At 38.9% G+C, this 72,089-nt stretch overlaps 1 protein-coding gene and 1 long non-coding RNA gene across 17 annotated transcripts; both read right to left on the bottom strand.

Annotated features, from left to right (window-relative positions):
* Window positions 1-17,128: 17,128 nt before the first annotated feature.
* Window positions 17,129-43,233, bottom strand: LOC131419894 (uncharacterized). Of its 4 annotated transcripts, none has more exons than XR_009223373.1 (5): window positions 43,127-43,233; window positions 34,203-34,371; window positions 23,400-23,555; window positions 20,803-20,973; window positions 17,129-19,374 (listed from the first exon to the last, which is right to left on the bottom strand). It is a non-coding gene; the product is annotated as an uncharacterized LOC131419894 (long non-coding RNA). The 4 variants fall into 4 exon arrangements; XR_009223371.1 differs by lacking the exon at window positions 23,400-23,555 and adding an exon at window positions 19,582-19,702 and having other exon boundaries at window positions 34,110-34,371; XR_009223370.1 differs by lacking the exon at window positions 23,400-23,555 and having other exon boundaries at window positions 34,110-34,371; window positions 43,127-43,231.
* A 7,657-nt stretch (window positions 43,234-50,890) lies between these two features.
* LOC131419883 (zinc finger protein 658-like) lies at window positions 50,891-71,439 on the bottom strand. 13 transcript variants are annotated; one of them, XM_058565393.1, is made up of 7 exons: window positions 70,581-71,344; window positions 69,650-70,279; window positions 69,024-69,082; window positions 64,033-64,159; window positions 63,646-63,741; window positions 57,311-57,371; window positions 50,891-51,652 (listed from the first exon to the last, which is right to left on the bottom strand). In XM_058565393.1, exons 3-7 carry the CDS (start codon window positions 69,036-69,038, stop codon window positions 51,589-51,591), a joined length of 363 nt encoding a protein of 120 aa, XP_058421376.1. In that variant the 5' UTR covers window positions 69,039-69,082; window positions 69,650-70,279; window positions 70,581-71,344; the 3' UTR covers window positions 50,891-51,588. The 13 variants fall into 13 exon arrangements, with proteins under 13 accessions (XP_058421376.1, XP_058421364.1, XP_058421367.1 ...); XM_058565381.1 differs by lacking the exon at window positions 50,891-51,652 and adding an exon at window positions 71,365-71,439 and having other exon boundaries at window positions 54,020-57,371; window positions 70,581-70,685; XM_058565384.1 differs by lacking the exon at window positions 50,891-51,652 and having other exon boundaries at window positions 54,020-57,371; window positions 69,650-69,878; window positions 70,045-70,279; window positions 70,581-71,345.
* Between the last annotated feature and the right edge of the window lie 650 nt (window positions 71,440-72,089).

Consider the following 72,089-nt stretch of genomic DNA (forward strand, 5'->3'; position numbering starts at 1 on the left):
TCCGCAGCCCACTCTGCAGGCCATGCTGCCTTCTGGGGCAAGGCACACTGTGCTGAGGCAAAGGCAGTATTTGATATTGGAATGTCGTGGTTCACGTCAATCAACTGACACGTCATCTATATGCATAGTATATGTATCACCTTTTTATTGGCTCAAGTTACGCTTCCAATTATGAAAAATGTGCAGTAGCTGTAAATACACATTTAACATCTGACAGGAACATAAGCAACACGAATCTGGAACATCTTCAGCCGAGACTGTGCAGACCCTGCTTACACGGGAGCGACCAGCCATTCCTGTAGGACTCACACACTGATGGTTCTTGTTTCCGTTCTGATTCTGTATTGCTCCATTTTCATTGGTTGCGTTTTACACCATGTGTTTACAACCATTTGGAAAAACACACAAGAATAAGTACTTTAGCACCCTATTATTTTATAGGGTTTTTAATTTTATTCCACCTTATTTCAGAGGAAAAATAAGAAAATAAAAGAGTCAGGGATAAAAATAAAATAAGAAATGCATGATCCCTATTCCTATGTGAACACAAATGCGTGAACATTTTGTCTAATTGCTTGGGTTGGGCAATAATTGTAATTCTGAGATGTCTTCTGCCAAAGAAAAGTTGAAACATGATCAGTTACAACTCTCAAGGTTAATGAAATAAAAGATTTTCATGAAAAGTAGATGGTGAAGTTATAGTTGAGGAGATTAGACACCAGCCCCCAATTTTCTTTGATGATGATGTTGCCGTTAATAATCATAATTAACATTCACTGAGAAATTACAATATATCTGTACTATTCTGGGACTTTGCATGCATTCACTCACCTAATCTTCATAGAAGCCCTAGGAGGTAAATGAGTCGTCAATGCATTTTACAGATGAGCGAAGACAGAACAAGAGGTATATCAGTTTGCTAGTGATGTTGTAACAAAGCATCACAGACTGGATGACTTAAATGTGTTGCCTCACAGGTCTGGAGCTTCATAGTCCAACATCAAAGTGTCGTCAGGGTTGGATCCTTCTGAGGGCTGTGAGGGAAGAACCTGTTCCAGGCTTTTCTCCTCAGCTTATAGACCACTGTCTTCTCCCTCTGGCTCCTCACATTGTCTTCCCTGTATGCGTGCTTGTCTCCAAATTTTCCTTTTTTATAAGGACATCAGTCATGTTGGATTAGGACCTACCCTCACGAGCTCACTTTAACTTGTTACCTCTGTAAAGACTCTACCTTCAAATATGGTCTGGATTCTGAGGTACTTGGCATTAGGAGTTTAACATTTGAATTTGGGGGCCAACACAATTCAACACGTTAACACATGGCTAGTTAGAGACAGAGTGAGGTTTGGGCAGGGGGCAGGAGGCTCCAGAAGTCAGGCTCAGTGCTACTCAAAGTGGGGTCTGCGGGCCTGCGCTCTCAAGCATCACCTGGGAACTCCTTAGCAATGCCGGTTTCTGACCCCACCCTGGACCAGCTGACTCAGATCCACTGCTAGCCCACTTGACTGTGTTTCTCCAATAGTACATCTTTCCTGAGTAATCTTTCATTGTGTGTTTAAAATCTGTACCACTTCATTGACCACTAATTTGTCAACCAGAATTAATTGGCAGACCCCTTGAAATCCCCATGATCTCCTGAATGTGTGCTTGCTTGTCTGCTTTAACTTGCGTTTTGTGTTTCACTCGTGCTGTTTCTGAGCAACTTCTCCCTTAGCGTTCTTTTCAGACCCTCAGCCTTTAGTGAAGGAGTTAAATGCACAGTCTGCCACTGGACCACTCTTAATCCCCTCACTGAGGTTATTCTTTTAGTTTCAAGAACTCTGTCAGGTAAATTATTTACTTTGATTTTCACAGAAACTAGGAGAGGAAGGCAGGGTGCAGATTGTTAAAACTCTGCTTGATGCTTGTGTTCACTGACTCTGAAGAGCCTGGTGTGGGGTCAAGATGAGGACCTGAGCTCCAGCTCTGGGCCCACAGAGGAGCCTCCAGCCTCTCGGCAGGACAAGCAGAGGTGACATTCCAGAGAGCTCCAAACACCTCTGTCCTCTCACCCAGAGCACTTCCCTGCCGACTCTCTTAACTACTGAGGCGCCCAGTAAGAGTCTGTGTGCAGGAAGGCTCCTGTTGTTAAAGCTGCTCAGTGTTTTCCGGGAGCTCTGAAGTTCCTGAAGCTGGAGGCTGAGTGACGTGGCAGGTTTCGGAACAATAGCTTGTACTTCCTCGTATCCCCCATGACACTCAGCATCGCCTCTTATGTGTTGCAATTGAATTTTTCATACTAAAGCTTGATCATTAACTGTAACCAGAATATAGTTTCAATCACCCCTGTGGAAAAAATCAGAAGATAAATAAAAAGGATTTTTCAACTGTGGCTCACAATTAATCTAATAATTGAATTGACTCTATTGTAATTCTTAAACACGTAAACCAAAGGGAGGTAAAATTTTGCCAAACCCACAGCAATGGACCATAAGGCCAAATGACACACCCAATTATAATAGGTTGGGCCTGTTTTTTTGTTTGGTGGGGGTAAATAGTGGGTATAGGTTTTAAAAAACAAGAGTCTAATTATACGATTAATGTATATATGTTGTCACTTAACTATTCACGCAGTATATGTAAAGGAAAAGTCCCCTAATCAACCCTCTTCAATTCATGTTCCCTATCAAATCCCCGCCCCCACACAAAATGGAGCGATGCAATCCATTTGTAGGCTTCCCTTCAGACTCTTTCCCATGCGTTTATGAACATATGAATGTACGTAGAGAAAGGTATACATGAAAGGCATCAAAGCATGGCAGAATATCTGTGTGTCTTTCTGCCTATAAAGTTCATACTAGGCACACAATTGATTTGGTATAATTTCCTGTGAAACAACTCTCATTGGGCACCTGTACATATTTACCAAAAAAGTTGTTGACTCTTAGAATCTTCCTTTATACAAAGAAACATTCCTTTAAATTTTTTATTATTTGAAATGAGAGAAATAAATTTTCATAACCCTTCCTGAGTTTCCCTTAAATCTTTGAAAATTTTTGTTTAAATAAGTCTTGATAATAAATGACATAAACATATTTCATCCTTTCCTCCACATGATGGTTTTATTTTTGTTGGATGATTTCATCCTTCCACTATATTTGTCCCCCAAACGTAAGTCCTGTCTGAGAAGATACCAAAATGGGCTGAAGTAGGCAAGTCTGCTCCTTAGGGCTGTTAGGGAGAGGGCCTATGCACTGTGACAGCATCAGTCATGTAGCTTCTCCCGGAACCCATTAGCTGCCTGTTACGTCTTCGTGTGGTTTCTTGCCTGCTGCTCAACATGTGCACAGGAGCTGTCATGCTGCTGACCTCTCATTTAAACTGATTCTGAAGATCTGCAATGCCCATCACCTACAGATGTTAATCCCATATTGTGTGCACAGTAAAACATTTACTTGTACAAAGTAAAATATTCAATTATGATTCAGAACAAACTAAAATAGTGTGGAAATACATTTTATGTAAATATTTTCTCTTAGGTTCTGGATGTTAATTATCTGAATTTTTATTTGCAAAATAGTCAAAGAAGTTTCTTTTTGAACTGGCTTTAAGTGGTTTTCATGAAGAGGAGTTGCTCATTTGATGATCATTTCCATCTTTTGAAATAATTGCTTTTCATTTGCAAATTGTTTTTAAGTAAGCAAAGGGTATAATTACTGATAATTTAAAAAATACTTATGGAGTGGTCTCTTGGATAATAACTGATCATTTAGGGACGTTAAACAAATGCACTTCAGATATTCAGTTGACTGATTCACTTCTGTAATTATAGTGCTTAATGCTGTAGTCTAGTTACTATGACTTTAAGAAGAATCTTGTGCTTCTATAGCATGTAGGACTCATATCCACAGGTTTTCCTGTGAAACCTCTTCTGATTTTTTATGCTATGCATCAGAATTCTTCTGCCTCCTAATTAAAATAAAATGAGAACACTTAACTAGAGAAAATATGATACGAAGACTTGGCAAAGGTCGCTAGATGTTCACGTTACCTTCCCACTGTAACCACACCTTCACATTTGAACACAAATACACTGTTTCCTTCTCATAATATAAATAGATACCAATACTTATTCAACACCTAACAACATTCGGCATTTATATTCATTGTGACTAAATACTGTTCGTTCTCCTTTGGTAATAAAAATGAATTTTTATTTTAAAAAAATTCCACGATATTTTCTTCTACTTAATAATCCAGAAATGGAAACCTTTTGCTGCTTAATTAAAACATATTAAGAGATTCATTCTATTCCCCCTCTTTCTGATGGACAGTGTTCTACAGCTTTTTGCAAGTAGTCTTGCAAAGCCCACAAGTACCTCGGGAATCCTCCTAGGTTTTACCATAGCAATGCAGATGGCAGTGGCGTCCTGGGGACCAGGCTATAAATCTGCTGTTTATATACACGATCAAATGGGCCAAGGAGAAATGTACCTGGTGGCAGCTTTATTAAGCTGTGCAGTTTGATAGTTGTGTAATTGCTAAATAGACGTATTATATATTTGTTAATTTTGCTGTCAAAGCAGTTTTCTTGCTTTTTCTGTTTCTGTAGACTGAATTGTAGGTGAGATTTAACCCTGTGCCAGGACAGACTTGTAGCTCTTTCCACCCCCAACACATCCCTATCTGTTCACATATATCAAGATAAAGTATAAATCTCCAATTCTAAAGTTCATATATTCTCAAAAATTAGATATGTCTGAGGCTCTAAAAGTGATAATATCATCTATTAATAATTTTTCACATTTCAAATAAGAATTTAGTAATATATATTATATATTATAACCATATATAATATATGTATATAGTTTCTTAGAAAATATTCAAAATCACTCCTTTAATAATTATAAATGAAACTTGATAACAAAAGATTGTATTAGAATGCTTTTAGATGATTAGTTTTTACAGAAATTTGTCTCCCTGACTTAAGAATTCTCCAGGATAAAGAACCTTGGAGTAAATAAACAATTCTCCCTCAGCGTGCTGAGCAATGTTTTAAGGTTATATAAATTAAGACTGACGTGGAATACCAAGCAGGTCCCAGACACACACACGCATGTGCGCGTGCCACACACACACACACACACACACACATACACACACAAAGTATCTAGGAGGTAAAAATGCTTCAGCTAAGATCACCAAACAATATTGAAACTTTATGGGGATGTTCTGAAAATTTGGAGCCAAGAGAGCAGCAGTGTGCTAAAGATAAAGAAACACAGAAGACCTGTCAAGAGACACTAATTATTTCCAAAATCCTCAAACCAAAACAATCAAATTAAAGTGAGAATTCCTGGTTATTGCTCTTGGGAACAAAACCTAAGAACTCAGCCGAGGTCAAAACCAGAAATGTGTGGCACAGTTTGATAGTTCTGTGATAATAATTTCTCTAGGACTCAGTCTCCTCCTTTTTATGTCAAGGGGGTTGGCCTAGATAAAATACAGGCGCTAACCAATGTCCTTGTCTCTGGACAGCAGTACAATGGAAATATTTCTGTACTTAAATTATCTGTCTTGGCCACTACATTCTCAGAGTCACGAAATAGCATGTGGTTTATCTCTGTGTGTCTACTGTTACATCAATCCTTCATTACTCACCAGCATGAGCTCGAGTCATCGATCAGTTCAGAGATAAAATGTGACAGGATAGATAATCTATGTGTTATTTTCCAATTTCCATATAATTTGTATTCCCTTTTATCATCAGAATCGTGTTCCTCATTTCTTAAAGTTAGTGTTTTGACAAAAATGGGAATTATTTTTGACTTCTCTGAGAGAGATTTTTCCCTCACTTTTTTGGAGGTCCATTTCCAAATCATGAATGATGAACTCACCAACTACAGCGGTGTTGGTATTTTCTTTAGTTTTTTTCTCTAGGGAACTTGGGAATGAGCATGATTTTATCTAATGTGAGAAACCAAGGTCATCTTCCTTTTACATAGAACAAGCAGTTTTCTTATCAAATTGATGGATTACATAAGATGTCTTACAAAGTTTTACAGGAATGTTATGAAGTCTAAGAAAGAGTTGCAAAATTGCAAAACGGATGTAATTTTTATCAAATGAACTGAACGTGGGATTTTGTATAATATAATCACTAAATTTTATTGTTTGCAAACTGCTAAACCCAATCGAATAATAAAATTTAACTTGCTAAACTGCATGTTTCTGTGAGTGTTCTTTACAGGGTGGACAAGGGTCAGCCAGGAGTCACTCTCCTGTGGGCCAGTGAGAGCACAGCGGCTCCAGGGAGTCAGGACACACATGCTCTGCAGAGTCTGACTCAACCACACCAGAGAAACCAGTTCCACATGCAGTCTCTCTTCAAATGAATCTCCGCGAGTCTATTTCATGATTCAAATGATACTGAACATCAACTATACACTTTCCCATTGTGCAGGTTACTTATAATTCTTTGGTCTTGCTTCTGCTCTCCAGCTCCAATATTCTTATAATCTTGGAAGATAACAAGTTGTGAACAATTAGAGAAACATAACATAATTGGCTGTGTCTTTGCTTGGGTCTTTCAAATATTGATATTTTTATAAAAGGCAGAGACTTCAGTGAGATTTTACACACATACACTTCTCTCATATTGCCCACAGCTTATCATTCTCCTCTTAAGAAAAAGTTTCACAGACGTGTTCTCAATCCTTCTCTTCTCTTTACTGAGGATTTTTTTTTTTTTATTATTTTTTAACCATGTGTAACTGGAAGTCTATCATACTGACCACCTGCAAATATGAGCTATTCAGGAGCATCATTTTTTCCACTGTGCTACAAGCCATGAGAAAAATAGCACTTGACTGTTCAGCTCCAAAGCGCAACTCAGCACTCTATAAAGTTCCCTTTATATTTGATTCATTTGAGAGGAAAATCCCAAGAGTGAATATAGAGTAGTAGAGTAATGCATAGGAAAATGTCTATTTTAGACATTTTAGACATTTTCCATGAAAATATAAGAACATGATTAAAGGAAAACTCTTTTGGGTTGAAATTTCTGTGGGACACTCACAGCCTTCTCTACTGAGTGAGTGAGCATGGTGACCTAACAAGCCCTCTTCTCTCTCAATTTCAAATTGCATGACCTACTTAGATATTACAGGTTGCTCTCCATGGGCACCCTGAGTTTGAGTTATTACTATAGCACTGGTAGCTCTCTATCCCCTTTCTTTGCCTCTCTGTTGCTGTTGTTATGTTAGGGATATGCTAGCACCATGATGGTTAAGTTCGTCTCATGCAAACTTAGCAGTCAGGCCATTCACAACTCCCTATGATGGGAGTAGTGGTAAGAAAGGGATTCCTCAGTAAATAATTCAATATATTGTTTTGATTTCTGAAGAATGTAAATGTAATAGTTTTTTTTAAAAAATTCCATTTGACTCTTCCCTGCCCCCTCCAATTTGGCAAATACTCATGTAAATTTAGCATTTTATGAAATACATTTTTATAGAAGTTAAGTGACTTGACACCACATATGTAGTAGAAATAGGACAACTGCCAGTCACTTTTTACCCTCTGAATCTTGGACCTTTTGTACAATGCGGCACAAATGCAGCATAAATACTCCAGGAGGTCATTAGGTCTTTGTTAGAACATTAAAGGATCCAAGAGTGGCCGGCCCTGTGGCCAAGTGGTTTAAGTTCCGCACACTCGGCTTCGGCAGCCCAGGTTCGTGGGTTCAGATCCCAGGCGCAGACCTACTCCACCCATTAAAAAAAATTTTTTTTTCTCCGTACTTAAGAGAAAGTACAGCCATCAGCCATGCTGTGGAGGTGTCACACATACAAAATAGAGGAAGATTGGCACAGATGTTAGCTCAGGGCTAATTTTGCTCAAGCAAAAAAAAAAAAAAAAGAGGAAGATTGGCCGCGGATGTTAGCTCAGGGTGAATCCTCCTACGAAAAACAAAAGGATCCAAAAATCCTTCCTTCTGTTACAGGATTGAGCAGGTTTTATTTTATTTTATTTTTAATCCAAAAAAGTGTAGGTAATCAGTGTGACAGAAATATATTAGAATTTTTGTCAGTTGACACTCCCATAACCATTAGGGACCTGAAAGCATTTTGTTTGAGCTACCAATACTGGAGGACATATTTTTAGTCAAAGAGAGTTATAATGACATGTAGTCCACATGATCTGAACATGCATACCCTGGAAATTTATCTGAAAATGAGAGAAACAGATGCATAAAGAGATGAGGAAGTTACTGACTAAAGAGAATAATATATAGACAATATATATATTTTTAATTTGGGGAAGAGGATGATGGAAATGTAAAGAATTATGTTTGAAAATCTCTTTCTACAGAAACAATAGGCAACTCTTATCAATGCACTTTCAATACACGTTTCCTCGATGTATGTCTGACAGCTGCTACAGCAAAACTGCCACTAGAGAATTCTTAAAACAAAGTTAATTTGTACAGACATCTAAAATAAGTCTGCATTAGACTTACTATTTCCAGAAGCCCTTGGTTAAGGTAGAGTTGAAATGGGAGGATACTGCCACATCTTGCAACACTGTACGATGAAGTGATATCTGGCTCTATTGCATATAGCTCTGCTGAGTTGACTTTCCAAATATGGCAGTTTTGTTCAAGATTGACCTCCAAAGCTCTTTTTTTTTTTTTTAAGTAATATGCAGAATCAATCAAATAATATTGTCTTTGTGGCAAGAAGCAATGTCCTGTTGGCACAATAGACATTCTAAAATTAAGTCATGATTGTGGGTAGTTAAAAAAGGAACAGACAACATAAAGTGCACGTACAAAAATAGATCCTCTCATGCTGAGGAACCGAGCTGTCAGCAAATGAGAAAATGAGCCTGTGCCTGTGAAAGCCCCTAAGGATTGTATCTGTGGGCAAAGAGGAGGGCTGTGAGCCAGAAGCTAAAATAATTGATGAAGTCATTTTATTGTTCTTATTTCTCTTCTTCAGAGTCTAATTTTTCCACATAATTTTCTTAACTCTTTATTACAGTCCCCTAAAATCTTTTAGAACATTTAAAAATCTTGAATGGATCCTGAAACATTTAGTACCTTTATAAATTTATTTCCTATTTTATGGCGAAGATGAGTTAGACGTAAACAATTTTGCATTCAGATGATATGTTGGCTTTTCAATCTCCGAAAATATAATGACACAGTAATCAAGTTGAAAGTGGTCTTTGAAAAATATCTAATAATTGTTTTAAGTCTTTTCTACCACCTAGTTTTACATTTCAACATGATTTTTTCAACTGTTAGGTATTGATGCCTTTGTGTCTGTCTCACTGTCCCCAGAATTGCATTCTGTTGTTATTGCTGTCTTCCTTCCCCTCTGGGGCCAGCGGCCAGTGGCCATCTGTTTAACGATCTCTTTACAAGCTGAGAGTTGTCAGCAGAAGCACAGATCTCACCCAACAGGGAGCCTTCATGAGCAGTGGCAGGTGCACGTTAGGGAGAAGTTCAGGTGTGTGCAGATTCAGTCGGGACCTACGGAGAGAGTTTATGGTTTGGGAAGAAAATGTGAAAGTGGCTAAACATTGTTGAGGGACCAATGGATATAAGGCCACTTCCCTTTCCTCCGTGCTTTGATTTTCTGTGCCTCCTAGGGAGCTTCTCACCTCCCACTGCTCTCCTCCTTTGTAAAGTGGAGGCCTTGCATGACTCGTATGCCTTCCTAAAAAACATCTCTCGCCCAGATGTGTTGGGCATTCCCCATACTAGTTCTTTGGCAGCATTCTCCACTTTACGTGAAGAATAGTAGAATTACAGCAGAATTGAGGAAGGCAGCACCTGACTGCGTCACTTATTCGTGGGCAACACTAAGGAGACATAATGTGTGTCTACATCAGATAGGCACACACTGGGCTCAGAGAGACTGTGCTGTTGAGGGCGAAATCTACCCCAGGAAAGGTCCATCAATGTCATTTCCTTCGGTTCTAAATAAATAGCCAAGCCATGCCTCTGGACAACTTTGGGACGAGCACATGCTTCCACACGACGTTAAAGACACAGTGAAGGAGATCCACACCATGCTAAATGTTCAATCCACACCTGGTGATTTCAGCTGATGAATATAATGAGGTAAATCGTATCTCCACATAGCATTAGGTTTTTTAATAGGCATGTCATGATCACAAACAGATTTTAGCTTCGGTGTGTACATTACTCAGTTATTCATTTTGATGAAAACATTCTTTGCATTTTATTTTAAAGAAATTACATAATTGGTATGGTGAAGATAATTTGTGTAACATAATTACTCGACAGATTAAGAACTCTTTATTTATGTTTTAATAAAAGGAAAATAGCAAACCAGTTTAACATCACTAAGAAACCATTTTTAGTTTTAAAAAAGCTGAATAGTATTCTTAAAGAAATATCATCTTGTTGCAGAGACTCAAAACAGTTTCTTTCCCTACTTCATGACCTGGGAGGAGACGGAACTCTATTAGGGTGGCACGTAGTTGGGAGGAAAATAGCAATCGCCTTTCTCATGCTTATTTTTCAGATGGAACCTCACTGAGCTGGTTGGTTGAAAAAAAACAATGAAACACACAGTTATGGGGAAGTTCTCTGCCTGATGTTCAAAAACATATCTGTGGAGGAGAAGGAACTGCACTGACTCTTCATATTATTGCAACTGTAATGCTAACAGAAGGAGTGGTGATTTCCTTAGGATTTCTCCCTGCAAAATGTAGATTTAAAAAAACTATATTGCTTGATGTGTGAATTTCAAGTCAGATATTTGATAAGCCAGTGCAATGAAAGAGATAAAGTATATCCTAGCAAGTAAAATAACATGTAAGCTTTAATCGAATACAATGCAATTAATCCAAAATCTAAATATGAAGCTCGATGGTTTGCTGTTTCACTGTGGGTGACAGAGCACATGCACTTGATCTTTCTAGTACAGTGAAATGGCTCCCACTCACGAGAAGTCTAATGTCAGCTCTCTAAAGCTGCACTTAATTAAGCAGTGCATTAATTCCAATATTTAAAGTAGTAATTAAAAAAGTATATCTGCTTCTACAAGGCCCCATGACCATAGTGCTGCACACCACAGCACTCGTCTTGGAGACCCACGCACATTAACATAACGACAGTTCTGATAACGAAGGACTTTTCACTTGTTTCAACCTAGATTTTCCACAGTCATTTGACCACAAAACTATTTAGTGAAGATTATTTTTTTCTAAAAGTTACATGAAAAGTTTGGCTATGTCTTATCAGTTTCCCATAGAGTCATCATTCTACTTGAATCTATGAAAAGCGTCTGATTAAAAATAATACGGATAATAACCATCAACACTTATTCCTCAGCAGCTGTATAGGAGGAGATTCCATTATATATACATCATCCCAAAGTGAACTGAATCTTGATGGAAAGGGCATTATAAATAGGAGAATGGTTAAGTCAATAAAAAATTAACTCCATTATGCTGCCATCTGTTAATCTATGACTTTGCTTCAGTTGTTCTGTGCTTGTCTATTGATTTAATGACGTTAATATTGCTTGACAACTGTTCAGTGTCTGCAATAAATAATGGTGTAATTTTCCCCAACAATTACTGTTTCAATCATGCAAATATATTTGTACGTCAATCATTCTTCACTATTCATCTAGTTGGAGAATACTGGACTTTATAGGAAGTTACCCAGAAGGAATGTACAAATAACTCTTACAGTTTTAATAAACTCTATCAACGAAGCTACACTGATGACTTATTCATCATTCATATGCCCCAGAACCCTGCAGCTGCACAGAGGAGAGATGAGCTGCCAAAGTACAAATTAGCAAGAAGAGCATTCCAGGTTACCACAGGCACCTGTGTTCAAGGCATGTGATTACCTAAATATTTGCTTTTAATACACTGAACAGCAGTTATTTCACCTTTGGAAAAAATTGTTTCTACTAGTGGGTTCTCTTTTAAAAAGCTTATTTGTGACAGGAGAAAAAACTAGACCAGGTTAAACTATAAGTTTAACCTATTCATACACCCCCTCTCTTGATCCCACACTGCCCTAGAGCCAACCCTTATCACTCTATGTCTATTCCTTTATTCATCTAGTCACTCATCTAGTATTTATTCTGCATCCACTGTTGTGTCAGGAATGTTCAAATGAAGATCAGAGAATCTCTAGCATGCAGTAAACACAATATCTCTGTCTATGCCTTCTTTAAATCATAACATATGGCTTTCTTAGCCCATTCTTAAGGGATCGTGAACAAGGGTCTGAGGATGGCCCGGCATATCTGCCATTCAACCTCTTTTCATGAGTGCTAACAAAGATTTGAGACCGTTCTAGATGCTAATGGTAACACAAAGGAAGAGGGACACATGATTCCTGCCCATAAGGAACCTAGTTGAAGACATTAGGCAAGTGGTCTTCCCTCTGTAGGCTTTAGGGTCCATGTCTATACAATGGTGATAATGCAAGTACCTCCCTCATTTCATGTTGAGAAGATAAAATAATGCATATAAAGTGCTTGTATTGGTGAATGATCATACTTTATAAATGTGGCCTTTTTTTTTTCTGTGAGGGGGACCAGCCCTGAGCTAACATCCAACGCCAAACCTCCTCTTTTTTGCTGAGGAAGACTGGCCCTGGGCTAACATCCGTGCCCATCTTCCTCTACTTTATATGGGACGCCACCACAGCATGGCTTGACAAGCCGTGCATTGGTGCGCACTCCGGATCCGAACCGGCAAACCCCGGGCCGCCACAGCGGAGTGTGCGCACTTAACCGCTTGCGCCACCGGGCTGGCCCCTGTGGCCATTTTTTTGTTTGTTTGTTTGCTTATTTTCAGCTGATAGGAGTTGACAAGATATTTTCAGCTGACAACTTAAGGTGTAAATTCCAAGACAGTATAATGTGTGTGCTTAAGGTGAGGCATTAGGGGAATCTCAGGAAGGATTTTGTGAGAGGAAAACAATGTGTGGCAGGATGCTTATGTCTTTGAATTCTCCTTGAATTAAGCACACTTTTAATTTCCAAAAATAACGTAACATCATAACTACAGACTTTGGCCTATAAAGTTAAGGATCTAGGATCCAGCGAAGTAAACTGTATTAAAGATGTGGTCATATCAATGCCGGAGTTGTTTGACAATGGATAGAATTAATCCTAAAATGTTTTAGTAAAGCAGCCTGGGGTTTGCATCTCGAAGTAATGATTCCTCAGGGATGGCCTTTAGAACTATCTCCTAACTGACATGATTAGAGCAGACTTGTATCAAAATGCCTTTTCAATAGGAAGTGATAGCTGGTAAACTTGGGCCTCATTCAGTTTATATCATCTCCCCAGAGGTTTGTGCTCTATTTGTGTGACCGTTACCTGAAGGCACCTTACCCAAGGCTGTCGGTATACAAAGTGATTTATAAGAGAGCCCCATGACCTCTCTGTGGAATAAATTGTTTCTCTGACTTTTGTACTATTTTTCATATTTTATATTATAACCATAGGAAATGAACAAAGTTAAAGCCATCCTTCTTCTTTGTAAGTTGTGACAACTTAAGTTCCTTTAGGATGGCTCAGAGTTTTCCAGAAAATGGAAGAGTTGTTTAATAAAAATAAAATCTAACAATGGACTCATAGTCCAAAAAAAGCAAGACAGAAGACTATTAGAGAGAATCACATTTCCTGATTTGATCAATCCTTCCTTTCTTTGTTCTCCATTTCTCCTGACCCTACAGAAAACTGCACCACCACCAAAGCTTTCATAATGTTCCCCACCTCACAGTGTTAATCCATAATGCTGCCAACGTTTTATATCTATGTGGAAACTAACATTGCCCCAAATTTGTTTGATGTTGAAAAAATAGTTCTTTCAATATTTGATGATTTTGTACAGTAAAGCACTTTTACTGAATTTTTTTTCTTTCAAGAGAAATACAAGAGGCAGGAAAAGGTATTCCTCCTATACCCCCAGTGGTTATTTACTTGTCGACTGCCTCTAAAGGTAAAGAACTTAGTATATTTGATTCCTGATACTTATTTAAGATTCCTTTTTATGGTTACCTACCAGATTTTTTTCTAAATTTGTCTTTCCCAGGGTAAAATAATTCAGAAAAAATCTATAATGGAAGTAATTCATTAATAAACAGCAGAAAATAGTGAGGGCAAAACTTGAGAATACAAACATTTCCAAAGTCTCACTTTTATCTCAGGAAAAAAAAATACCCAAAGGCAAAGTATATAGCACTAGATCACTAAAGAGTTCACTTTAATCCTAGGTTGCTTTTGCTCTCACTTGGTTGAGCAGATACTCAACACAAAGAAGCAAGAGCTACTGAAAAATAGTCACCACTATTCTGAGATGCTCCCTGTGGTGCCATTCACTTACTTCCACATGGCGTGGTCCCTACGCAGAGGGGAATATGAGGCAGCCCTTGGCTGTGATTTTCCCCTTTTATCTTAAGCAACACCTTAACCAGGCATGTGTGACAACCAGGAGGCTTGTTTTCTAAATAACATTCCCTTTACAATATTGGAGCTCTTTGAGAAAGTAAATCTATTGAGTCTTTGTAGAAAGGCCTAGGGTGCTCTTTCAAAATTAAATGTCACTTAAAACACATAAAAGCTCTTCAGCAGATGATGGAGCCATTTGAAAACAGACTAAACATTTTTAAAACTAATCATTAAGATACACTAGCAGTCAAGATGTTTTTAGCGTTTATGTACTAAAATATAGCTCAGGAAAACCTACTGTTTCACTCTCACGTTGTAACAGAATTTATGTTGCACTTAAACAAAAATCTCTCAATGTGAGACTTATTTTGGATCCATCACGGGCTCCAGGAGGCAGGAGTGGAGAATCTCTCTGCATTTGCACAGCCAAAAGGCAAAATAACATATTTTATGTTTCCCTATCCAATTCAGTCCTGTGCTCTTTTTGCATTGCCTAGTGTTGACATTGTCCATGGCCCATCTGACCCAATCAGAAAGATTCACAGGCTGGTTGCACTGTACTGTTTTTACCTTCTGATTGTCAGTCCACATTTTTTAGTCTCACAAGAATAAAAAACTGATTTTTGGGGGGAGCATATGGGATATTTTTGGTCATTGTTAAAAAGTGAAATCAAAAGCAGAAAATGCTTTCCTCCTTTGTTTCTCTGGCTACATACACCCATATATGTATAGTTCACATTGTGAGTGCTCAGGTCCAAACACTCAGATCTCTATGTAGCACCACTTCTTTATGGACAGTTAACAAGAACACAAGTGGGGAAGGAGGAAGTTCATTGTGGTCATGCGACAAACCTATCCCAAATATGATATTAAGCCTTTACAGTCCCCTCTCTCCCAGGCTTCCATTGCATAAACGTTTTATGGAACATTCTTCATAAAGACATAGTTATATGAATACTTCTATTGTAACTATTCTTCAAATTTAGCACAGGTGTCTCCTTTGAAGAGTAAAATGGTTCCTGTAATCAACCAATAAAAATTGCATAGCCTAGTTAATCTGTTTTGCTTATGCTATTTTGTATTTCTTTTAATTATTACTTACTTGAATTCCATACATATATATATATAATTGTTATAAAATACAGATAAAACAAAATAAAGTAGAAAAAAGCCCAAATCGATGTGAAAAATTTGCCCATATTTTTAAATCTCAGTATATATCCATATTTATATCTACGTTCACTTAAACATACAGTTTAGGCATCTTTTCACATAAATACTATACAATAGCTTTTATTCTATGTCTTCTTTTACTCATTTAGCAAAATATCTTGGATTACTTTATTTATAAAATATGTAAATATAGATTATTATTTTGCCAGATGCAAGACATTTTTATTGCGTGGTTACAGCCATGTTTTCTTCTACTTATTTTTATATTTATTTTATTTCTATTCTTTTAATTATGACAAAATTTTAATGACACTATTTAAATTGAATACCCTATCCAAACAATTAAAAATAGCTGTTTCAATTCAATCAGGCTTCTCTTGTCTTCCATGTTGTTTTTGCCCAGTGTTTTAGTTTAACTCCAAAATTGGTCATTATTATATTTTTAGTACTGTCAATGCTTGTTTAGATTTACCTATATATTTACTATTGTTCTCATTGTTTAACTATTGCATATCACTCCTTCCCCTGGTTATTTTGGTAAAAGTTTATTAGAGGTAAAATTCCTCAGTAGTTTGTCTCAAAAAAAAAAAAAAAAAAATTGCATAGCCTGCCAGAAAGATTCGTACATTTAATAATCAGTCACAAACCATATAAGTCTGGGACTTTTCAATATTTATTTTCATCTCCATTTGCATTAGTTTGGTTTTTATTTTAATGGTTTTACAATATGAGTATAAATGTGAAAATATCTAAATGGAGAGAAGTTTGCTCTCATTATAAAGCTTTAGTTGTCAAGGAGAGCAATGGTTAAATATGACCGAGGCCAATTAGATTTAACTCGGCACTTTCTGGAATAACAGCATAGATGAGTGTATGCTGGGATTGTACTTTCTTCTTTGAAATAACTAAGAAGGCAAGTAAAGGAACATTTACCTCCTCACAGAAGGAAAAGAGGAAAAGCCATAGAATCAGAGAAGGAAAAACTCAACTCAAGCTTTCCATGGAATGATCTGTAATTTGACATGACTACGATTTCAGGTCTTCTTCCCTTTCTGACTTTTTCTCCATTTAAGGTTGAGATTTGAATTGACTTCATAAACATTTTCTAAAGTTTCAGATGAAGGCCAATGTGCCTTTGAAAACCATTTCTGGGTGAGGGAGGTGGGCCATGAGTGTGTGGGTTCCTGAGTAGCAGTCACAACACGCCACGCTTGTGGAGCACTAAATGGTCAAGACTAAATGCTCTTGCCTAAGATCAGGAGGAAGACAAGGCTGTTCACTCTTAACACTTTTATTTAACATTGTACTGGAGGTTCTAGCTCAAGCAATTAAAAAAGAAGAAATAAAAAGAATCCAGATTGGAGAGGAAGAAGTAAAATTTCCTCTATTTGCAGATGATATCTTGTACAGTCATGCATCACATAATGTTTCAATCAAAGACGGGCCGTGTCGAGCCGGCCCTGTGGCTTAACGGTTAAGTGCTCGCGCTCGGCCGCCGGCGGCCCGGGGTTCGGATCCCGGGCGCGCACCGACGCACTGCTTCTCCGGCCATGCTGAGGCCACGTCCCACATACAGCAACTAGAAGGATGTGCAGCTATGACACACAACTATCTGCTGGGGCTTTGGGAGAAAAATAAATAAATAAAATTATAAAAAAAAAAACAAAACAAACAAAGACGGGCCACGTATAGGACAGTGGTCCCATAAGATTAGTGCTGTATAGCCTGGGTATTCAGTAGGCTAGGTCTGTGTGAGTACGCTATGATGTTCTTGCAATGACGAAATCGCCTAACAACGCATTTCTCAGAATGTATCCCTGTTCTTAAGCAAGACCTGACTGTATAAGAAAATCCTAACAACCTCATTAAAACATTATTAGAGCTAATAAACAAGTTCATTCAGACTGCAGGGTACGTGGTCAATATACAAAAATTATATTTCTATACTCTAGCAATGAGGACTTCAAATATGAAATTAAGACAAGTCCATTTATAATAGCATCAAAAAAATAAAATACTTAGAAATGAATTATTCACAAAGGGTAAAATCTATACTCTGAAAGCTACAAAGCATACTTGAAAAAAATTAAAGAAGGACTAAATAAATGGAAAGATATCCATGTTCATGCATTGGAAGACAATATTGTTAAGATAGCAATACTTCCCAAATTGATCTACAGATCCACCACAATCCCTATCAAAATCACAGCTGCTTTTTTGGTAGAAATTGCTAAGCTGATCATAAGATGCATACAGAAATGCAAGAGACACATGACAGCCACAGCAATGTTGTGAATGAAATACAAATGTGGAGGACTCACACTCCTCTATGTCAAAACTTACTTCAAAGCTTCAGTAATCATTACAGAGTGGTTCTGGCATGAAGATAGACACATAGATCAACGGGATGCAATTAAGAGTCCAGAAATCAACCTTTACATTTATAGTCAATTGATTTTGAACAAGGAAGCTCAGATTGTTCAATAGGGAAAGAATAGTCTTTTCAACAAATAGCGTTGATAAAACTAGATATCCGCACGCAAAAGAATGAAATTGGACCCCTTTCTCATATCACATAAAAAAAAATAACTCAAAATTGATCAGAGACTAAAATTTAATAGATAAAACTATAAAACTCTTAGAGGAAACATAGGAAAAAATCTTCATGAACTTGGGTTAGGCAAATATCCTTAGATAGAACACCAAAAGCACAAGAAACAAAAGAAAAAATAGGTAAATTGGACATCATCAAATTAAAAACTTTTGTAGTTCCAAGGATACCATCATGAAAGTGAAAAGACAATCCAAAGATTGGGAGAAAACATTTGCAAATCATATATCTGATAAGTTATTGTATCCAGAATATATAGAGAACTTTAAAAACTCAATAATAAAATGACAAATAATCCTATTTAAAAATGGGCAAAGGATCTGACCAGACATGTTTCCAAAGAATGGCCAAAAAGCCACTTGTACATGATTTTGACAATAGCTTCTTACAAGAAATGAATGGAAGACATCAATGCAATGGTTGACATTTTTATAGAAATTCATAACTTTTTAATTGGGTTTGAAATAAAGGAAGAATTCTGAAGGTAGAAGTTTTATTTGCCAATTTTTAAAATCTCCATTTTTACATATGAGGAAGATCCACAAGAAGATGTTATTTGTTTGGGATAATGTAAAACAGTTTTGGAGAGAAAAGAAAAGTAGACTGTCATTGACATCTAATATGTATAGATGTAGTGACTAGACTACTAAACAGAGGGGACGCTGCAAAAATATTTGATAAAATTAAACATTGAATAAATATTAAACATCGAATCATGCTCACAAACTGGCATATTGAGCAAGTCCCAGATGCCAGGCAGAACAACTTCAGGGAGCCATCTTAAGCATATGTTGTATCTGAAATTAATAATCAACAGACTGTATTGAAGACAGCAACTTAACTCTCAGTGCTTGTCACAGTAAAGGAAGATGTGCAAAGAACAAGTTGAGCCAGAGGAATGCTTCAATTTTTGATGCCAAAAGCAGTCACTTTTAGTCATAGTACTAAGTACTAGGCATAGATAATGGTTGATCCAGTGCACGCTGTTTGCATTATCCCATAATTTCCTGCAGTAGACATGTCATTATTTAACATATTCCTTGATCATTAACACATTGCAGTACTCCGATATGCTTGTCAAGATTAAGCTAAATGTCAGTAGAAGATTCAGTGAAGGTCTGAAAATCTTGCAACTTGCTCTCAGAGACCCTGCCAACAGAAATGAAAAATTTCATTGGCCTGTGCTACTATTCTCAATGAATAAATGAAGGGATACTGGAAAGAAAGTTGTTCTTTCAGATACGGCCCACTCTGAGCTCAGTGCTTTTTCATCACTGTGAAAGATGCCTCCTTACACACTGCAGCCGTTTCGTGAGGGGGCTCTGAGCTGTGGTTTTTAAAGCAAAATTAACTCACCTGCCATTTTTCTTCCATAACCGCTTGTGAATGTCCTGTATGCTATTCCAGCCTCTCCACCCTGCAGTGTTTCTGTGACTGTGTGCCCTTTGCTCTCAGTTGTTGCTAGTAAAGTAGGATTCTGTGAAGTAGTGGGAGTGGAGAGGTGAATCAATATACTTAGTCAATAGCTGGAAAGAAATCCCACTACTGATAGAAGTTGTAACCTTAATACACAGAAGAAAAGGTGGGCGAGGGTGAGGGAGTCCAAGCCTTACTGTGCACATGAAATCACAGTACATATGCAGGGGCCCTGCTTCTAGCACAACATTTTGGTTATTTTAAAATACTGAAATATAACAAATTATGTTAAATTTGAGAGTAGTATCTTGTTCACTGTGACAGCCAGCACATATGTTGATATTGTTTTTCCAGGTGGGTTATAAGCAACATGTGGACAGGGTGTATTCCCAGTACCTTGTATAATGTCTGTTATGTATATGTTTAATAAATGCTCATTATTATAAATATTCACAAATAAATGAATAAATGTTCTCTAATCTACCTTATGTCTAAACTATACCAATATAATAAGAAAGGTTTTAACACTTTCAAGTAATGCCATGGGAACAATCTGTTAAAGTAAAATAGAAAAGATAATCAAATTTAAATGAAATAAAGAAACTTCCAAATCGTTAAATCCAAGGCCTTTATTTTATGGGTCAAATACAAATATCCTTACAGCTTTGGAAAAAACAATTGCAAAAGCTAGCTGTTTATAAAATATGAAGTAAAAAGCAATTTAACTTCAAAATACTAGTTCTACTGTGCCACAAATTCAAATTACCAAAGAAGTAGTACCAAAGAAAGTAATCCCTTAAAAACTAAAAAAAATCACAAATTGTGACAGCTACATAAACTGCAAATTGAGGATTCTAAACATAAGGAGTAACAATTCGTTTTTCTCTTTAAAATTTAATATGATAAAATGTTACCGATATATGCAATAGTGTCGTGGCAAACAATTCTATATGTAATTTTTTCTGTTTGAAATATTTTTTTCTGTATGAAAATACATAAGAAGAAAGGTCACAAAAATGCCTATAGGCTTACTGCCTCAATTACTTTAAATTATCAATCTATATGTTTTAACATTCTCCCATTCCTATTACTTTCTTTAATAAACACTATGTCCTGCACATAGCGATGCTGAATGTAGACCAGTTTCCATCTCCTACATACCGTGACTGCTCAAGGATCCTATCAGGACTGAACAGTAAATCTGAAGCCCAAAGAGTCGCGTCAGCCAGGTCTGCATGCCCTTGGATTGGGTGAATTTCCTCTATAACCTGCATCTTCCCTGTCAGCATCTGCCACTCTCCTCTGCCACTCAGGTTCCTAATTATCACGAGGCTTCATGGAAATAAAAAGAGGTTTATTTTCAAGAGGATATTGATTAGTTCATTTATTTATCAACTATGGGTTTATAACACATAATAATTCCATAGGATTTGTCTGTGAATGCTGAAGGACAAACTGAATGCATGTCCTTGTTTCACAAATAGTGAAGATACATGTTAATCTATTATTAAAAGAATTTTTAAAATCATAAGAAACACATTTAAATAATGTTTTTCACAGGTATTACTCTTTTAAATTATTCAATATGCCAAGATTTATTTACTTCTACTGAAGCGTCACTTGGGCTTTTACAGCTATAGTATATATTGCAGTATCGTGTATATTTCACACGGCATTGTGCCAGGAAAAATGCAGGCTATCTATGTGATAAGGTGAGCTTTGTCTGCCCCTATCAAAATAATATTTAAGGTCTTACATATTTATATGCTTGTTGTGCAAAAGTTTGCAAATCAGAAAGAATTATTTTAAAGATGGTAACTAGTTTGGTGTGCAGCCTGGAGAGCCTCGAGACACTAATTAGAAAACAATGGATCATTCCTACGAAAAATAGTAATTTTATATGTTGAATATTGATCTGATTATCCAAGAAAACTAATGAACTGGAGTAATAAAAATAATCGGTGTTAATAGGCTCTCATTTTTCTTATCAACAGAGGAATAGCATTTTTCTTAGTGTATTAATAGTTAATAAACCTAAATTTAACATAATTACTGTAAATATCAAAGATACTTTCATCTCTGAAAAATGGTTCCAGTAACACTACAGAAATTTGAAATATTAAAATAAGAAAATTAAGAAAAAATTACATCTAGAGATTTAAAAAAAAGCAAAACTGAAGATTATTTTTGTTTGATAAACTTATTATTTTTCCATAAATAAACTAATGGTAATCTGTGGATAGTGTTATTTTAAACAATAGGTATTTAAAATTTTAAAAATCCCATCAGTGTAAAAGCTTAACCCAACAAGTTTGAGAGAAAGATTTCATCAACTGAATTGACCACTATTATATGTAAATACAATTTATCAGATTGAACTGGTGATTCTGAGTATCTAATCCTCGCGTGGCTGAGGAGTGTCTGAGCCAGCACAGACAGATCTTGGGTCTCACACCCAATCTAGCTCTTCAGCAAAAGAAATACAAGTCTGTAAGTCTGCAATTTAATTTAACTCTTTGTCTTACATACAACAAAATGTACTCTCTGGTTGTACAGTCCTCTAAGTTTGAGGGAAGCATCCAGTCATGTTCCACCACACGACTCAGGACTCAGAACACAACACCAAGTTGACTCAGGATTATGAGTGAAATGGCTTAAGCAACTCCACAGTAAAACAGCATTCAAAGAGCACTGAGGCACAAGAGCGCAAACGCCTGCCCTCGAGGACTCGGAACATTAACTGTGCCATTACTTAGAGCTGGTGTCCAGTTCAGTACTAACGTGCCAGAAAGATGGAGCAAAAAGGGGGAAATGGAAGTTCAGAGGTTTGAACTGGAAAGAAGTTAGAGCTGCCACCATAGTCTGTTTTTAAACTATGCAAGAAGACAGTCAGTGACAGCTTAACTGCCACTCTCTGAAAGAGAGCTCATCCTAATGGAGTCAATTTACAGTGTCAAAGGAACCTCTTGCTGGGCGAGTTGTCTGAGGTGGAGGCTGACATATAATACAGATGGGAATCCTGCCAATGCTAAAACCAAGAAGAGTCTCTCCATCTCCCTCCGGCACTAAGATCCACCGACTTCCTGAAATAACCTTTAGCAACACCTCATAATGGGTTGGGGGAACAAAATGTTGCCTGGTTTAGTTCTTCTAGGTGCAGGCAATTGGATAAATTTCTGCATTTAATGGCTGCGGAGCCAGAGCAGTTACGACTTCATTTGTCCTATTAACTTTGGACTCCTTAAAAAGGAGGCTCTTGAGAGACACGTCTCTGAATTAACCCAACTTCCAAGATGAAAAAGTCCAAAATCATTCTAGGCAGCCCAGGCTGCCCCTGCCAAAAGTGCGCCATAATGCCATCCACAAGTCAGGGACTGCCATTAGCTCTCAAATAAGAGGGCAGGGTAAATTCTGTACCTGAACTTCAACTTGAACACAAGAAAGCAAGAAAACAAGAATTTGTTTACTCACTTTAATTCCTTTTCACTTTCACATATTTGGATTATAACTAGAAGAAGGATACATTTTAGACTTCAGTTCTCTCTAAAATTTGAGAACAGGAGAGGAATGTACTCAACCAAGTTGAGCTGACCTAGCAAGACCCTATTTTACATTTTGGCCATTTCAAACTCTTTAAAATCACCACTGTCACCTTTCTATCCCTTTAAAACTGCACTTCAACTTTACAAAATAGTCAAATAATGATTGACATGGCTTTTATCTGAAAGATGTGACCAATTTTAATTTCTCATGATTACCTTCACGGGCTGTGTGGTTGGGCAGTGAGCAGCCTGGACCTGCCCCACCTTGGTGAGGGTAAGTGGGCCGGCCGTAGTGGAGGGGGAAGAAGGCAGGCAAAGGGAAATCTGAATTGAACTTCCCTGTCTTAGACATCTCTGCCAGGGCGAGAACTTCTGGAACAAAATCACATGGAAGACTGTTCAACGGGAGACTGCACTGGGCAGAGGCTAAGTGTGATCCCTACAGGATGAAGCAGGAACTGAGAAAGAATCCAGGAGGCTCCGCATGCCGTACCAATTGTATTCCTCTAATTCTGTCACAGGCCCAACCATGTTAATAGGTCCTCTGTGACCACAGCAGACTAGAAAAGTATTCATCAAAAATTATCTCTTGAAATAAGCGTTTACATTTAACTGCTTTATTCCATATCGTATAAGATGCTCCAAATCCATTTTCATCAAGTCAAATATAGATTTCTTTAAAAGCAGCCTAATTAACAATTATATGAATGGGGAAAATATTTTGTACTTATTTAAAAGAAAGCTTAAGTTAATACTGTCTCAGTTTTTCCTGGATCATAATTTTTTCCCATTTCTAAGAGTTGAAAATTGATATTAAGTGCATTTTAATACTTTTACTTGCTATTGGAAATAACTGGTAAAATTTTAATCCACTAGACAAAACCACATTTTAGAGGTTTAACATTAAGTAATTTAAGAGTTAGTTTGCAATTCCATTTGGAATACACGTGATTTTGCTTCTTGATTTGTAATTTTTAGCATTGCTTTCTCACATTTTGTAATAATTTTGTAACATAATAAAAAACTGATTTCTTTAATTAATATGGATAAAATTAACATTGGCCTGTAAGTTGAGCAATACAGTCCAAGGGATTCTATAATATCTTTACATTTTCATTGCTTATTTCATGAACTTTGCAAGCAAATATATTGTTGCATAATGCAAAGTACTCATATTAATGGCAATATCAAGAGACTAACTTTATCTTCCATTTGATGTTCTATAGCTCCCACTGTTCAGTGGTCTACTGAAATGAGTTACATGTTCACTCATATTATATTCTTAAATAGGCATATAGAATGTATTCTAGCTTGCCAGAAAAATCTCCTTAAAGCGGTACAATAAATATCTTGTAATTGCATCTGAGGGTCCTCTGACAGATTCTGCTACTATTGATCCACTACTGATACTTATTCACCAACACACAAAAAGATATCTGTACATTTGCCAAATTTGGTACTGTAGAGCCTATGATATTGCTGTGACTACACCACAGATAATGCTGAAACATCACACTGGGTTTAGCAAAGCCTTTCTGATCACTACTTTGTCAACTCTCCAAGGCCGGGATGAAATCCAAAGCACAGCCGCTATGATGCCAGTATGCAGCAATGCATACTTTTATTGCTGGGGATAAGCTGCCACAAAATAACAGGAATGAATGCAATTTTTAGTACCAAAACGTATCATAGAAAGAAGACATACAGACAGCACATATAACATAAAAATTTCAGCCAAATTAATAATCCAAAAAATATAAAGTAAAATGAAACAGGGATACTATTTTCCATAAAATGAATTAATATGTAGAAAAATAAACAAAAGTTAACATCTAGTGTTAGAGATGGCTTGAGATAGTGTCCACTTTACCCTTTTAGAGGCAATTTCCAGGAAGCCAATTTGACAATATTATCAAAATCTTTAAAATGTGCGCATACTTCATTAAGAATTTCCACTTGGTGATTTATCACTGAGGAAAGAATCTTGAAGTCACAAAAAGCATGAATCTTTTACACATTCATGCTTATAACCGTGAAAAAGTGTAAACAGCCTACAAGTCCATACACCACTACACTGAAATGCCACGGCGCCATTAAAAATATCTCGAAGTATATTTAATGATATATGAAACAACCACCATTTATTGAGTGTACAAAATACACAGATGCATAGAAAGTTCTTTCTATCTTGAATTTCTAAATTACCTATAATATGCATGGATTATGCTATAATCAGAAAAAGTAGATTAGTATTATTTAAATGAAGAGCATCATTCATGTACCTCAAATAGTCTGAAAAATAAAGTATATCTAAAATTAGATCAAAATTCCTTAAAGTAAATTTCAGGAAACTTTTATTAATGCACGTTATGGGGATTCTCACTGCATTTGCCCACTGGAATTATACTTGTCATTTTTGCATCTACACAGAAGGGCTTCGTTTGGGTGATTCACAGAGTTTATGTATATAGACAACTTATAGTTAAGAACTTAGTGTTTCAACCCAAGGAACAAAGCCATTTTCTGTTACCAAATATTTTTTTGTTTTTCTTTGTTTCCTCTTTAATATATGCTAATGTTGACATCATATTAGAAGTAATATATTTAATAAAGAACCAAAGGATATGAAAAAGGAATTCATACTGGAAGAGAGTTATGTCCACTGACAACTGCAGTGCCTTCCAGTGGATAGTCTATGGCTCTATGAAGACAATATATTGCTATGAAGAGCCAGCTTGGAAACCCTGGATGAGCAAATGCATCTCTACAGAGCTCCGGTATCTCCATTTGTAAAATGAGGATAATGAAACTTACCCACCTTGGTGGCCGTTCAAGAATATCTCTTCGGGGAGGTGTTTGCAGTCATTTAAAAAAACACAATAATAACAAAAGAAACAGTCCCTGGCCATGCAGAATTAGAAACTACATTGCAACAGAAAAGATACAGGAGGACCTGCAAAGCAGTTTCCATGCACACAGCTGCAGAATGTGATAACGAACAGCAATAATGCCCTGACATGTGCTCAAATTACTGTCAAACAATGGCATGGCTGATCTACCACAAGAGCCCATTGAAATCACCCCCCAAAATCTCAACTGAAGCTGACCATCTTGAATACTGAGTGGAAGTGGAACCTCAAGCGCTGTACCGCCCTTTACGCAGCATCACAACTATCCTCCAAACATTCCTGTTCAGTTCATGACTGTTCAGCCCTGTAGAGAGAGCAATCACTATTAGTGAGATCTGCCAACTGCAGACAAGAGGGGATGCCATGGCAACATCTTCATACCTGCAATACAACTGAAGCGTACTAAACATTTTTAACATCATTAGGAAAGAAATGACATTAGGATAACTGTAAAACAAATACTAGAGAAAAGGAGCAGTTAGCAACTACTTATGCCTAATTACATAAACTAGACCCACTGATTACCATAGGGCATTGGAGCCGTGTTAACATCCCTTCTGCGTCTTTGTCACTAGGCAGAAATAAAGCTGAAATAGGATTCCAACGAGGTTTGCCAGGTCTAACTTTGTGGTTTGCACATATGGAGAAGCTCCCAGTCCCAATGTGGAGCTGGTTCCATAAACATGCCACACACAACTGTTACCATCTGGACATGGGTGAGAACCAATCCCCCAAAGAGACCATAGGATAGTGAGATTCACCTAAGAACAATCCTTCCCAGGTAATCAGCTTTATCCTCCACCCTTCCCATTCTTGCTGCTCCTACTCTAGGCTACCCAAGCTGTTTCTTATCTCTAAGCTTTGACTTCTGCCCTCTCATCTCCTTGTATGTCCTCATCTTTCTTCCATCAGTCTCCTCCTGCCTGCACCACTTTCCCCCAAGTCCATTCTTCAAAGTCATTTATTCATTCATTTATTAAAAACTTAACGCAGTTCCCAGCACTGTGCTAGGTGTTGGGAATAATTCAAAGCACAAGACACAATAATTCAGTGCTCCACGGAGCTTCCATTCTAGTTATAAAGATTTTAAAAGCACAGACAGCAATTTTCAGATGATGTATATTCTCAGAGAATGTGATCTAGGGTGAGATTTGGAACATAAGGAGTCAACTTGTCTCTAGAGGAAGAACATGCCAGATCAATGAGGCAGCAAATGTAAAAGTCCCTGGGAAAGAGTTACTTATGGGGAACTGGAGTGTTCTTAGAGAGGCTGGGAGGGCAGGGCCATGGAAGACATTTCTTCTGTACAGACCTGCCTGGTCTCTCAAGCAGAGATAATCACTCATGTATAGATCTCAGCTTTCAGGAAGCTTCGTGGGAGAAGTCTGCAAGTTATATGTACTCTCTGCAGCTGTTCCTGATTGGGCCCATCCCCAGCAACAGCTCTCTCCCCTGATCACCCACTGTAGTCACCTATCAGTTGTTCTGCACATCACACCCTTTCATGTGTAGACCTCTTGTCTCCTCAGTTGGATAGTTAGTATCCTGCAGTCATGACCTGTTTTCTGTCTGTATCCCTCAGAGCAAATCTTTCTTGACTCATTCATTCCTCCACTCACTCACTCAAACAATAGTTTTTGAGCACCTATTATGTGCTGGAGATACAGCAGTGAACAAGACAGACAAGGACCCTGCTCTAATGGAGCTTACACTCTAGTGTGGGAGACAGGAAATAAGTTAAATGCACAAACAAGATCATTTCAGATAAGGGTAATTGCTATGAAAAGTAAAACAGGGAGATAAAATAGTTAGTAACTCAGTGGGTGAGGTAGGGAATGGGCATGTAGATTACAGTAGTTGTGCAATTATGAAGGACAGGGAGGGGAGAGAGAATCTAAGTGGATTACCCAAAGTTTAAAGGGGTCAGAAGGGTAGTTGGAGCCAATCAGGAAACTACAATGAGAAGCTGGAAAAGTAAAAGCGCCAAAATCATTACACTTTCTTGTACTATGTTTTTAAGCAGTGTTAAGAACAATAAAGAGTCATATTATAGACTCAACATAATATAATTTTCATAATATAAGGCTTTGTATCACCTTATTATGAGGAATCTTGATTGGTTAGTCCTTTTGACATTCTAGTAACTGATCTCCCTTTAGTGGACTCCAATTTTGCTAGTAGTAAATTCTGCTCTACAGAATTGTCAGTAGTCAATTCATTGTTCATGCTCAATAACTAATGTTATAACAGGGATCCAGTGTAGTTTCACTATAAAAGAACACAATCACCAGCATCCAGCCAGGATACTGGGGGGAAGGGAATCAAACACTGTTAACAGAAATTGAATTAATACACTCATCACTAAAATGAGAAATACACTAGGCCAAGAGCTCTGTCTTCATCTTTGAATTCTCAACAACTGGCCCAATTTCTGGCATATGACAGCTCTTTAGTAAATATTTACTGACAATAAAATAAATGAATGATAATCTAATGACTCTAACAATTAGCTAATGAATCTAATGCATTTATATTTTATTAATATCATGAAGAAAATATTAGGTGAGGAATCTCAAGCTGTTGGGGTTCTTAAAAAGAACCAGCCAAAGGCTTCTGTGATAAGATTGGTATGAAATTAGAAATCAATTACAAGAATAAAACTGGAAAATTCACAAATATGTGGAGTTAAACAATATGCTCCTGAACAAACAATGGGTCAAAGAAGAAATCAAAAGAGAAGTCAAAGTTTATCTTGAGGCAAATGAAAATGGAAACACAACATACTAAAACTTATGGGATGCAGCAAAAGAAGTTCTAAGAGGGATGTTTGTAGCAATAAACACCTACATTAAGAAAGAAAGATCTCAACAGAATGACCTAACTTTACACATTAAGAAACTAGAAAAAGAAGAACCATTAAGGCCAAAAATTAGTAGAAGAAAGGAAAACAAAGATCAGATTAGAAATAAATGGAATAGAGACTAAAAAGACAATAGAAAAGATCAATGTAAGAGTTTTCCGAGAAGACAAACAACAGAGACAAACCTTTAGCTAGACTAACCAAGAAAAAGAGAAAGAGGACACAGATAAATAAAACTATAAATGACAGAGGAGGAGACATTACAACTGACATCACAGAAATACAAAGAACTACAAGAGACTATTATGAACAATTATACACCAACAAATTGCACAACATAGAAGAAATGGACAAATTCCAAAAACAAACAACAAGACTGAGTCGTGAAGAAACAGAAAATCTGAACACACCAATTACTAGTAAGGAGATTGAATCATTAATCAAAAACCTCCCAACAACAAAAAGTCCAGGATCAGATGGCTTCACTGGTGAAATCTACCAAACACTTAAGAAGAATTAATGCCAATCCTCAAACTCTTCCAAAAAAAAAGAAGAGGAGGGAACGCTTTCAAACTCATTTTATGAGGCCAGCATCAGTGTGACACCAAAGTCAGATAAGGACACTACAAGAAAAGAAAATTGTAGGCCAACGTCTCTGATAAACATAGATCCAAAAAAACCTCAAAAAATATCAGGAAACTGAATTCAACAGTACATTAAAAGGATTATACACCATGATCAAGTGGGATTTACTCTAGAGATGCAAGGATGGTTCAATGTCTACAAATCAATGTGATAAATCACATTAAGAAAATTAAGGATAAAAATCATATGATCATCTCAATAGATGCAGAGAAAGTATTTGCCAAAATTCAACATCCTTTCATGATAAAACTCTCAAAAAACTGGGTATAGAGGAACGTACTTCAACACAATAAAGCCATATATGACAAGCCCACAACTAACATCGTACTTAATGGTGAAAAGCTTAAACCCTTTCCTCTAAGATCAAGAACAAGGCAAGGATGTCCACTCACACCACTTTTACTCAACGTGGTACTGGAAGTCCTAGCCAATACAAATAGGCGAAAGGAAGGGAGGGAGGGTGGGAGGAAGGAAGGAAGGAAGAAAGGCCATCCAAATCAGAAAGGAAGGAGTAAAACTGTCCCTATTTGCAGACGGCATGATATTACATATAGAAAACCCTAAAGACTCCACCAAAACACTATTAAAACTAATTAACAAATTCAGGAAAGTGGCAGGATACAAAACCAACATACAAAAATTAGTTGCATTTTAATAAATCAACAACAAACTATCAGAAAGAGAAATTGAGTATACAATCTCACTTACAATAAGATCAAAAGAATAAAATACGTAGGAATAAATTTAGCCAAGGAGGTGAAATATTTGTATACTGAAAACTATAGGATGTCAATGAAAGAAATTGAAGACGACACAAATAAATGGAAAGATAACTCCTGTTCATGGATTGGAAGAAATAATATTGTTAACACGTCCATATTACCCAAAGTGATCTACAGATTCAATGCAATCCCTATCAAAATTCCAAGGCCATTTTTCACAGAAATAGAACAAAGAATCCTAAAATTTGTACGGAACTGCAAAAGACCCCAACCAGCCAGAGCCATCTTGAGAAAGAAGAACGAGGCTGGAGTCATCACACTTTCTGATTCAAACTATGTTATAAAGCTATAGTAATGAAAAGAGTATTGTATTGGCATAAAAACAGACACATGGATGAATCTAACAGAATAGATAGCCCAGAAATATACCCATGAATATATGGTCAAGTAACTTTTGACAAATGAGTCAAAAATATGCAATGGGAAAAGGATAGTCTCTTCAATACACAGTGTTGGGAAAACTGAACAGCCACATGCAAAAGAATGAGACTGGACCCCTATCTCACGCTACACACAAAAATCAACCTTAGATGGATTGAAGATCTGAACATGAGACTTGAAACTGTAAAACTCCTAGAAGTAAACATAAGGGGTAAGCTCCTTGACACTGGTCTTGGCAATGATTTTTTTGGATTCGAAACCAAAAGCAAAGACAACAAAAGGAAAGATAAACAAGTGTGACTACATCAACCTAAAGTGCTTCTGCACAGCAAAGAAAACCATCAACAAAATGAAAAGGCAATCTATGGAATGGGAGACAATATGCTGTAAACCACATATCCACTAAGGGGTCAATACCCCAAATGTACATGGAATGCATACAACTCAATAGCAACAAAACAAACAGCCCAATTAAAACATGGGCAAAAGACCTGAATAGATATTTTCCAAAGAAGACACTCAAATGGCCAACAGGTACATGAAAAGGTGCTCAACATCACTTAATCATCAGGGAAATGGATATCAAAACCACAAAGAGGTATCACCTGACACCTGTTAGGATGTCTATTATTAAAAAGACAAGAGATGACAAGTGCTGGTGAGGATGTGGAGAAGAGGAACCCTTGTGCACTGTTGGTGGGAATGTAAACCGGCACAACGACCATGCAAAACAGTATGGGACTTCCGCAAAAATTAAAAACAGAGCCACCATATGATCCAGCAATCTCACTGCTGGGTACACATGCAAAGGAAGTAAAACAATTATCCCAAAGACATATCTGTACTCCCATGTTCACTGCAGCATTTCTCACAACAGTCAGGGTATGGAAAAAAACCTAAGTGTCCATAGATGATGAAAAGATAAAGAAAATGTGGTATATATACACACAATGGAATATTTTCAGCCTTAAAAAATAAGGAAATCCTGTCATTTGTGACAACATGGATAAACCTGGAGGACATTACGCTACGTGAAATAAGCCAGACAAAGACAAATACCACATGGTATCACTTATAAGGAATCTCAAAAGAAAAAAAACAGTTGAACTCATAGAAACAGAGAGTACAATTGTGGTTGCCAGGGGCTGGGGGGTAGGGGAAATAGGGAGAGGTTGGTAAAAGGGTACAAACTTTCAGTTATAAGATGATAAGGTCTGAGGCTCTAATGTATACCATGATAACTATAGTTGATAACACTGTATTGTATAATTGAAATTTGTTAAGAGAGTAGAAATGAAATGTTTTCAACCCCCCCCAAAAAATACGTGAGGTGATGGATGTGTTAATTAACTGGATAGCGGGGGAGGAATCCTTTCACAATGTATATGTACGTCAAATCATCATGTTGTACACTTTAAATATCTTACAATTTTATTTGTCTATTATACGGCAGTAAAGCTGGAAAAAAAAAAAAAAGCGTCCTGTGAGGACAGACGAGTATCCGTCAATTCCAATTCCCAAGTTCTGGAGAAGAAATGTGGCTGGCCCAGCTTGGTCACTTGTCTCCCTCTAAACTAATCAGCTCAGGTGTTGGGCATGAATACATGATACAAACATGGCAGGCAGGGCCCACCACTGTGGGGTGACTTCTTAGATAAGGACATTACAGGCAACACACACATTCCGAAAAGAACTCACCACAATTCTCTAATTCAGTCTTGCCTTCCTGAAGGGTTTACAGAAAGAACAAACTAAGTAACGTTTAGAGCACTTTTTCTCTTAGAGCCAGACGTAGTTGACTGTAGTCTCTTGGAAAGCTCGTTGTTCTTATGAACTTGGGAATCGAAAAAATAAATTAGCCTTTTGCCTGTTTCCCAAAACTTGCAAACTGCCTTATGGGGATGGTCTTGAAGCATCCTATACTACATACAGCACTTAGTACAGGTCTCTGGCCTATGCTAATCTCTCATTACATTCACTATCAGTCTTCACATTCACGGTCTTAACTCACTGGCTTCCTCAAAGTTAAAAACAACATTAGTATTTCCTTTCTCAATCCTTATGTTCTTTTTAACTCAGAAATCCCTGTCTCTTTCCTGTCTTGAAAGCTTCAGACTTATAAGACTTAATCAAGGATAATAAAATTCTTTATTACATAAAATATATTTTTAAAAGATAAAAACTGAATCTTTTGAAATTCAGTGCTAAATTCTCAACCTAAGTTCACCAAAAGATGAATATATGGACTGCAATTAACTTGATAATAGTTATTCTTCTTGAACTGGTTAAGTGCAATCATTTCAAAAGAAATAAGAAACGGTGCACTGACCTGCAAAATAAGGTGATGAAATACAACTAAAATAAGTGCTATTTTAATGGTAGTTCTTCACGGAGTATTCTGCAATAGCTATTCAATACCTTGTCAAGTTTTTAATTTCAGAACTAATAATGAAATAATAATAACTCAGGAACATAGTGTTAGAAATAGACACAAAACACTTCAGAGATTTAGGGTTTTGTATTCACAAAGATGAGCGCGGAATAAAACAATTGTTCTTGTAATCCTTTTAGCACTAAGACTATCTGACCTATGGTCTCTACGAGATTATTCTGAGATGTAGGGAAAGAAGTGGGAGAAAAGTCAACTTTTGTGTGCAAGATGTTGGATAGTAGGTTTATAGGTAAAATGTAGCAAAGTACACAGTAAGACAATAATTGCCTGTTCATGGATAAAACACAATGGATAAAAGATAGGGAATTATAAAATAAACATATGAAATAAACATATATAATAATATGACATATATAACAATAATGTATAATAATAATAATAATATAACATAGTAACACCTGGCAGCAGACTGTCCATTTAATAAGTTATCAGTGTTATTGATGGCCTGCATGTTTTCATAATTTTCTCCAAATAAATTGGCCCAAAAAAACAATTATATTTTTCCATTCTGGAGACTATATTTGCTAGTCTAATAGTTGACTAGACGGTAATATAGACCAGACTAGATATAAACTCAATGTACTTATTCTGTTTAGTTTCTTCATTTCTTTAAATTCTGGATAACTTTTAGGAGAAAGAAAGCTATTAGTGTTTGTTTCCTTTTCTTGTAACTGACATGTATATTATTGAAAAATTAAACAACAGGTCACCATATAAATGTCCCTGAATTTTCAGAGAATAGGTACATTCAGTAAACATGGCCAGGACTCTTCTGGATGTAAACGGCAAAGACATACTTCAACCTTGGCTTTAGCTCACATAACAGAATGCTCAAGAACAGGCTTCAGTTACAGCTGTATCCACGGCACAAACAGTATCTCTAGGATTGGGTCTTACCTTTTCGATCTTAGTTTGTTTCCTCCAACGACTCATATCTTGTAATAAAAACAAGGAAGCCTGGTGGACACAGACTTCTACAGGAATACTCACAGGGCTCTGTCACTAGGAATCTCCTCTGGGTATGGGCTTGCCCCTTTAGGACTTAAGAACCATATCTTTCTCCTCAAAGCTTTCTTTGCTTCTGAACATCATCAAGGACGGTCCATTTTTGTCTGATCCAAGTTGTAGCTCAGTAAAGAGATATAGCTACTTCAGGCACCTGGCAGTATGGTCAAAAAGAGTAATTTTCTAGGGTGTCCATATTTTCTAAGAAATTGCAGAGGCATCAGTCAGGGCCGCAGCCTTCCTCCATTCACCCACCAGCAGAGGGGGTATAGCCTGGTTAATTTCTGAAAGACTGTGCTGGCTCACTCCTTTCCCACATAATAATCAGAGCTTTTCAGCGCTGTGCAAAAGAAGACTATCATAGCAATGTTATCTGGGCCCACACACACTCAATGAAAATAGTGACTTTTAAAAGATGTTACATATAAAATAACTGCATTGAATTCCAACAGACAAATTAGAGCCAATTAAACTTTCTTTAAAAGTTAACACCATGAAAAAAATTTTATTTTTTGTTTTTTCAAAGTAATAATGCAGACAAATAGGTTCCATTAATACCTATAAAGACCAGAGACCTTTTGATTTCAGATAGCAGAAGAATATTAACATGACAGAATAATAACAAGCAATTTTTTGTACGTGTGTGAGGAAGATCAGCCCTGAGCTAACATCCATTGCCAATCCCCCTCTTTCTGCTGAGGAAGACTGGCCCTGGGCTAACCTCCGTGCCCATCTTCCTCTACTTTATATGGGACGCCGTCACAGCATGGCTTGACAATCGGTGCGTCAGCGCGCACCCGGGATCCGAACCTGCGAACCCCAGGCCACCGCAGCAGAGTGTGCACACTTAACAGCTGCGCCACTAGGCCGGCCCTCACAAGCAATTTTGACATGTATCTTTCCCGATATTCAAAGATCTCAATTGTATAATAAGCTATTAGTTAGACAAAAGAAAAGAAATAAACCTCTACTAAGTACATTTTAGAAGAGAGCTTAATATTGTTTTGAGTAGCTGAGTAAAAGATAAAATATATGAAAAAAATCAAATGCTCTTTAATGACAAAGAGGTAATTGATTTTTCTATAATTACAACAGTACGAGCTGAGCATGTGTACTGTGATTTTAAATAACACTGCATTCTCCTGTTAATACATTTTTTACATACTATTTCTCTCTCTCTGTATATGTATATATATATTTATATGTGTGAAAATTAAATTTTATTGAAATGAAAACATTAAACATTATTAAAAAGGAATAATAGATGGTATAATTAGAATTACTGCTTTGATGTTTTTTCCAAGTGTTTTGGTCATATCAATCACTTGTTCCAACATTTCAACACGGACAGACTGAAAGTGCACAGCTCCACATATCTCAGTTGGAGAGTTCCAATCTGGTTAAGACGGAGTAAACACACTCCACCTTATCTCTCTTAATGATTACAACAAAAAATTCTGGATAAAATACATAAGATAAGTATCAGAGGACTGTGAAAGTTGCATAAGAGCAGGTAGACTCCAAAAGGATTATCTAGTGTTGAGTTGGTTCCCTCCTTCCTGTCTCCTTTCACCCTCCCTTCCTTCCTTCCTTTCTTCTCCTCCTCCTCTTCTCTACCTCCTCCTCCACCTCCTCCTTCTTCTTCCTTTTATATATCCGGGCTTGACCTCTAGAACAGCCTGAACCAGAACTGAAAACAGACAAGGGAAGCTCCAATAAAACCCCACTATCTCTGTTCAGAGTACCAGGAGTGGGGGTTCTGTACAGTATGGAATTGTTTTGACTTTCAAAGGCTAGCAAACCTTTTGATACCCTAGCACGAGGCAAGATACGGAAGCTCCCCCCACCACTCCAAACAGTATAGTAGACACAGCCCTCATGGGGCAGAGTCCTTTGGCCTCTCAAATGCCAGGAATGAGACAGAGCCTCCAAATCTCTCTACTGTTGAAGCAGAGATAGCCCCTGTGGGGTGAAACCTTTTAGACTCTTGAGTGGCAACAAGGAGGTCTCTGTGAAGAAAAGTTCTCCTTGATTTTCCTCAGCCTACACCAAAAAGAGACAGTGGGAGCTGTGAGGCCATCTGTGGTAGCCCCACAGGCTTTTATCTCAGTGCATGTCTCCAAGGTAAGCCTAGTTGCAAGAGGCGTGTGACACAGAGCTTTCTACCCAGACAACCAGGAAAGGGTACCCCTGTGAACAAGAGCGTGTGTGGAGGAACACACAGATTGTGTTTGTGAAGAGCCTGTGTTTATCAAGTCCTAAGCTCATCTCTAAGCTGTGCATGCATGAAAACAATGAGAATAAGTAGAGCAAAGGATTTCAGAACTGAACTGTGGTGTAGATGCTGCCTAGGTCCCAGACTAGCATCTGGGAGGCACACAGCTGGGGCAAACTAGAATATCATTGTGAAGCCTTGGGAAACTAAGCCAATAGTGGAACAAAAGCCTGCAGAAGCCTCGTAAGGACTTGTGGTCTAAATCTTGCCAGAATGACTGACTTTTAAAACAAAAATTTCCAGAATATTTAAATAGGACCTGGAGTTTCATAACATAGTATTCAAAATGTCCAGGATACAATCCAAAAATCATTAGGCATAAAAGGAACCAGGAAAACCTAAATATTTATCATGGGATGAGGCAATCAACAGAAGGCAACCATAAGATGACCCAAATATTGGAACAATCAGACAAAACTTTTAAGGCAGCTGTTATAAACCTGCTCCAAGATGTGTGAGAGCAAACACTCTTGAAATAAATGGAATGAAAGTTGTTCTTAGAAATTAAATACAAGCTATTTATCCATTTCTAGACGAAAATTCTAGAACTAAAAAACACTATAACACAAATTAAAAAAATCACTGGAGGGGCTTAATAGGAGAATGAAATGATAGAGGAAAGAGTTGGTGAGCTCGACAGATTATTACAAATTATTCATCCTGAAAACAAAGAAAGAATATTGAAAAAAATGAACAGAGCCTGAAGAATCCATGGGACAACATCAAAAGATCTAAAAACTATGTCATCCATCTCAGAATGAGAGGAGACAAAGATTGGTGCAGAAAATATATCTGAAGAAGTAACGGTTGAAAACTTCCCAAATTTGGAGACAAATATAAAGTTACAGATCCAAGTATCTCAGCAACTCATGAACAGGATGCACTCAAAGAAAACCACATCCAAACACATAATAGTCAATTTGCTGAACAGTCAAGATAAAGAAAATACCTTGAGAGCAGCCAGAGAAAAACGACATATTGCATATAGGGGAACGAAGATTGAAGTTAAGGCAGATTTCTCATCAGAAAGTATGGAGGCCAAAAGACGATGGAAAAGCATTTTTTTTTTTTTGAGGAAGATTGGCCCTGAGCTAACATCTGTTGCCAATGTTCCTCTTTTTCTTTTTTCTCCCCAAAGTCCCAGCACGTAGTTGTATATCCTAGATGTAGGTCCTTCTAGTTCTTCTGTGTGGGATGCCCCCTCAGCATGGCTTGATGAGCGGTGAGTAGGTCTGCGCCCAGGATCCAAACCGGCGAACCCCAGGCCTCCGAAGCAGAATGTGCAAACTCAACTGCTATGCCACCAGGCCAGCCCCTGGAAAAGCATTTTTAAAGTGCTGAAAGGAAGGAACTCTCAAATCAGAATCCTATATTGAGAGAAAATATCCTGGAAAGAAAGTGAAGAAAACTAAGAGAATATGTTGCCAGGGCTGTGCTTTAAAAGAAATGCCATTGTTGCTAACGTTGTTGCTAATGGCATTGTGACCAAGCGTGTTATGGCTAATAGAGTTGTTGTTAAGGGCCTTTTAAAAGGGATGTTGTTCTTAAAGGCGTTAATGTTAAGGGAGCTGTTGCAAAGAAAGTTTTGCTAAGGGTACTGTTGTTAATGGCACTGTTGCTATGACCACTGTTGTGAGGTAACTGTTGCTAAGCACACTGTGGCTGAGTGTTGTTGCTAGGGACAATTTTATTAAGAGAATTTGGGGACTGGAATTTGTTAAGAATATTGTTGGTATAAAAGATTTTACTAAGGCCCTTATTTGTCAAGGGTGTCGACGCTGAGGAGTTTTAACTAAGCGTGATATGCTGAGGGCATGACATTGTTGCTGAGGGTATTGTTGCTAAGGGACAGTGTTGCTAAGAGCGTTGTTGTTAAGAATACTGTTGCTATGAGTGCTGTCTCTAGGACCAGTTTTGTTAACGACCTGGTTGCTAAGAGCACTGTGGCTAAGTGGATTGTTGCTAAGGACAAGTTTTTTTACAAGGGTGTTCAGGTCAAGCTATTTGTTGCTAAGGTGATTGTTGTTAAGGCTGTTGTTGCTAAGGGCCACGGTTACTAAGGGAGTTGTAACAAACGGCATTTCTACTAAGGGTAATGTTGCTAGGGGTTAAGGATGCTGTTGGTAAAGGCATGATTTTTAAGTACATTGTTGCTAAGGGCCATGTTCTAGGCATTGTTACTAAGGGTATTGTTGCTAAATGAGTTGATGCTAACGTGTCCCACATACTGAAGTGCTTCTCACTGCCCTCTGTCTCCTCCACTCCACACAACCTATTCCCATTGTACCGGGCACCTTGTGATACGCCCAGTATAGGGTCTTTGAACAGATGAGGCTGATAGAGCAAAGTGGGCACCTATCCAGGAGCAAAGGTGGCCAGACCAAAGTACCAACCCATTCCAACTTTGCAAAGGTTGGCAGGCATCATGAGGGCCTCAGGTTTGAGCAGAACTTTTAAGTTCTGGGACTTTAAAATCAGCTGTGATCCAAAGCTAAATGTTGTATCCCATGCATTCTTTATCAATGAGACATTTTTTTTTCAAACATTTGGAACTTCATCTACTTTCTTCCCTTAATGTGTTTCAATTTTTAGGAGACTCCACTGGGAAGAGAGGAAGTCTTTTATTGTTCTCCTCAAACCCTAAAGATGTCCTTCCAACTTGTCAATGTACAAAACTAAATGGGCATCAGGCCCATGTTAATGGGTAAGGTGATTCCATATATGAAGCATCTCATATCTCAATTTGGTCTATATATTCAATGCCTTTCCACTTAAAATATCCACCAGGTTGACTGAGGACACTGACGACTAGATTTTCATATTTATTTGAAAGAAAAAAAGTGAGCACGAGAAAACTAACAAAATCTCTGGAGAGGAAAATAATTCATTGGGAGGATGTGCCTAGCTACCAATAAAGGCTTGGAAAGCCAGAATCATCAAGACAACATGGTGTAGGTGCAGTCAGAGACAAAACAGCCCACAAGAAAAGAATCAAGGCCCTAGAAACATACTTAGTATTTACAGCCACATGTTTTCAGTTTGTTGGTTTTTACAGAGGGAACATACATAGCAATGAGGTGAGAAAAGATAATTTAACTCATAGGATTAGGGTACTCGGTAATTAAGTAATTGGTAAAATAAAGTACTATTTAATTTAAAATATATAAAATGTTCAATAGCAACTTGAAATACTGTGAACTTGGGGTCAAACTGACTGAAGAATATAAATAAGTATAGCCCCCACTTCTATTATAACTTACCCTGCGAAACAGATACCATGGTCTCACCATTTCAAAGGTGAACTTATTCACAAGAGAGAAAAGGAAAAGCAAATAAATGGAGATTTATATGACAAGTATCAATAGAAAGAGCCAAAATCATAAAAAATGTCAATTCTACACAAATTATCAGTGTGATTCCAGCCAAAACCTCAATGGGATTTCCTGAGGACCCTCATAAGCTGACATAAAACTTATATCAAAGAACAAAGGCCTGCCAAAAGACAAGAGACACTCTTGTGCAGTAATTACATGAAGAAACTTAAGTACTGGATACTAAGATTTATAATAAAAATAAATTAAGGAAGTTTTGTTTGGCAAGGTAGAGACAAACAACCGAATGAAGCTGAAGAGAGAAAAATGGACACAGGTATCCACGACAGAGGCGGCACTGCAGGACAGCTTAGAAATACGGATATTTAAAAAGTAGCTAGACCAATCAGATATCCATATGGAAACACTACGGATTTGTACCTTACACCTTACAATAAATTCATCCCAGAGCGATTAAAGACTTAAACATGAAACACAAATATTTCAGTCATTTAGTAAAAAGAATAAGAGAATTTCCTCATGAATATTGTCTGAAACCAAACCCCAACAGGAGGGGATAATTTAACTCTTCCACATTGAAAGGAAAAATATCTTCCTTACAGAAAACAAAAAGTCACAAGTTTCAGACTGGCAGAAAGTATCTGCAATATTCCAGATGCCATAAAGAATTTACTCAGAAAATATAAAGAATTTCTAATATCAGTGAGAAAGACACACAAATAAATAGAACACTAAGTGGAAGACAGAAGTTGGTCATTTACCAAAAAGGCAAATAAATATATAAAATAAGCTTCACTGCATTGCTATTTTAAAAAATTAAAATAAGATGGTATTGCCCACCCAACAGTTTGGCAAATTCTGACAATACTAAATTTTGAGAAGCTGTTGAACAAGGCAAAGCTTTATACATTGCTGGAAATTGATACAACCCCTGTGGCAGATAGACTCTTAGGTGGTTCCCATGATCCCCGCCTCCTATTGTTCACAACCTTTGTGGTTCCCTCCCTGTGAGTGGAGGCGGAACCTGCCCCTTGCCTTTAACCAAGAGAATACAGCAAGTGTGATGACGTATCACTTCCATGACCATCACATAGGCTGTGACCTCCATCTTGTGAGGAGACTTTGATGAATCCAGCAACTATGTCGAGGGGTCCACACTGGCAAGTAGCTGTGGGCAGCCTATGACCAACAGCCACAAAGAAATCAAATCCCTCAGTCCAACAGCCACAAGGAAGTGAGCTTGGACACAACAACCCGGTGAGCTCGGAACTGAATCTTTCCCCATTTGGGGTCTTCAGACAAGAAATCTGCTCTGGCCAGCACCTTGACTGCAGTCTTGGAGACGACCCGGCTAACCTCTGTGGAAACTGTGTTGTTTTAAGCCACTAAGTAAATGGTAATAGTATTATACAGCAATAGATAAGGAATACCCTCTTTTACTCAGTTCATCCTCAAATAAACACGCCAGAGAAACTTCCTGGGATGTGTCCGTGAATACATGTACAGGGCAGGCATGACGTCTGTCTGCTATCATAGTTAGCATTCACCCACAGGCTCCCTCCATTGTCTTAACACACTTTCCCCAGCCCTCCACACTCTCAGATTCTATGCTTAACGGGAACAAAATAAAAGAATTGACAATGGACACATTTGTTGTGGAAGAGATTTTTGGGGTCATTTTGTACACGAAAGCTTATAGCACCCCTCTTTATATGATCAAAATAAACACGTAAATAACCTGACAGCTGATAATCTATGTATATGCCTACCTTAGAATACCATACAGGAGAGAAAATAAAGAACACAGAATAGGATTCTCACATATGGAATCTGGAGAGAAAAAAGAGCGAGTTGCAGAGGAATGCATATTCAAGCACCTTTCTCAAAGAGTTTTAATACTTGCCAGACTACTGAATTACTTAAGGATATGTACCTTTCCAGCACAAGAGAGAAGAAAATTTGGGAGAAGGAAGCAACAATGTCAGAAGTATTTTCCCCATTGCAAGATGCCCAGGGAGGTATATGGAAAAGAAGGCTCTTCTGGGCAATTTACATGATAAAAAATGCAGCCATGGGGAGCATGTCTCTTCATGCCCAGGTGGTGCCTGTTCCCTTGAGCAATCTGGTTTACAGTCAGCAGGAATGTCCAGGAACAGTGTAGACCTCATGTCAGCCTAGTGGGGGTAAAGGGAACTCAGGGGCCTTTCACCCTGCTATTCCCCCTTGGCCTCCACCAAACACACAGCCCCACTAAATTAGATGCTGCGTTTCTCAGGCCACCCTTCCCACACTCTGAGGGCCATTGGGAAAAAATGCAGGCTATGGGAACAGAGCTCTGAGTTTGGATAGCTGCACCTCCAGAAACTGATTGTTGTTCTGCAAGTTATTTAGTGTTTCATCATTTCTACAATGTGAATAATAATATTCCTCACATCATAAGTGTGTCCTGGGTACGAAGGATACAACTGATACAATTAATTAATGATTGGTTTATACAATAGGTATAAAGTGCACTGATGGTGGTTGATACACAGTTAAATCCCCTATAAATGTTCCCTGTTGTTATTCACCAAGGGACCAGAAGAAAATTCACCCTCACGGCACACCATCCCCTTTACTTGGTAGCCCCACCAGTCTCAGAATGCCTCTGACGTCTCCCGAGAGCCCACGTCCCTGAATACCTAGAACTCTCTCCTCTGGAGCCTTATGTGGGCCTCAGAGGTCCATGGAGACCTTAGAACACTTTAGGGGTAATTAATGGAATGTCTGCTGTAACATGACACTCATCTAAAGCCTGTCTGCCACATGCCATTTAATTAGAAGCTCAAGTTTTGACCTTCACCTTTTCTCCCTTGATCTGTCTTAAATTCCTCAAGTACTTCAGTGAGAAAGACAGATAATAATTTATTGATTCCCTTGACCCATCAACATGAGCAAGAAACACAGCAATTTGTAGAGCTAAATGGAAATTTATTCTATGTTCATGAATGCTACCATTCACTATAGTAAGCATTTCAATTCTCAAATTAATCTATACACTCAATGCATTTCTCCTCGCAATTTCCACCAGGTTTTCTGAGTACACTGACAACTAATTATTACCTTTATACAAAAGGCAAAGGTCCAAGAATAGTAAAAAAAAACAAAAAAAAAAACCAAAACTGTAGAATTAAAAAAAAAGATGGGAGAAATTGCCATACTATCAATCAAGGTTCATAAAACTGGTCATCAAGACAGCATGATATAGATGTCATGATGGACAGAATATCCTACTGGAAAAGAATAAAAGCTCAGTAACTCACCCATCGTTGGGTCCACTGACACTTGATTTATTACAGAGGGAGCACCGCACATCAGTGGAAAGAGATGAATACGTAGAAGTGGGGCACTTGCTCTTCCAAATTCTTCACGGAGTCCTTCTTTAGAGAGCCCTGCAGGAAGTGGAGGCAGAGGTGGCAGGTGAGGCATTTACTGTCAAGTACACCTCTCTTTCCATAGCTTCAGCTAGCCCTTAATAAATTATTGTTTTAGATAAGCTAAGAATATCAAAATGCTATGATTCATCTTGTTTTGTCTATGTCCCAAATATCAATGTTACCTGTTTCAGTAAACTATGTAACAGATACGTTAGTTGTTATACTTGGCATGAGGTGGATTTTGCATCAAGTTAAGCAACCAACAAGGTGGCAACCACAAGAAGCCTAATCAGCATGTTTCTGATGAAGTTACCGTTTCATGTTTATCAGCAGATTTCTTTTGACAGAGTTCTTCTTTACACTTTTTATTTTGAAATAATTGTAGATTCATATGAAGTCGCAAAAACGTACATGGAAGTCCCTTGTACCCTTCACTAAGTACAGGATTATTTTCGAGAGTATCACAAATCCATACATTCAGACGCCCTGTGGTTCTACATAGATAAACGTCCTCAGGTCTCTGGGGCTCTCTCTTATAGAGAGGCTAAGCATGCTTTAACACACAGCATGACAGACACCACTGTAGTCCTAGTGATTCAATTATTAAAGTTCATATAACTTCAAAAATATAATACATGACACTAACAATGTATGATATAAATGACCTATGACACACACATGTATGCATGTGCGTGTGTGTGTGAATTAGTTCCACATATTAACCTAAACTATTTGTAACAAACAATTCTGTTTACTCTACGTTATGTTTAGATAGACAGTGTCCTTAACAGCCGAGAAGGTTTTAGGGCTGTTCTTTTCTTTGAAGCTGACTGGTTATCTGCTCAGCCAATGAGTTCCTTCCTCCCATGTACATCATTATATACTTTTACTGTTAGGAGATTAAAATGAGCAGGAATGAAGAGAAATAGTAAGGGATAATAAATAAATTATGAAGACAGAAAAAGTCTCTTACAGGTACAAAATCAACACAAAGTTCAAAAGTCAAACCACTGAAAACATAGTGCCCATGAGCAAGAAAACTGGTGGTGCAAAAAACCTGGTAGGAATCAGCACAGCTAGAGTAAGTAGCTTCTAGCTTAATCATCACAGCTTACAGGAGAATGTGGTTGATTACTTCCTTGAGAAAATACAGAACTAGGAGAACAGAAAGGTAGGAAATCAGGATGCAAACGCAGAACACAATAAAAATGGTCTATATTTTGTTGTTCTAAATTAGATGCAGAAGATTCAAGAGAAACAATCCCCATCAAGACAGCAGATGCCCAGACTGTTGGCATGTTTCAAGGACATGTGAGGGGGTCTGGGGAGTGGAGTTGCTTTCTCATTTGGAAAAAAACTAAGCCGATTCATGCAGAGAATTATTCTATGTTAGTTCATAGATCTCAGTAATGCAATTACCTATCCTTACAATTTTCTCCCTCCTTCTTAACAAAGGACCAATAATCACTTGTCATAGGCATCAAACCTCCCCAGGATCTCTCTATGTAAGAGCCATTCTCAACCAATTCTTTGCTTATATTGAAGAGAACTTTGGGTACATTCTAGCGGGGCCAATGTTTTCCAGCCAGGTCCTGAGGCCAAGGTCTTCTACACTTGGCATCTTAAATGCAATTTGCAGAAGGCTAGTGTCTTCAGCAATGCAACCAAGTTGCTCAGTTAGAATTTGGGGAAGTGCTATGGTCTGAATGTTTGTGTCCCCCTTCTTTCAAATTCATATGTTGAAATCCTATCCTCCAATACGATGGTATTTGGAGGTGGGGCCTTTGGGAGACAATTAGGTCATACAGGTGGAGCCCTCATGAATGGGATTAGTGTCCTCATAAGAAGAGATATAAGAGAGCTTGCTTTCTCTCTCTCTCCCCTGTCTGTGCCAGCATACAATGACAAGATGGCCAGGAAGCAGGTTCTCGCCAGACACCTTGATCTTGGACTTGCTAGCCTTCAGAACTGTGAGAAATAAATTTTTGTTGTTTAAGCCACCCAGTCTATGGTATTCTGTTGTAGCAGTCCAAACTGAGACAAAAATTGGCACTGAGAAGTGGGATGCTCCTATAACAAATACCTAAAAATATGGAAGTGGCTTTGGAACTGGCTAATGGGCAGAGGTTGGAAGAGTTTTGAAGTTCATCCTAGAAAATGCTGATATTGTCATGAAAGTATTTTTACAGGCAATTCTGGTGAGAGCTGAGAAAGAAAAGAGGAGAGCCGCTGTAGTGAAAACTTCCATCTTTTTAGAGAACACACAAATAACTGTATACAGAATGTTGGTAGAAATATGGACGGTAAAAGTCATTCTGATGAGGTCTCAGATGGAAATGAGGAAGATGTTACTGGACAATGAAGAAAGGCTATCCTTGTTATAAAGTGGCAAGACACATGGCCGAATTGTGCTAATGTTCTATTGTTTGCAGAAGGTAGAACCTGCGCGTGATAACACTGGATATTTAGCTGAGGAACTCTCTAAGCAGTAGTGAAGGAGTGGCTTGGCTCCTCCTGACTACTCAGAGTGAATTGTGAGACGAGAGAGATGAATTGAACACAGAATTTTTAAGCAAAAGGAATCAGAACTGAAAAATGTGGAAAATTCTCAGCCTGTCCAGCTTACCAAAAATGAAAAAGTGTGCCCTGAAGAGAACAGTTAAGGGTGTGGTGGACTGAGCATTTGATAAGGAGAATAGTTGGGTGCGAACCATGGACGTAATCAGCCATCTCAACAGAATTCAGGAATGGAAACGGGATTACACCAGCAGAAACACTTCCAGCTAGGACTAAAGGAAACAGAGAAAATGGGATGGAATGAAGGCAGGCTGTGATTGTGTGCTATCCTTCAAGAAAAGGCAGGAAGGACCCTGAGGGCGATTCAGAGATCATCAGGACCACTGCCTAGGTTTCAACAGGGCAGATGGCCTCCAATCAAAGGCACAGGAGTGGGGCCCTCTGGGACCTACCCCCACTTGGCAGAGCTCAGGCACGGGGAAGGCCCCAGCAGAGAGCAATGGCCTTGGTGGGACCATGGCAGGGAGCTATGGAATGGGTGGCACTCGGTCCACTGTGAGGGTATCCTTGCCACCCAGTGGGTCCGGGAGGCAGAGAATCGAGACAGAGAGGATGATTCTAGAGGCTTAAGACCTCTGGAGTTTGCCTTGCTAGATTGTAGACGAGCTTGGGACTCGTCACCCCTTCCTTCCTTCCTTCCTTCCTTCCTATTTCCACCTTTTGGAATGGGAATGTCCATCCTATGCCCGTCTCACCATTGTTTTTGGAAGCACATAACTTGCTTGGTTTCACAGATTCACAGTTGGAAAGGAACTTTGCCTCAGGAAGAATCATACCTCACCCATATCAGTCTCATCCATATTCGAATAAAATAAGGAGATTTCTGAGGATTTTCACCACTGGCTCCTTAGTTACTTGCACAGTTTATGGCCATTAGTCATCGGGAAATAAAAAGTGGCTCTTAAGTCTAGTCTCTACATTAGAAATGTTAAGAAGTCTAGTTCTGGAAGACACATTCACCAGACACAGTTGAACAAATAATTCAATAGCCGTCTATGAGACGGTCTGCACATTTTAGGAAATTCTTCGGTACTTAAGAAACAATTTCACTTATTCTTCAGTCCCTTAACAGCTTTGAGAGGAATCGTCAATTTCCCTGTGCCGGCAACGACTCTGTGTGGTAGCACAGGTAATGCCTAGGAGGAAGAAGCTGGGCGAGTTTTAAGGCCGGGGAGATAAGTTCCATAGTTTGTTCAGACCCTACAGGACACTGTCCTGCCACTCTAACCAAGGTTAATGTTCAGAGTCTGCCTGTAAGATATTTCTGAGATCAAACGGCAAAAGAGAGGGAAAGGGCAAATTAATAATTGTTTACAAAAGAAGTTAAAAAGAGAAATTACTTACAAGCAAAGTGACTTTTCACACCTTCTCTTCAATGAGTTCAAACAGATCTTTGGGCCAACTTAGCCATCAGAGTTGTGGTTGACAGCCAACCACCTCCACCCCCTACTCTTGCACCCCCGTCTCTGTCTGAGGCACTTGAAAATAACAGAGTGAGTTCAGTGAGTATTGTCAATCTGTCCCTTATCCCAAAAGAGAACTGAGGTATGACTGACGTACACTAAACTGCACATATTGAAAGTGCACGATGTGATGACATTTGACATATGTATAATAAACACATGAAACTACCACCAACAATCAAGATTGTAAAAACATCCATCACCCCCCAAATCTTCCTGGTGCCCTTTGGCAATCCTCCTCTTCTACTGCTCCCTGCCAAACCAGGCAATCACTGATCTGTTTTCTATCACTATAGACTAGTTCGCATTTTCTGGCATGCTACATAAATGAAATCCTTATGTACTCTTGCTTATCTGGCTTCTTCCACTCACCGTAATTATTTTGAGATTCATCTTATGGATGTACCACAATTACACATTCACCAGTTGATGGACAGCCGGGTTGCTTCCAGTTTTTTCCTATTACAAATGAAATGGCTATGAACATTCATGTACAAGTCTCTGTATAGATATAGGCTTTCTTTTCTCTTGGGTAAATACTCACGAGTGAAATGTCTGGAATGAATCGTGGGCATATGTTTGTCTTCTTAGGAAACTGCCAAAATAATTTTCAAAGTGTCTGTACTGTACCATTTTAAAATTTACCAATTTAAAACTATACCAATTGAAAAATTACCATCAGCAATGTACCAGAATTCCAGCTCCTGTGCAACTTTGTCAATACTTGGCATGGTCACTCTTTTTAATCCTTGCCGTTCAAATAGGTGTGTGGTGATGTGTCATTGAGCTTTCCAGTTTGTATTTCCCTAATGATTAACGATGTTCACAAGCAGCTTTTCACATGCTTATTTTCCATCTGTATATCTTCTTTTGTCCGTATTTTTAAAAATTGGGCTGTTTTCTTATTATTAAAAAAGAGTACAAGTCCTTTATCAGATATAAATTTTCCAGGCTGTGGCTTTTCATTCACGTAATTGTGTCTCTTGAAGAGCAGTTTTATAGTTTTGATGAAGTCCAATTTATCAATTATTTTTTTCTTTTATGTATCATTCTTTAGGTGTTGTATCTAAGAAATGTTTGCCTTACCCAAGGTAAAACATTTCTCCAATGTTTTCTGCTACAAATTCTTTAGTTTTAGTTTTTACGATTAGATCTACGTTCCATTTAATTTTTTAATACAGCGCAAGGTAGGGATCAAAGTTTAAAAAGACAGTTGTCCACGTGTGTGCAGGTTTATTTCTGGACTCTATTCTGTTCCATTGTTATACTGGTGTAACTTTACACCAGTACCACACTGTCTCGATTGCGGTAGCTTTACATGCAGTCTCAATATCAGGTCATGTTAATTCTCTAACTTTACATTTCATTTCATTTCATTCACATTTCAAAGCAGTTTTACCATTCTAGGTCCTTCGCGTTTCTGTACAAATTTTAGTATCAACTTGTCAATCTGCATAAAAGGATCACTTGGGCTTTTGAAAGGATGGGGTTAAAAGTATATAATACATTCATTGGATGGGACTGAATGTATACAATACATATAATAACGTATAATTTGGGAGATTTGATATCTTAACAAGATGGAGTCTTCTGACCAATGAACATGGTTTATCTCAACTTATTTAGGTCTTCTTTAATTACTCACAGCATTGTTCTACAGTTCTCAGTAGAAAGATCTTACATATTCCCTAGATATTTGATAGTTTTTGGTGCTATTGTAAACTGTAATTTTTAAATTCAATTTCCAGTTGTTTGTTGCTAGTATATAGGAAGACATTCAGTATATTCATCCTGTATCCTTCAACCTTGATTAGTTTACTTATTAGTACTAGTAGCTTTATTTGCTTATTAAGAATAAATAGTAGCTGCTTAGTTTTTAATAGCTTTTTCATAGATTCTATCAGATTTTCTCTCTCATGTCATCTGTAGACAATTTTACTTCTTTTCCAATTTACATGCATTCCAATTTACAAACAACTCATCCCTACTTCACAACAATTTCTTTTTTAATGCCAGATCTGGAAGTCTCTACAATGGGGCTAAAATTAAGGTCCAAGACTCTGGAAACATTCCAAAACCAGAGACTATGTCTCCTACTTTGACTCACGGCAAGAATTCCAAAGGGATTAATGGGATGGATAATCTTCTCCCTGTATTTCACCAAATTGGGCCCGACAATGCAAATGTTTGGTTGCCTAGTGGATGGGATAGCCATATATCTCTGGAGAGCCATTGTTATTACAACTCTTTGAAGTCTGTATGTGCATTTTGATTCTCTATTTGATTGCAAGCTGCTGAAAGGCAAATGACTGCCGTCAAACTAAGAGTGATGATTTTTTTTTGTCAAAGGCTTTCACCAAAAATCAGGGGGGCTGGACTTTGCTGTGAGAATTAAGTCCAGCAGATCTGGAACAGACCTGAGCTGAAGTATCCTGCACATCATTGGTCAAGGAATGAAATATATTGATTAATAGTGTTGCCTTGTAGCCACGGGTCCAAAAGGTTTTGGGGGCAGCTTTTAACAGCTTATCAGCAGCGTTTATTGCTAACAGTGCAATTGATGACTGGCACCTGTTCTCACTGAGACCCTCAGAGTCCTTTGTTGTTGGGGCTGGTAACACAGCAAGAACATGCCTACATGCCCAGCAGGGTACAAAAAACCCCAGCAGTGAATCCATTTTACGCTTCTGAGGTGTTCTGTGCACACGTAAGTTCTTCTCTGACAGTGAAATTGTGTCCATACCATGGAGGAAAATGGGAGCTCATGCCTGCCTCTTATCCAGACCCCTGGCTGTGAGGCAAATCCTTACTTTATACTGTTGCTATATTGCACCCTTTCCCCTTAATAAATTGTAGATTTATAAGCATTGTCATTTTGGGTCCTGTGAGTCTTCTTTAGCCATTCAACCCTGTTTAACCGTCACTGTTTAGTGCACCACATTTTTTGGTAACGTGGCAGTTCTGTCGTTTTCGGCCTTGCGGCTACTTCTCAATGCGTACACTTTTTCTCTTCCTTGCAAGTTATCTATCCATGAGGCATGTATAATCTAGTTCTTTTTCTCAAGTTCAGTTTATTCAGTGGTCTCTTTTGGCCCTTCCCTTATTTTCTGTGCTAATGACTTTCTCAGTGCTTGTTGGTTTCTGACCTACTTCTCTTGGAGCCACCTGCACTCTGGCCACCAAGAATCTCCTCTGGTTTCCTGAGCAGTCTAACAATAGAGTCTTGCTTCTGCTTTCTCAGTAGGGATACGATTACATTCTACCTGTGCTGCTGGGTTATCATCTTCTACCAGAGGTATACGCCTGTCTTGAGAGCATGTTGCCCGTTAACACGTGTTCTCCACATGTACTCCAATCGATATATTTCTCTCCCAGAGGTGTTACTTCTGTAGGAGTTCCTGTTAGATTTTCATCTACACTGTCTGATGACAATATGCATTGTACATGTGCAATAACATATGCCCACATGTTCTTGCTTCAACAGTAACTCTTGCTTCTCTATAACCCTTCCAGTTTGGCTACTAAGCTACCACCTGGGAGTGACCATGTGCTCCTACATCTTTTATATATATTTCTCATTATGTCACCTGCCTATAACCTACATGTCTAAACTTAACTTTCTGTCTGATAACACACCCATTCCTTTCTAACTATTCTTACTAGCACCACACAATTTATCAATGCTTTTAAAATACCCCATACAGGCATTTGGCTTTTGATAACCCACCTTGCTCTCAATTCTGACTTATTTCTGCTATCGTCATACATTTCTTAGTTAAACCCGCTGGTCATTCTTCCTATCTCCTGTTGGTATCTGAGTTAATATAATAATCTATGGGTTGACGGGCTCATGAAATGCAGACAAACTTTCTTTCAGTCCTTTCATTACTCAAAGTCCAAATGCCAGGGATTAAGAGGTATAGAAGAGTTGGTCACCACTCTCAGAATGAGATATGAAGATACATAAAATCCTGAAGTTAATTCCTGGGGAGCAAAGAAGAGAGCAATGATTCATTCTTATTCCAACAAACACTAAAAACCAAAAATGTGGACTGTCAACAGGATCAGCTTGAGGCTCTTTTTAAATTCTGGGTGCTATGACTTTTAACCTATCTGCATTTCTATTATTTCCAACATTGAAATCAAAACATATAAAAAGGATTCTGATCTTATTTTATGCACAATTTGATAGATTGATAATTTATAAAAGAAATATTTACCAAGTAGCCAGCACGGTGCTTGCTACACGTGCTTTTCAGTTGAGGGACACCACCTCGACCAGGTGATCAAGCTTGGCATTATCAGTGATCACTCATGTTGACAGGACATACTACTGATGTGATGAAAATGGCATCTCATCTCTGTGGTTTTCCTATAAAAAAACCCGTAACACCAGCGCAATCATAAAAAAAGGTATCAGAAACCCAAACTGAGGGATATTCTACAAAATACTCAACAAGCACTCCTCAAAACTGTCAAGGTAATCAAACACATGGAAGGTCTGAGAAATGGTCACAGACCAGTGGAAGCTAAGGGGACATAACAATTAAATGCCATGTGGTATCCTAGATGACATCTTGGAATACAAAAACAGTAGGGAAACACTAGCGAAATCTAAAAAATGATGTGTTTAGTTAGTAATGTATCAATGTTACTTAGTTATGACAAATGAACCAGAGCAATATAAGATGTTAATACGGGGAACTGAGTGAGGAGTATACACGAACTATGGTGGTAACTTTTCTTGAAATCTAAAACGATTCTAAACTGAAGTTAGTTTTAAATTTTTTTTGGAAAGCACTCCAAGTTAGATAGTTTCCTTTTCATCTATAGTTTTCTGAAAAATCAAGCATGTAGAAAGAGATCTCTTGACTTTCATTTCCCTTTTGGCACTGTGCAATAAGCTCTAGTTGCATCAGGGTGTCAGAAACTGAGGAGGGGCAAACATATTCTCTCCGCTGCTGGAACTTTTCTGCCACAAGGAGTGTTGATCCACCTCCGGTGGTGCGATGATAAACCCTCATCCAATGGTGGGCTCTTACTCCTGGCTCCTTTCTCTGGCAGTGATGCCACTAAGTTAAGTGATAACCCAGTGTTGAAGAAATACCTATTCTCCAATTAATGCTCAAGATATACCATCATTTTCCCTCACATGGTTATCAACAGAGGATAGGGAATAGAAAACTTAACCTGAGAACCACCTGACTTGTCCTCATGCTCAATCTACCAGCTTACACTTGCAGAAAGCAACATGCCCAGGATTCAGAGAAATTTTTAGTGGTCCAGGTTTTAAAAATGAGGGTTTCATTTACTTTCTTCTCTGTGCTGACCAAACCATGTAGCCTGAAATGATGGCAGATTGATCAAATATGTTCCTGGCTAAGACTATACTATGTATACTACATAGTCTCCCAAAAAGTGAGTCTGCTTTTCAGTACCAATGCGGTGCTTCTGACATGAAAGTAGCCCTGATTTCTCACCCCAATTCCAAAGCCTGTTGCCCAAGCAGGGCAGAAACAACACTGGTTTGCAACAGTGCAGCGTGAGCAAGCATCACGGGTGTAAAAAAGATCCCAGACAGGATCCTCAGGCTACATGCATACAAGATGGCTGAGGGGAGGATTTGCTTTATAATTACTCGTGCAAAATGAACCACTAGAGTGGCATAAAATGAAGGCCAAAAAAGCTTCCAAAAATCAACATCCACCAAACACACAGACACAACACACGCAGACACATACACACAAGAATGCTTGAGAAATCTCACAGATTTCCAAGGACCTAGAACAACTGGACCAGACTAATATTCAGACATAGCAGGCAGGCCAAAATCACAGCATCAAGCTGAGGGAAGCCAACAGAAGGACACAGACTGTCACACAGAAAAGGAAAGTGGAGAGGTCCAGAGCAGGTTTGGCTACTGCCTTCTACTGGAACTCACCAGTAATAACAAATTCTCTGCTACAGAGACTCAGACAGATGTACCACATAGCTCAGACACTAGTCACAAACATTTATTGGTACTGTCCAAAGAATTCAAGTTACTCCTCCATCTTTAAAACTTCACATTCCACAGTCAGTTTGTGTAGAGGTAAATATTTTCTTTTTTATATTCTATAAAACTTGGTATTACATGGAAAACACAAGTTTTGGTACATCAGTTCTAGGCGAAGATTTGATCTTCAATTCAGAAACTGATTTATTTCCTCAGAAAAAAGTTCTCTGAAGCAAACTCAGTACAGTCACAAGACACATAACGTTTCAGTCAATGCCAGACCACACATGCGACGGTGGTCCCCTAAGACTAGTACCATACAGCCCAGATGTGTAGTAGGCTACACCACCCACGTCTGTGTAAGTACTCTATGATGTTCACACGACAAAATCGCCTAACAACCATTTCTTAGAACGTATACCATTGTTAGGCAACACACAAATGTATCTGTAAAAAGTTTCACTTATCAAAATATAAGATTTTAGTCTAGTTTTAATTATTTCATGTTTAATGAAGTTCACTTTGCAGTAAAAGGCTTTTGTGTTTTTCCCTGAGATTTCTCTGATTTTTGATGAAGGCTGATCATTCATGATATTGACAGAAGTTTTCTTCCTCCTCATGTGGAGTCTCTGATGTACAATAACAGGTTGAATTCTTGGTGGTCTTCTGACATTCATTATATTCAGTCTTTCATCCTACTCTAACAGAGAATTGGCTAAGCTATTGCATTTAATCAATGACCAAAATCTGTAAGAGCTCAACAGAGCCAAACTTAATCCTTGCCTAAAAAAACAAAAAGCCAACTGGTGAAGATGTTAGTGGAGAATTCTGTTTCACCCAGTTATTCAGATTCTAGTCTCTTTCACCTTGTGCTCTACCATCTTCAACACACAGCAGCCAAGTCTGCATGGAAGTCTCTCCATTCCAGTATAACACAGGACAGGAAGAATCTAAGGTGACTTTTTAAGTCCAGACTTAGCTTAAATGTAGTAGTGTCATATTCCATGATCAGCCGCACCTGGATGAAGGACAGACTGGGAAACTTAGGCAAGGTATGTGCCTAGTGGAAAAGGAATTAGTTAAGGGAAATAATCTGCAGGTCTATGTGACACGAGCTTCTCCCCTGTGTGTTACCTAATAACATATGAGTTCCTTTAGGGCTTTCCAAATTCATTACATGCCAGCGTTTTCTCTCTGGTGTGCATTCTGGTGTGATGTACTCTAAGAGCTGCCTTACGGACAAAAGTTTTCCCACAGTCATTACATTCATAGGGCTTTTCCCCTGTGTGAATTCTTTGGTGGACTCTCAGAGTTGAATTTTGGGCAAAAGATTTCCCACACTCATTACACTCATAGGGTTTCTCCCCTGTGTGAATTCTCTGATGTGCACTAAGGTGTGACTTCTGGGAGAAAGTTTTCCCACATTCATTACATTCATAGGATTTTACACCTGTATGAATCCTCTGATGTACTCTGAGGGTGGAATTATGGGCAAAAGATTTCCCACATACATTACACTCATAGGGTTTCTCCCCTGTGTGAATTCTCTGATGTGCACTAACATATGACTTCTGGGAGAAAGTTTTCCCACATTCATTACATTCATAGGGTTTCTCCCCTGCACGAGTCCTCTGATGTGCTCTGAGGTGTGATGTCTTGGTGAAAGTTTTCCCACATTCATTACATTCATAGGGTTTCTCCCCTGTGTGAATTCTCTGATGTGCCCTGAGGGCTGAATTATCAGCGAAAGTTTTCGCACATTCATTACATTCATACGGTTTCTCCCCTGTGTGAGTTCGCTGATGTGCACTGAGGTGTGTCCTTTGGGAGAAAGTTTTCCCACATTCGTTACATTCATACGGTTTCTCCCCTGTGTGAATTCTCTGATGGACTATGAGGGCTGCCTTATAAACGAAGGTTTTCCCACATTCGTTACATTCATAAGGTTTTTCCCCTTTGTGAATTCTCTCATGACCACTGAGGTATGATTTCTGGGAGAAGGTTTTCCCACATTCAGTACACTCATAGGGCTTCTCCCCTGTGTGAATCCTCTCATGGGTACTGAGGTGCGTCTTCTGGGAAAAAGTTTTCCCACATTCATTACATTGATAGAGTTTCTCCCCGGTGTGAATTTTCTGATGTGCTCTGAGGGCTGAATTATGGGCAAAGGTTTTCTCACACAGATTACATTCATATGGTTTCTCCCCTGTGTGAACTCTCTGATGTACTCTGAGAGCTGAATTATGGGCAAAAGTTTTCTCACAGTCATTACATTCATAGGGTTTCTCACCTGTGTGAACTCTCTGATGTGCTCTGAGAGCTGAATGATGGGCAAAAGATCTCCCACAGTCATAACATTCGTAAGGTTTCTCCCCTGTGTGAATTCTCTGATGTCCTCTGAGAACAGATATATGGGCAAAAGACTTCCCACAATCATTACACTCGTAGGGTTTCTCCCCTGTGTGAGTTCTCTGATGTGCTCTGAGGGTTGAATTATCAGCAAAAGTTTTCCCACATTCATTACATTCACAAGGTTTCTCCCCTGTATGAATTCTCTGATGTGCAAGGAGGTGAGTCTTGTGAGAGAAAGTTTTCCTACACTCAATACATTCATAGGCTGTTTTGCCTGTGTGAATTCTCTGATGTGCTCTCAGATGCGATGTCTTGGAGAAAGTTTTCCCACATTCGATACATTCATACAGCTTCTCCCCTGTGTGAATTCTCTGATATTCTGTGAGATGTGCCATCTTGGAGAATGTTTTCCCATATTCATTACCTTGAAAGGGTTTCCTATCTCTGTGTGTTCTCTGGTGTACGGTGAGGGAAGACTTCTTGTAAGATTTCCCACGTCCGTTGTTATCACTAGGTTTCTCTTTTGTATCAGCTGACAGATATTCACTGAGGTTTGATTTCTGACAGAAAGTTTTCCCACATTCACTACATTCACAGACATTGACCCCCATATGAGTTCCAGGATAATGAATAGAATGTGAATTGGGAGAAAAGGATTCCCCACATTCCTCACATTCATAACGTTTCTCCCCTGACTGGATCTTTTGATGCTGAATGAGGTGTGCTTTCTGGTAAAAGAATTTCCTACGTTCACTATATTCAAATGACTTCTCTCCTGTGTCACTTTGCTGAAGTACATGGAGGGCTGAGTTTTGATGGAAGGATTTCCCATATTTACCACACTGGTAGAATTTCTCTTCTGTGTGAGTTCTCTGATGTACTGTAAGGTCTAATTTCTGACAGAAGGCATTTGTACATTCATTATAAACACAGAATTTATCTCCAGTTTGTGTCTTCTGATGTACTACATGGGCTGAGCTCTGGCTCAAGTTTTCTTCAGATTTACCGCTTTCAAAAGCAACCTGTCCTATAACAGTTCTCTGAGGTTGAGTGAGGGGTGAATTCCTGTTGAAGTTATTCCCACTTTCATGACATTCATAGCGTGTCATAGCCATGCGAACTTTATTGTATTCCACAATGGTGGTTTTGTCACAGGGTTTCCCATCTTCATTAAGACTAAAGCACTTTTCCCTTGTGCCATTTCTCATGTGGTTAAATAGAGTTGCTTTATCAAAGTTTTTCCTAAATTCAAAATTCTTACAGGATTCCTCTCCTGTTAGAGAACTCTTAGCTGTAACACCGACAGTCTTATCATGCAAAACTTTCCCAAATTCATTACATTCAAAAGATTGCTCCAGAGTTTGAAATTTCTGATGATCTTTCTCATAACTGAGAGCTTTCACATTTTTATTACATTCATAAGACTTCTCTCCACTATGAGTTTTCTCCTGCTTAACATCAACCTGCAACTTTTCACATACATTCAGGTAATCAGCTTTCTTTCTTGAATAGTTTCTATCATTAATAATTAATTCAGAAACAACCGGCAAATTCATTCTACCAGAGTCACATTTATAGGGCATTGTTCCCGAAAAATCTGCAGTTGAATCCAGATTAAATGGTTTTTCTAAAACTTTCTGTACTTCTGTACTCAATGTTTTGTTATCCATGAATAGTACTTGCCACAGAGGTTTCTCTTGTTTTTCCTGGTTCCCCTCAACGTGGACATCGACTTGGTAAAATCCTAAAATGAGAAAAATTGAAAACATCCTATGACTCACATTACTTATGAAGAGGTGCTTAGAGCCGTATCTTTTGCCTGTTTCCAAAGATTAATACTTCATGCACACAGACAGAAAGACAGATACTCTCTCTCCTCATCTATGTTGTTTAAAAAAAACAGGTATTATTTCCAGTGCTGGCCAAGATGGAGCAGCCCCATCTTCCTAGGTCCCTCCCTCTTACCATTAAAAATCTCTGGACCAAAGAAAAGAAAAATTAACAAATGAAGATGCTACAAAATGGAAAAGTGGACTTTGGGACTTAAGAAATGACATGGCAGAGAATTCCAAGGCTTTTCTTTCTGCTTCTCATATATCCCATATGGGGCGCTGGAGAAGCCTGCAATCCAAAGACAATAAAAGGCAGAGACAGAAGAGCTCCAAGAAAAGCCTGTTTCTTTTACCCAAAGGTCTGAGAGAACGGTTGTCTAACAGAACAGAAAAACTTGCTGACGGCATCAACCCTACTCAAGCCAAAAAAAACCTGGAACACTCTTCTCTGTGAAATAAAGGATTTTTCTTCCCACAGAAATAAAGGATTTGTCCCGTCTTGCAAAATTTTCCTCCATGAGCCAAACCAAGAGCTCACAACAAAAATCCTGAGAAAGTTCCATTCACAGGACATTCTGGGTGATGGTATCAGCAGCCACAGCCAAAATTCCACCCAGAACCACATTCCTATCTACTCTAACAAATCCGTTGCTTTAAGGCACTGGTGGCAATTCATGGCAGGTAGGGGAAGCAAAGAAGGAAGAAAAGGCAGCACAGGAACAAGAAAAGAGGCAGGAACACACGGTAGCCCACAGTCACAGCTAGAAGAGAGGAAATACCACTTGTGAAAACCACACCCTCACAACCCAAGGGCACAATACACTACAAAACAGCTGAATTCACATTATTCTCAAATGCACATGAAGTGTTCACCAAGACAGACCACATTCTGGGCTATAAGCCACATCTTTACAAACATAAAAGAACAGAAATCATATCAAGTGTGATCTCAAGCCATAGAGAAATTATACTAGAAATCAGTAGCGCAAACTTACCTGGAGAATGCAGAGTATTTATAAATTAATACACTTCTAATTGACCCATGGGTCAAGGAGGAAGTCTCACAGAAAATTAACATATTTTGAAGTGAACGAAAACAAAAACTGTTTAAAACATACAGAAAGTTGTGGGATGCGACTAAAGTAGTGCTCAGAGATAAATTTACAGCTTAAAATTTTTATATGAGAAAAGAAAGACCCCCAATCAGCTACTTAAGCTTCCACTTTAAGAAACTAGACAAAGAGAAGTTAAATCTAAAGAAAGAAAAAGGAAGAAAATAACCAAGATTAGACAATGAAATTGAAAACAACAGAGAAAAATCAATCAAACCTGAGCTTAGTGCTTAGAAAGATTTTTCTTTAATGATAAAAACAGACGAAAAAACAGAAGACACACCTTATCAATATCAGAAAGATATATGCGAAAGAGGATGTAACTCACTGACACAACAGACATTAAAGAGATAATAACAGAAAAACCCTATGTCTGTAAATTTGACAATATAAATAAAATGGACGGATTTCTTGGGGAAAAAAAAAAAAACTACCAAACTCATTCAAGAAGAAAGAGATAACCCAAAGAGATCAGTATCTGTTTAAGAAATTGACTTATGTGGTCAAAAAATATGCAGTTTCAAAAAACAGTTCCAGGACCAAATGGTTTTAACTACAGTGAATTCTACCACACATTTCAAGAAGAAATAATACCAATTTTATATAATCTCGTCTAGAAAACACAAGATGAGTGACTATTTCCTAAATCATTTTATGAGGCCTGTATTATCCTCATAGCAAAACCAAAGACAGCTCAAGAAAAGAAACCTACAGATCAATATCCTTCATGATAAAAATGCAAAAATCCTGAAAAAAGAAAAAGTAGCCCAAGACTACAGCAATATATAAAAAGAAATATTAAATTAGAATCAAGTGGGATTCATCCCAAGAATGCAAACTGTTGCAATATTCAAAAACCAATCACATTCATCATCTAAAGAAGTAAAATTACACAATCACATCAATTAAGGCAAAAACATTTCACAAAATTCAAAATCCATTCATTAACCTAATAAAGGGAATCTATAAAAAGCCTACAGCTAACATCATACCTAAGAGTGATGAATGCCTTAGTCAGAATGCTTTAACCAGAATGCTTTACACCTAAGATTGGGAAAAGGACAAGGGTGTTTACTCTCAGCACTTCTACTCAAGACTGTAATGGAAGTTCCAACCAATGCAATAAGGCAAGAACAAAAATGAAAGATACGGAGTAGGTCTACATGGAAGATCTTCCCCAAACTCCTCAAACTATAAGTGTTTTCCGCAAGGCCAAAATACAAAGCCAATGTACAAAGCCAATCATATACAAACAACAATCAACTGGAATTTTAAATCAGATAAACAATATAATTTCCCATAGCACTAAAAAAACAACACCAGAAAACCTTGGTATCTGTATGCTGAAAACTACTGATGAAAGAAATCCTAAATAAATGGAGAGGTATATGTTGTTTATGGACTGAAAGACTCTATATTGTTAAGACGTCGATTCTCTTTAATTTGATCTGTACATTCAACGCAATCCCACTTCAAATGCCTGCATGCCTTTTTGTAAATATCAAGAAGCTCATTTTAAAATTCATATAAAAGAAAATCGGTGGACTCACACTACCTGATTTCAAGACCTAACTAATAAGCTAGAGTAAAAAAGTCTTAGATACATGGAATATATGTACATAGGCGCGCGCGCGCACACACACACACACACAACTATATATCCGTTTCCCAAGAACAGTGCAAATGCTCTTCAGTGGGCAAATCATAATCTTTTCAACAAATGGTGCTAGAGTAACCGCACTCGTCTTTTCAAAAATTTAAACCTGACACATACCTCACACTTTCTAGGCAAATTAACACCAAATGGATCACAAAGTGTAAAATGTGAAATTTAAAAATGTCTAGAAGAAAACATAGGAAGAAATCTGTTTTTACTTTGAGTTTCAATGTTTCCAGACAGGACAACAAAAACATGGTCCTTAAAAGAAAATTAATGAATTGGACTTTATCAAAATTAATGTTAAGTTTTAGCCGGTCTCCTCTCAAACCACGCCAACAGAAGAAGTGGAGGGCAGCTTCACTACTGCCAAGTGGGGAGACAAGTCTAGGTTCCCACTAGCCCTCTGCTGACATCCTTGGGATTTGGAGGAGAAGGCCGCCACATGAACACTGGGCAGACCTGAGAGATCAGGCTCCCCACCAGCCTTCCGGTGACACTAACCACCCTGTACTTCATCAGGTGCCGAGGTCCCTAGCTCATCTTCATTCCTCGTTCCATCTTTCAGAATCTTACGTTTGTCTTATATAAATGTACTATACATAAGTACATATTTAACTATACTTAGTGGGAGGAGTAGGAAGCCCCATTTACTCCAGCTTTTCCCTAGTTAATGCTTTTTAGATCTTACCCATTCCTTCCCTAAGCAGAGTCATGAACATGTTCTCCTTAATCATCACATACAATATTTCTAATTTTGCTTTGATAATCAGGTCTTTAAGCTACCTGAATCTGAGTTTCTGTTTTGATCATAAGGTTACCTCAGGATTCTTTCCCCACTGATTTATTAAACCATCCCAGCCCCAGCTCCATAGGACTGAACTACTCAGAGCTTTACATAAAGCCTTGATATCTGGTAGAGTGAGTCGTCCCACATCGCTCTTATGAACGGAGTTACTCTGATATCGCATTTTAAATCTTTACAAGTATATTCCCACTTGAATTTATTATGTAAGCGCTTCTTTTCTTTTGTCTTTGTTAAGGTTCAAGTTTCATCTATTTTATTGTTTTTTATTCTAAGAAACATTCTACAATTTCTCAATTTTTTTAGTTTACTAATTTTTACTTTTACTTTAAATTCTTCTGCTTTCATTAGTATATTTTTTACTCTTCTTAATTCTTAATCTATTAATATAAATACGAGACTACAAATTTACCTCTGTTCACTCATTTAGCTATATCCCAAGGTTTCTAATATGCACATTCTTTTTTTATTTCATAAATGTGGTGCAATTTTAGATTTCATTTCCGTCTTTATATGTCATTTAAGGGAGACAATTTTTAAAATTACCATGTCGAAAGAGTGTTTTTGTTTACTCATTTTATCATTATTTTCTAGATGGATCAAACTATGTTGAGAGAACGTTATTTGTGGTGATTCTAATATGTTGGATTTATTGGTGTTCTCTTTTTAGATTAACACTACATTTTCACAAATTTAAGACTCTCCCATGGGACTTTGGAAGGCTTGTTGTTTGATTTCAGCACACACATACACAAATACATGACTCACTTGAGTACAAATATCATGTATATCCTCCTCTACAGGCATACTTCTTTAATGTCCACAGTACCTATTATTTAATAAGATGAGATATATTATGAGCTCCTGATCCTAGTGAACTGTAAGTTCCCAGAACTTCCTTATTTAGTGTGTTACGATCACTGATATCATTTTGTTTGGTGCAGTCATTCAAATGCTTCAAGTTTTACTTCAACTGCGCTCTTGAGCTAGAGGACCTTTACTGTATTAATCTATCTATTGCCAAAATTCAAACCTGAATAACAGAACACGAAACCCTGAATTATTTTATTTTTACTAACTTGATAACTTTACTATTATTTTATTACAAACTTTCTAAGATCCTCATTTAGGGATATCTTTTTTAGCCAATCAATATGATCCAATCATTTGCATTTAGTGACTGGGAGATACGCTTGATCTAAATTATGTCAATCTTTATGTTATGCTATCTGTTTACATGGCTTCACAACAAAACTTTCAGTAAACACAGTTACTTCAGATGATTGTACTTTTTTGCTCTAGGAATTATATTGAAACTATAACTTCTGAAATTCCTGGAATCGTTTACCAGTTTAGACAAAGGCTAAAAGAAGCACATGAAAAGATACTTGACATCATTAGTGATCAGGGAAATTGTTATAGACCGAATTGTGTCTCCCCTCAAATTCATATGTTGAAGCCCTAAACCCCAATGTAACTGTATTTGGAGATAACATCTTTAGGGAGGTAATTAAGACTAAATGAAGTCATAAGGGTGGGGCCCTAACTCTATAGGACTGGTGTCCTTACGAAAAGAGGAAGAGAGATCAGAGCTCTCTCTCTCCATGCATGCACCAAGGAAAGGCCATGTGAGGACACAGTGAGAAGGCAGCCATCTCCAAGCCAGGAAGAGAGGCCTCACCAGAAACCAACCCTGCTGGCACCTTCATCTTGGACTTCCAGCCTCCAGAACTGTGAGAAATAAATTTCTGTTGTTTAAGCCACCCAGGCTATGGTATTGTGCTATGCCACTCCAGCTGACTACAACAGAAATGCAAATCAAAATCTCAGTGATATACCACTTCACATCCTCTAGGACGGCAAGAATCAAAAAGTCAGATAACAACAAGTGTTGGTGAAGATGTGGAGAAATCAAAACTCTTGTATGCTGTCATTAGGAATGTAAAATGGTGCAGCCGCTTTGGAAAACAGTCTGGCAGTTCCCCAAACAGAGTTACCATATAACGCATCAATTCCATGCCTAGATATAAACTCAAGAGAAATAAAAGCATACGTCCACGCAAAAATTTGTAAATGTATGTTTATATCAGCATTACTCAATAATAGCCAAAAGGTGGAATCCCAAACGTCCACTGACTGATGAATGGACACACAAATGTGGTACACCCACACAAGGAAATTGTTTTGCCATACAAAGCATGAAGTACTGATACATGCTACAATATGAACCTTGTAATCCTAAGTGAAAGAAACCCAACACAAAAGACCACATAATGTGTGATTCCATTTATATGAAATGTCCAGAATAGGCAAATCTATAGAGACAGAAAGTGACTAGTGGTTGCCAGGGCTGGAGGCGACAGGGAGACAGGGAAGTGATAGCTAAAGGGTATGGAGTTTCTTTTTGAGGTGATGAAAATTGACTGTGGTGATGTTTACACCTATCTGTGAATATATTAAAACCCATCGAATTGTGTACTTTAAATGGATGAATTGTATGACATGTGAATTATATCTCAATAAAGCTGTTTAAAAGGAAAAAAAAAAAAACTTTCAAAAGTGTTCCCTTCTAAGGTCTAACTACCCAGGTGTTTCTGCCAGGGCTCACTCACCTGGGTACCTCTGGTTTAGGCATTCTTCCTCTAAGGACCAGGGCTCTTCTCCTTGCTCCAACTTGAAAATCACCTTGGGTTTAGTAATGCAGTACCCTGTAAACATAACAATTGGGGGTCTAAACAGACCAGATCCATAGGCCTTTTGGTTGCCAAAGGTGGAGAAAGAGACAGCAGCAAGAGCAGCAAAATGAAGGCGCTCATTTGAAATTTTCAACGCGGAAGTAATGACACAAACATCGTTTCGGTTTCTCTAAAGGTTTTAGTTACCTTAGACCTCTTAATAAAAAGCCGGAACACCACCAATCTCTAAAAACGGTTTATGTGTGGTCATTTTAACAAAAGGAAACGTACTCTAGAGGGAGTCACATGGTAAGGTCTGCTCACCCACGGAGACGAGGTGGCTGTAGTTCTCCAGCATCACATCCCTGTACAGGGCCCTCTGCGCAGAGTCCATCTGCCGCCACTCCTCCTGGGTGAGCTCCACAGCCACGTCTTCAAATGACACTGATCCCTGAAACAGCACATTTTGTGCAAAGGTTCAGAATTACGTGACAAAGAAAATATCTTTGAGAACTACTAATTTTCCTGTTTACTCTTAAGGCTCTAAAACAAATGGCTATAAAAGATGCCAATTTTTGATCTAATTTTGTCTTTAACTTTACAGCTACTCCATTAGTTTAAAAGGCTTCTAACTTAACATAATTCATTTGTATATATTTATGAATTATAGGTTTGCTTAAGAACAAAAAAAAACTCAATGTAAAGAGACTTCCTGCAACACTTCTTCTACATCCCAAGCGATTACCCTGGGTATTCTAGAGAATTCTAGGATAGTCAGTCTCTCCTTGGACATCATCACTGTAAATAACGGGGGCCAAGGAAGAGATACACTAAGTTGCGGAGACATTATACATGATCAAACTTACGGATAAGTACATGTCTGAAGATATATAATATAAATCTCTTAGAGCTCATTAAGAGCGATCAAACAGACCAGTATAAGAGAACACTATCTACACTGATGGAACAGCAATGGATACAAGGATAGGGACTTAATCATAGAGCAGAAGCAGCAACCAATTTGACAACGACTTTCCCGTGCAGCTACCCAGTCTAACTGCATGCGCAGCTTCTTGAGTGCTGGTGCCAAACACTGATATTTGGGAAACGAAAGGAAAAAATGTGCTAGAAGTCGTAGTGAGACAGATCTGCTCAGGTTGCTACTGAAGGGTCTACGGAACATAAAGCTAGAAATGTCCCTTAAACTAGTATACACACGGTTTTAGAACATAGAAGGGAGGCCTAGGACGAAGACAAGCATTTAGGAATTACTAGCAATTTAGGCGGTAACTGAAGTTATCAGAGGCAATCAGAGAGCAACCCGAGCACAAGGGGATTGAGGAAAGAAAAGTACCAAAAGTAGAATTTGAGGAACCATGATAATTGAAGAGGCTGACAGAAAAAAGGCCCACAAAGCCAGAGAAGGCGTTTTCTGAAAAGTAATAATAGGATCAGGAGAGGGTGGAGTCCTGGAAACTGAGAAAAGGGAAAGTTTCCACAACAAAAGACTTCAAAGGGGCTGGGAGGAGGGGGAAATGAGGAGTTGCAGGTACAAAGTTTCGGTCTCAGCTATGCAAGGTCATTAAGTTCTAGACATCTGCTGTACATCACGCCTATAGTTAACGATACTATATTGTACACATAAAACTCTGCCCAATCTCTAAGAGGGTAGATCTCATGTTCAGTGTTCTTTTCACAATAAAAAATAAAAAGAAAGGAAGCAAACCAAGAGACAAGAGGACAGAAACAAGCTTTTTTCCAGTGTTATGTATCCAGTTCTTTGTTCATTCATGTCTTCAGTATGACTGAGTGAGTACCTACTCTGCATGAAGATCAGTGCTAGGAGCTGGTAACCAAAACAAATGAGTAAAAGAATAGGAACACCTCTCAAGGAAATTTATTTTAATCTGAAAAAAGTAAAGAAAATTTAACTATATTTTCAAAAACCAAAAATATCAGTGAGAAAAGCGGCATTGTGTTCATTTTCGCCAATCTCTCTAACGTCCGGCTTAATAAAAATCAGCCGGATTAACAAAACCTAAGCTAACCAATGACCTAAGTGAAAATGGGGAAATAAGGATCCAAGAAAATTCTCTCCTCCATAAAAGCAACGAATAAACCGGCAAAAGTTGTAGAAGGTAACAAAGGCAATTGACAGAACATTTACACAAGGAAAACAGCAGAATCAGAGTGAGAGCGGTGATAGCGTGTGCTTTTCAGGGACCCTGTTCCCATTCCTCTCTCTGCAACGTGGTGGCGGCGGCGTGAGAACCGACAGTCTGCACTCAAGGCTGAAACCAGCAGCGTGGCAACCACTGGCGGGCAGAACCGGGCTGAGGTTCCCTCAGAGCCCCACTCCCAGGAAACTCTTTATTTGGCCTGTTGGGTGGTTCCCTGAAAGACCTCACTTGCAAGGACGTCTTTATTTGAGCTACCTCAGAGCTCACAGAGAATGAAAAGCCTTATCCTCAGAGGCGTTTGTCAAAAACATTTGAAGGCACTTGCTTAACTTAGTGGCTACCTGAGGAGGTGGATAATAGTTGGGGCAAACAACGTCCTAATCAAAAAGTTTAAAAGGAAAAGCTGGAGAATGAGATGTCCATAAAGATTTTTAAAAGCTCCAATATATTCCTGAGAATCTAGAAGGCCGCACACATGCGGAGAGCCATGCATATGTCCAGGAAAGATGTGAGAAGGCCCTAAGCTGTCACCTCTGGGTGATCTTGAGGTTTGGGGTAAGAAGGAAGTGACGGCTAAGGCCGAGCTGTAAACTGCCTGTCTGACTGCTGTAGGAATACCCTCACACGCACAGAGCCCCTTAGCAAAGACTGGGAGACTTACTGGTTCCAGGCATTTCAGGACAGAGACTTCAACTGCCACAGATCACAAGAAATACAGGCTCCACAGCATTAGCTCACAGAAGTCACTGAACAAATAAATTTCAACAGTGACCCCTATGGAGGGGAGAAATCCTGATTTCTAAAGTTGCCACACTGTTTTACTTAAAATGTCCAATTATCAATAAAAAAATTGCCAAACAAAGAAAAAAACAAGAAAGTAAGACCCCTACACAGGAAAACGTGTAATCAATAGAAACTGATTCCTGCATCTGAGGAAGCAGATGTTGGACTTACTAGGCAATGACTTTAAATCAGCTATTTTAAATATCGTCAAAGACCCAGAGGAAACAATGCCTAAGGACTAAAAGAAAGTATGAGAACAATGTTCCACTGAACAAAGAATATCAATCAAGAGATAGAAATTATAAAAAGGAACCAAATAGAAACTCAAGAGTTGAAAAGTACAATAACTGAAACCAAACTTGCACTAGAGGGATTCAAGAGCAGATTTGAGCGGGTGGAAGAAAGCGTGAACAAATGGACATAGGTCCACTGAAGTTACGCAGAGTGAGAAACAGAAAGAAAAAATAATGACAGAAAATGAACCGGGGGATAGCACCAAGTTTACAGACATACGTATAACGAGAGTCCCAGACAGAGAGGAGACAAAGAAAGGGTCTGAAAGAATATTTGAAGAAATAATCGACAAGAAGTCTCCAAACCACCAATCTCAAAAGCAGTAAGAAAGAAGTGACTCACCACATACAACAGTATTACAAGCATGGAGGACAGAAGGCAGGGGGAATGACATATTCAAAGTGCTAAAAGAAAAAGGTTGTCAATCAAGAATTCTATATCCAGCAAAAGTGGAAAAATTAAAACCTTCCCAGATAAACAAAAAACAGAATTTGTCAGAGGTAAAACTGCCCTACGAGAAATAATACAGGGACTGGTTCAGCAAATCTACAGAGACAGAAAAGTTGAGGGGCCTGGGGGTGAACAGAATGATGGGAGAAGAGAAAGTGTACAGAACTGCTTTTTTCTTTTTTTTTTTGGTGAGGAAGACTGTCCCTGAGCTAACATCTCTCACCAATCTTCCTCTTTTTGTTTGAGGAAGATTGTCCCTGAGCTAACACCTGTGCCCATCTTCCTCTATTTTCGTACATGGGAGGCAGTCACAGCACAGCTTGATGAGTGGCGTGTAGGTCCGCGCCCGGGATCTGAACCTGCAAATCCTAGGCCGCCAAAGCGGAGCACGCGAATTTAACCACTACGCCACCAGGCCGGCCCCCAGCATTGCTTTTCAAGTTGATGAAAATGTTCTAAAATCCACTGTGGTGCTGTTTGCACATACCTGTGAGTACACTAAAAAAATCACTGAATTTTACATTTTAAATGGGTGAATGGCATGGTATGTGAATTGAATCTCAATAAAGCTGTTTAAAAAAGAAAAAATGAGAGAAAAGGAAATCATTCCAAGATAATAGAGAAGATTAAAGGGCCAAAGATGGAAACTGTGGATGAGCCACGCGAAAGGACAAGGGAAAGAAGATGACTCCGTGAAGACATCAGCAGGAGAAGGACAGAGCCAGTGGAGGGTGTCACAGACAGTAACAGAGAAACTTTCCAGGACAGTGTGAGAAGTAGAGGCAAGTGCTACAGAAAAGTCAAGTAAGGAAAGGATTAGACAAGACCCAATGGATTTGATTATAACCAAGTCTCTGGTCACTGGAGATCACAGGCAAGTGGGGAGAGAAACCAAGGCCTCATGCACAAGTTTAGAGTGGGACGGGAAGCGTTGAAACACTTGAAAGAGAACAGGATTTTAAACTGCTGAGCTGACAATTTTAACAGGATTTTAAACTGCTGAGCTGACGATTTTAAACCGTCCTGAAAATCACGGGTACTCGAAATATTTATGGAGAGTAATTTTAAGGATAGTCATTTGATCCATCAGAAAAATGTCTCATTCAATCCCTGCGTTTGAGTTTCCGAAAAATAGTATTGACTGAGTTCACATTCAGCATTACGTCTTCTACCTTTACTGAAGAACAAGTAGAGGCAACACTCTATATTATTTTAGGGTTATTACTGGAAGTTGTTAACTAAATCACCTACTCGAAAACAACAAAGATATTTTTTTATCTTCAATTGTCTTTATAGCCTATGAGGAATCAGTTTGCTTTATCTTCTCACCAATGTTAACCTTTAAAGAATTATCATGTCGGATACCCTGACACAGCTATCAAAAACCTCAGAAATAAATTTGGAACTCCAAACATAGTACATTTGTAACGTCAGAGGACCTGCATATATCCACCCGCCACCTTTGCTGTGCTCTCCAACTGTATTTCTATATCTTCTCTGAACGCATCTGATCCATTTCTATTTCTACTTTTCCACGTTAACGTATAGACACTTAAGCCCTTATAAAATCCATTGTAACACAAACAGGTTATCAAAAATCGAACTCACCTGAGCTATGTTCATTTTCTGCTACTCCTGGAAGCATGTAAAGAACTGTGAAGGTTCAGCTGGGGAGGAGGAAAGAGAAACGGGGTCATGAGAAACCTGGTCGGTCTTACAACTCCTACATTCATCTGCCTAAAACTCTCATAACACGAGCTGGAGAAAAGCCTTCCCTATGGGAAAATACCCCTTGGACATTCTTGAGAAAGGGCAAGAAGGAACACACAGAGGTAGCACCACCTGAACGTGCATATGTATCTTCGACATGACTACGTGGACTTAACCTTGCATTTTCACTGACTAAGGTAAACTGCTTTTTCTTGATGAATTAACAATGTATATCCTCTTCTGACTAATTAACAACAACAAAATAAAACAACAGAGGATTAAACAAAGTCAGCAGCACCAGAGGTGAAACCCTCCACCTTCATTAAACCTAATGTTGTCAAAAAACTACTCAGGCTGGATTATTAATCAAGTTCTTGTCTTTCACCTTGAGTTAGAACTTCCACAGAAAACTCCCAGATACAGATGGGATGCTTCATGCAAGAAATAAATTTGTTTAACTTTTTGTTCTAAATTGGTTGCAGTTTCTAAAAAAGGCCTTCGGATAAGATGCTTATAGTACTCACACGCGTGTAAGTCAGCAGCACCACGCTTAGTTCTTGGTTCTGTCCTGGCTGACTCTACAAAAACCATTCATTTCAGGCCTGATAGTTTTGGGCTTCCAAAGGCGCCCAGTGTAGAAAACCCTTCTTCTACTATCATTTCGTTATTCTCTACGTTCAGGAAAGAGGCAGCATCGGCATAACTCTAGACGCCACACGTGCTGATGAACATGGTGTGAGGGCAGCTCGGAATCTGAAGAGTGAGGGCAGAGTGAAGGAAACAGGGTGCTGTTGAGGATTTTGTCAGCACTGGCTGGGTACACCTTCCCCGGACACCATGTCCTCACCAGCCATCCAGTGAGCTGCCTTTTCCTGGGCAGCCTGACAGTCACCCACCCCTCTCAACGCCCGGTTACCACCTTCTGCAAGCTGGTCCACAGTGTCCACTGTCACACAGTCTGTGATGGCTTCTGGACGTGGTGACATCATCCAGTCTGATTCATGCTATACAGGGATCAAGAACTGCTTCTGGTGGAACAAATCTGGACCTGCTCCCGTCTGGAACCTTCCGCCTCTGCTCTGAAGCTCCGGTGAGGGGTCTGTCAGAAAGGCTGTTCTTCCAAGTGGCAGTGTTCCTGAGACTCCCTTTCCTGCCTTAAAAGAGTTACTTTGCTCGAGAGGGGCTGGGACCTGGGCCTGAGAAACAAACTCACTCTATTTGAAACCTTCCTCTAACACTCGAAGCCTGACTCTTTTGCAATTCACTAGAAATGTAGTACCCAGTACTGTTGCCATTAGTTGCATGCAACTACTACACTTCAAGTGTGGCTACTGCCACAAGTCAAAACCACATTTTGGATGTACTGAATTAAATACATCAGTAAAATTAACTTCACATCCCTTTCTTTTTCCCGTTGCTACGGAAAACCTTTACATTGTGTATGGTTTGCATTACCTTTCTCTTGGCCAGCACTCCATTAGGTACCAGACGGTGTCTTTGAGGACGGAGACGGCCTGGACGGCGAGGCAGGGTCAAGAGCCGCCGTCTGACCCAGGGGCTCTGGAGAGAAGCCACAAATCCCAGCACACATTTCCCGCGCGCTGAGATTCTGTCCGCGTGCACTCCACAATCACCCCTCCGGGAATGTGGGGGAGAGGACACTCTACTAAGGGCTCCGAGGGCTGCCGCGTCGGGTTTGGGGCACGGAGGAGACGAGGCAGAGCCAGACGCAGGGAGTGAAACCTATTCGTATTGGCACCCTACCTCTCCCACCCGCCGGCTGGTGCCCTGGGGTCTACCATGCCGCCGCCAGGAGCTGCCTTCCACTGTGCACAACGGCACGTTTACACCGACAAGGAGGCTTGTCGTGAGGGTGATGCGAAAGCCCAGACGAAGGAAACGGGGTCTTCCGAAAGCCCCCTACACAGGGGTCAGCACGAGCCCCGGACACAACGTCCCCAGACCACCCTTTCGTTCCCCGGAGAGCTGCGCGCGCTGCTCCCAGGCGCCCCGCGCTCCCCGCGAACGCTCGGGGGGCGCAGCCCTCCCGCCGCCCGCAGCCCCGCCCCGGCCGCGCCGCGCCTCCCGAGTCCCGACCGAGAGCCCGCCCTGCGGGCCGGGACGCGGCGGGCGCACGGCGCTGGGGGAGGGGAGGACTCCCCGCTCCCGTCCGCGGACACGAGCCCACCCGACCCGGCAGGGCCTCAGCCGCGCGGAGCCCCGTCCCCGGCGCGCTCACCCCTGGCCGCAGCCTCCGCTCCCGCCTAGACCCGAAGACGCCCACACCGTTCCCGTCTCGAGCCGGACTGGCGGACGGGAGGAGGCGGGATGGGTGTGCGCGTGCGCAGAGTGAGCGCCAAGGACCCTTCCCAGAGTGCTGCGCGGGGCGCCCACGACATCCAAGACTACATTTCCCATAGCACCTTGAGAGCGCAGGAAGTAGCTTGGGAAGCCTTTCTGCTTCTTGAGCGGGTTGGAAGACGTGACAATTGAACCTAACTGCTGGAGACTTTTCCTGAATCCTAGAGGTTATGGGTTAGACTTTTACTTTATGACGTTACACACTGGAAAGCGTGGTTCTCGATCGGATCCTGGTTGGAAAAAGCAACAGTTGCAGGAGCCAATTGGAGAAATATGAATATGGACTAGATATTAGAAATATTAAGGAAAATTACCATTACTTTGGTCACTGATAACATTTGGACGACGTAAGAAATTGTTATGTTTTAAGGATACATGCTGAAACATTTACAATTATGAAATCATGGATTTGTAATTTACTTTTTAAAACTTCAGCAAAACAATTAGAGAAAGCAGATATGGCCAAAGGTCAAGAATCATTAAATCTGTGTAATACATGTATATAATGCTCATTTTACTATTTCTGCTATTCTGAGTGTTTGAAGACATGGAGGTGGGGGTGGGGTGGGGAGGAGATGGAGGGAGGTTAGGGTGCGTTTACTG

The sequence above is a fragment of the Diceros bicornis genome, chromosome 22, assembly GCF_020826845.1.
Source record: "Diceros bicornis minor isolate mBicDic1 chromosome 22, mDicBic1.mat.cur, whole genome shotgun sequence".
Classification (NCBI taxonomy): domain Eukaryota; kingdom Metazoa; phylum Chordata; class Mammalia; order Perissodactyla; family Rhinocerotidae; genus Diceros; species Diceros bicornis.

Coding starts and splice junctions, on each gene's coding strand:
- LOC131419883 (XM_058565381.1), bottom strand. Junction 63,742..64,032: donor CAGCCACCTCGTCTCCGTGG/GTGAGCAGACCT, acceptor TTATGTTTACAG/GGTACTGCATTACTAAACCC. Junction 57,372..63,645: donor CCTAAACCAGAGGTACCCAG/GTGAGTGAGCCC, acceptor TTCTCATTTTAG/GATTTTACCAAGTCGATGTC.